Raw genomic sequence first — 69,433 nt, forward strand, 5'->3', positions numbered from 1 at the left:
ACTTTTAGAAGGGAAACCTGACTAACTCCGCCTTTTGCCACCCCACAAACTGCTATTACTTCCATTTTCCTTATGCCTATGCCTTTCTGATAAAGATTTTTATTACATTCAAATGACCACTGAAGCAAGTAAACAAAGTTTTGAGTAAAACCAAGAGTTTTCCTAATCATCCCCTGAATACCTGGTATACCCATAGCTTGCACAGAAGAGTCCTGGCACCCAGCCAGCCAAGAATTTGCAACTTGTGAGTGCAGTAACGAGTGAACATCCTTGCTCTGAAATTTCTCTTGTCTTCCTGCTCTGCCAGCTGTGTTTTTACCTCCAGGCTGCCTGGGCTCGCTTTGAGGTTTGGAGCACGCGGTGGTAAGTGCTCCAGTGATGCAGAGAGCGCCGTAATTGCATGGGGGTCAGGAAGCCACTCGTGCTGCTCAGGGAAGAAGCTGGGAAATCTTTATAAGCCAGACATATTTAACCTTCTGTGCTAATCAGCAGAGTTGAGAAATGAGTTATCTCTTTCCACATGTGGCCATCAGCCATAGCACAGGGCAGAGAGATGTGAAATAGAGTGATGTTTTTTAAATGGTGATTGACATTTAGGAAGCAAAAATGGGTCCCATTTCCAAAGGAGACACAGCTGCTCCTCGTATTTCATGCATAGAAAGAAAGCACAAACAATCATTAAAAATGCAGCCTGTGCCAAATTTTTAGGCACCTGAGAGAAGCAGGCTCAAAATAAATGGAAAAAAAAATCATACTTTTTAACTCCCTATTTTGTTTGTTTTCCTTTCAAAACTTTTTTTTTTTTCTTGTGAGAGCTGTTGAGCTCCTTTATGTTTGCTTCTAAAAAAAAGATTGCAGATTGCAGTGTGTTGTCTCTGGACAATCTCTCTGCAGTGGAGTGAACTCCAGGCATCAGAGATGCTGCCCAGCATGGGGCTGGTCGAACAGCTCTGAGAGCGATGGAGTGATTCCCACCATGTATTATGGGAACAAATCAAGCTTGTCACATACAAATGATTCCTGAATCTAGAAACCTTATCTTGTCAAATCGTAACCTGTAGCTCGAGAAAGTTATAGATATTTTTCTGCTCCTGTGGTTTCACACCAGTGGTAAATAACAGGGATGGATACTGCTGCTGTCAAAGATTTTTTTGAACTGAAACAATAGTTCAAATACAAACTGTTGAAGTTGAAATTATTCCTTCTTTTCCTGCTATTCACAAGAGCAAGTAACACCTTGAGATGGAAATGCCTCCTCATCTGTACCATCTCCCAGCTAATGCACAGCTCATACTCCTTGAACATTTTCTAATATTCTTGCATACGCTACTGTAAAAGTCCAAAGGTGTGAATGGTGTACGCCCAGTATGTTTTTGTGTCTTAGCTTATTTCTGATACTTCAGGCTAAACTGTCCTCCAAGGTCTCAGGCATTTCCTCCCTCACTCTGTGCGCTGGGTTTGGCTGGGGTAGAGTTAATTTTCTTCAACTTAATTTTCATTAAACCACTACACCCCGTGTACACCTTTCAGACTGATATTGCAAGATTCACTACCAGGTTCACCACTACATCTTTAACCCTGCAATAATTTTGCTTGCGCGGCTGGATACTGTTCACAGAACAGGAGCTTCCCATTACTGCAGCGCAGAAGGGGTGGAAGTCCTCTCGCCAGCCTTCAACCACTGATGGTGGCTGAGTTGTCACTCTGGGCTCCCTTCAGAGGCAGTGACATTTTTTTTGCCCTCCTGCAGGATGCTGTGCTCTAAAAGTGCCTGTTTTTCTCCATAACTACAGAGGGAGCCTCTTTCCAGGAAAGAGCAATCACTGCTCTGCCACACATGGGGAGCTCCCACCAAGAAGACACCCAGATCATGGTGCCCAAGGGGAAACCTGTCTGCACCACCCCCCCCCCAGCTCCACGTTCAGTGACGCCTTATTGTCCATTCTCACAAGTATCCCTCCCTCCTTATCTTCCTCCAGGCCTCTCTGTCTCCCCCGGCTTTTCCCCTGACGAGGGTGAGGTCCTCCAGCCTGCACAGCCCAAGGAGGATGCTGCAAGGGAACCTCAACCAGGCCACCCACGTTAAGGCCCAGGCAGGAGAAGCAAACCACGTACCAGAGCAAATGCAGCCAGGCTGCCAGCCCTCTCTCTCTCCTGCTGTGGCTGGTCAGCTGCCCTGTGCTGCGGGAGCAGGTGGAAGATGTGACTTTTCTCCTGGCCTCCCCCAGCCAGCCCTAAGCGAGCAGAAAGAAGGAGCTGCTTGCCATGGCTCTGGAGTAAAGCTGGGTAAGCAGGTCCTCCTCACCTTCCCGCCATGAAGACCCAGTGCCCAGTGTAAGGCACTATTCCTTCTCCGGAAAAAAAGCAGGTTAATAAGGTCTGATGGCACTTTTTTATACAATCACTCCACTTCAAAACCCACATTTTTATCCAGATTTTTAATATATATCAATGCTGATTTTTTAAAGTAGGTTTGTGATTAGCTGTGGTTTGCATTACTTTTTGTCAATATTACCATCATGATCCCAGCCTCCTCGTTCACAGGTCTTATTGCTGTGTGGGCAGTAGCAACCAAGCCTGCTCTGATCCGGATGGGATCAGGAGGATGAGCTGTTCTGCCAAGGCTGCATCCAGTTCCCACCGTAATTAAGCAAAGCTTTTCTACTGGCTGTGAGCAAGTTAGATGGTCCCTCAGAAAACAGACTATGATGCTGGTAGAGTAGCTGCCGTTACTACAGCCTCTCACCTGCAAGCATCCAGCTAGGACCGATCCACATCCCAGCCTCGTGAGATTTGACCCTACGTCTTCGTTCCCTCAGCAAGCCCCAGGTGGCTTTTAGTCCCTCCTGTACGTGCTCCTCACTTTGCCGAACAAAAAGGATGGATACAACAGGAATCCAGGCATCCGCCTCCTGAACAAACAGCCTTGCTGTAAGCATGGAGCCATGATTATGTGCTTCCCAATTCCCTCTTGAGGGACACACCACCACCCGTGGTGGTCCGTAGGCAGCTGCCCAAGTGCTGGGCAGGGTTGGTGCAAAAACCTCCTGCAATTTGGGTGAATTGCTACTATTCCTGGATGATACAGGCACTGCACTGGGAAGGACGACAGCTGTGGGGGTCTGGGGTTGTTTCCCCCCGCCATAATCTATCTTTTCTCTACATTCAGTAGTAATTCAGTCTGAATCAAACTGTCACCTAGTCCAGACCCATGCAGTCTCAGATGGCAACCAGAACCGAGAAAAGCCATACCAGGCAATAATATTAGAGCTTTGCAATGAAAGACAAAAGCAAACAGACAGCAGTAAGAAAGCACATCAGGTTTCATTATAACAAGGGTTTGAAACGGATATTATTGGCTTCTTGCTAAACTGCCTTTTTTTCCAGGCACTTCAAAGGCTCTGCCACTAGATGTAGCAAAAGCTCTCTTAAAAGTTGTCTCATGTACTTTGCTGTATTCCTCTTTCAAAGGGAGAAACCGTCTAACGCTCAAGTAAGGTAAGGATGGCCTTAAATAAAGAGCAAAAGTGCCCAGAAGAAATAGCACAGGCAGCATCGCGTAGGGCACGTAAGTTCTCTCAATTAAAAAAAAAAAAAAATATGCAAATGCATTTGGATCATCATGCTAGAATGCTCCTTGCTTGGAAAACTCTCTGCACACCAAATTCTGCTCAGCCTTCTCCAAAATAATCCCAAGTGTTTTATTAAACCTGCACATGGGAGTTAGTAAAGGGGAGGGAGTTTGACACCCACTGGGGTTGGTAGCTGGAATGCTGGGGTGATTGGGAAGCGCAGGGTGTTTTACTGACGTACTTCAGTTCTTCCGTGAACTGTGCTGTACTCCAGAAGCAGATATTTTTAGACCCCAAAAATGCGAGAGTCAGATATAATAAACCACAAATAAGATAACGTGGTTCGTTTCATTTACTTATCAGACTAAACTCTAAGAATCTCCACAGAAATTATCTGCATGGAAAAAAAAAGAAGTCAAAAAGAATATTTAAGATGGTTTTTTTTCTGTAAAAAGAGGGTTGTTTAGGCATTCTCAGTGTCAGAAATAAGACATCTAGAGAAATAAAGCACCATAAGTTAACAGTCCAATTAAGCTATGTGAGACTTTTCAACTTCTGAATCCAGTATTTCACCAAGAAGTTTATGATGGAGACAATTTAAAAAAACACCACCACCAACACACCTTTGCAGTGTTACCAAAGAAAGATGCAAACTGAACAGAGCTTACTGGGAAATGATAAACAGATCTGGAAATTCAGCTGGTGGGAATTCAAACCAGAAGTTGTCTTTACAAGACACATATGGTACATGGTGGGAAGGGTTCCTCCAGTCCCATGGGGACGTGCACATCTGAGCTGGTCACCCAAAGCTGCTTTCGCAGACAGTAGAGCCCATGGTGTGGGATTCATCCCACCCTGGAGCAGATACCCACATCGACCTGACAAATCACACACCAAAAGTGGCCATTTCTCCTCACTGAGCTGTGGAAGGAGCCTGGGCTGAGGACTTCATCCACAAATCACTCCATCGCACACTTCTGGAGAGCTCCAGGGGACAAATCCTATCTTTTCTGCCTACTTTAAAGGAAAACTGATTCAAACCAAATCAAATAAACAAAAGCTGAAACTTTAGCTAACGGAGCTGCATTATCGAGGAGTACCTGGAGCCATGGCTATGAAGTGTGCGACTCACACCAGTGCCCTGGAGCCAGGACACACGGACAGGAGAAGATGGTCTTGTAGGGACCCACATCCTTGCCTGCACGTGCTGACCTGGCTCTGCCCAGGGCTTGGCCAATTCACTCTCTTCTTCTTAAGCTAGGTTTTCCCAAAAGCAAACTCTATTTGGACCTTAAAAGAACTTGCTCTGGTTTATGCGCTTCAGTTTGGCGAGGGTTTTTTTGAAAGCAAATCATCTTAATTTAAGGCATGACTCTGCAGTCCCTGCTCGCCCGGTGCTACGCAGGTTATGGCGAGAGGACGAGCTGCTTCTCAGCTGCTTGCAAAGTGGGTGGTTTTAAAGACAATCTCAGAAGACAATCTCAGAAGACAGCATGAGGATAAAGCGCCACTGCTAGCCGTGCTATTTACCCCATGGGGAGAGGGAATCAGGGGAGTGACAACATACATCTCCATCCCATCATGATTTATCAACAGCTGGTAAAAAGGATGGTAAAAAAAGACTTCTGAGTAAAAGCAAATTGGTCACCTAGATACCATTTTTTTCCCTAAACTCAGAAATAGATGAGTGTTGTGTTTCAGAGCACCAACAGGTCTGGATCTGCAGACTGAGGAAGAGCTGGGAAAAAAGTAATTTCTTGCCTCCTAGCACAACTAAATTAGTGCAGGTCCCTGCAGCACAGGAGGTAAAAGGAGCTTCAAACCCGACTCTCAATGTCCCCTGGCAGGCAGCTAGCTCCGACTCCGTGCTTCTGGCCATCAGCTACAGTAGCCATGAAACCATCTTTGAGAAGCCTGTGTTCATACTGTGGTTTTCCCATTGTGACGTACCCCAAAAGAGCAGATTAACCCAGGCTAGACATAATCATTAGGAAACAGATGGCCGTGGTGTGGGAAAGCAGCTCTTGTACTGATGGAGCGAGGTGTATCCGGCTCGTGGGAGCACCTTGAAGAGAACAGGAGCTTCAGGATTTATGAGGGAGGTCAGGACAACTTGTGCTTAGAAAATCCTAGGGATGTGTCAGCAACATTACACAGTCTCTGAAGGGGATCAGAAGCACAAATGTATAACGAGGATGATTTTCTTTGTGTCATTTTCACCATTACTCTGATTTCTCATTTTTTTTAAGCTGAGCTCCGCAGGCACAGCATGTCGTGCCTTCCGAGTGCCATGGCATGAACTGGAAAGAAAGCTAACAGGGTGTTATCAGCTGTTTAACTTATTTAAGTACATAGAGTAAACTTATTTAACTACATATAGTAGAAAGCTCATCAGACAACAGGATCTACAGTGGATTATACTGCTCATCATCTCACGTAACCCTGGAAATTAATCCAAAAGTTCCTTGTGGAAAGACAGCCTTCAGAGTGGACAGATGACTACACACCCTTGCCTACGTGGGAGAGGGCAGGCATTCAGCCACTGACCTTTCAAGTCTGGGTGAGGGAGGGAATGGGGCTCAGCAGCTTGAGAAAGGCACCTGGATTGTGGTGCCGGGGGTACAGGCACAGGATGCACCCCGGCTCTCGGGGTAGCCTTGTGATGCAGCACCACGAGCCTTTCCTGGAGGCGGCAGGGTCACCCCATTGCTTATGGGGTGCCTGGGGCCAGGGACCCCTCATGCAGCTGGGTAAGAGCAGGGAGGATGGGTCGGGGTTTACAAGGCGACTGAAACACAGAACGTGGCTCATAGAGAAACTGCGCTAACGTCCAGCGGCACTGTTGCTTAATCTTCCCATGCCAAATTCCTAACTAGGATTTGGGAATATTCATATTTTCCTTCTTCCTACTGGATAAAGTAGATCATGTCTTCAATAGAATATAAAACTCATGACTTTGATGGAAATCAAGAACCGTGTAAATACAAAAGCAAAACCTGCCTTTATATGTGTCTAAAAAATCCAGCAGAGCTCATAGAAGCACACATGTAATGCAAAGTCTGATTTCTTCAGGGTTTTATTTCCATCCTAATGACACATCACAGTTCTTGCCACAAATGCTATAGGAGATCTTCAGAATCTATTAACCCATGCAAGCAAACAGAAATAAAATGGCTTCGTGCATTACTAAAATGATGCCAACATCTATGGCCTTTCGACCCTTATTAAGCAAGGAGTCCTGGCAGTAATGTGGAACAGCATATGGATGTTGCTAATAATATGCCGCAGAGCCGGTTGTTTATATGAATTGCAAATGGCTGGCATTTTTAGCAAAGGGTTTTAACCACTCGGGCAATTTTTGCTTAAGTTACTGTCAATGTCTCCGGTTCATCTTTCTTCCTACAACCAGTCAGTGTGTGTTCAGGTTAGTGAGGCTGTACTGGATGTTGCTGTGCGCAGATTTATTCCTGACCCAGCTGTGTCGGAGCTATTTCGTGTTAATGCTGCTCACGAGTTCATCTCTGCCACATGTGAAATATCGAGCAGCTTTCAGGCACTCACTTCTGCAAAAGAACATGCATGGACTTATCACTTAGCTATTGCCCTCATTAAGGTTAATAGCCCATAAAGGTTCTCCACCTTCCATTCTCCCCATTAATCAACTTGGCCTATTAAAAATCGGGAGGGAGAAAAGAGGAAGTCAAAAAGTAAAATGGCCTCTGGGTCAATAGAACACTACTGGTACCATCCCCAGAGTCCAGCAGTGATGCACAACACATAAAGTGGTGAAAACACTGAAGACTCAGATTTAACAACATTGTGCTTGGTTCATTGCCTTGCACATGTCCCAAATCTGCCTTTGCCTCCTCTCTGCGGCTCCCCAAAAGCTATTTTGTTTTTCTCCCCTCTTCCTTCTATATGTGATTCCTCCCATATACCCCAGTGCTCTTTGTCTTGCTTCACTACTCTGATTTTCCTCTCCCTGTCTCTCCCTACTTTCTTCCCCCACTGTAGCCTCTCTCTGTTGCACCACGGACCATGCTCGGAGCAGGTCGGTGGCCATCCCGATGGCTCACAGCTCGGACAAATCAGGATCAGAGCCAGGACTTCATACATCTCATTAGACTGGCAAACAGACACTCGCTCGTCCTGGCCAGTGACCCACATTTTACCCACAGGCTGCGACCAACAGGCTGTGCAAGGTTGGCATGGATGCAGTGAAGCCCGTCTGCAAAGCAGGTTTTTCAAAGTCATAGCATCACAGAATGGTTTGGGTTGGAAGGGACCTTAAAGACCATCTAGTTCCTGCCATGGGCAGGGACACACTTCACTAGACCAGGTTGCCCAAAGCCCCATCCAACCTGGCCTTGAACACTTCCAGGGAAGGGGCATCAGTCATGCAAGTTTGGTAACAAATATTTTTGCAAACATACAAGTCATAATCCTTAGTATTTATGCAAATATTCGGACCTTCTTGGACTATCAGGGAGTGGTGTGTTTGTGCTGGAGGTTCAGAAGAACCTCACATCCTCACATTTTCCCTTTCCACTGTGAGCTTGTGAGGACTGCTGTGGTGTGTGACCTCCTCAAGATGATGAGTGGCCACAGGCACACCTGGCAGGTGGCCGTGGCAGCTGGGCACCGCACAGTTTCCTTGCCAGGCACAGCAACCTCCAGGCAGAGGTTCCCTCCTCACTGCCGAGGCTTTGCGCTGCTGCACACAGCACCCTGGGCAAAACCACCAGGTTGTGGGCCAGCATCACAAGGAATAAGTCCCAGACCCCATCCTTCCAGTGCAGCAGCAACAGTGGTTGTGGAAGGACCAGAAACATCTAAAACCTCTGTCGCTGCTGGTCAGTGAGTACAGCTCTGTGGTTATGTGATACTGTGTAATGGGGTGAGGTGGGAAGACACTGGCATTAATCCTGCCCAAACTAGGTGAGGTGCCAGGAGCAGAGGAGTTGCATTAGCACCGTGCTCTGATATTTCCTGCCTGAAGGAAAACATGACCAGAAGCAAGATATTTGCTTGGTCCCAGTTCTCCCAAGCTATTTCCTCAGACCAAGTCAGAGCCCACAGGAATGTTATTCTTCAGGACACCCAATTCGGTCTGGTTGCTACCAACAGTTTGTATCTTGAAGGCTTTTAAGCACTACCTATGATATTATTCATTAATATAACCCTGCTCCAGCAGTCCCTCTGCATCCAAGGCACTGCCATTAATCTAGAAAACTACTACTGGAAAAAATCTGCACAATCAAGTCAAGAGAAAAATGTCCACTCAGCTGGTACACAAAGGATAATGAAGTTTCTCCCCAAGGTCTGCTATGACAGTAATGTTAGAAGAGCTGCATTTTGTTCAGGTGGATGTCACATTAACAACTTGATGGAAGCCCACAGAACATAAATAACTTCTTTTAAATAAAGTAGAGATGAGTAATCCTTAATGTAAAAATGCAGAAAGTAAAGAAAATGGTCTGTCTCTCTTTTTTTTCTTTTTTTCTTAAAGACAGATATTCTCTACCAGGATCTCCAGATTCACAGAAATTATTTTTTTAAGGTGAAAGGACAGAAAAGTGCCCTTGATACATGTGTAAGACATACGACTGCTATGAATCCTACTTCATTCTTCTGTCTACCTATCTACTCCTTTAAACTGAAAGACCTAAATGCAAATACAGGCAGTTCATTCCATAATGTTAAGTAATGATGGCAAACCAGTGTCTAGAGACACATTGTACAATCAATCTGAAAAGTTAGTTATGAAAAACCCGCTGAGACCATCCAGTTTTCCCCTCCAGATGGAGGGCTTTGTCCCCTGCAACAATGATCTAGTATTATATTTGTCACTATTGACTTTCTGTGCCAAGTCAATTCCGCAGGGACGTGTGCTCAAGCTTAGGGACAAAATTGTATCAGCCAGGAAACTATACAGTGAAGTACTTCATCTATAACATCTTTATTTGTCTTAAGAATAAAAAGAAACGTGGCCACTGCCCCGCAGAAGGGATGTTTATCGGCAGTGCCTTGTCCTGCTGCCGATGGGGAGCAGCACGCAGCACAGGAGGACCGGCCACAGCCCGCAAGCGAAAGAGGATGGGAAAGACAAGGGAAATGGGAATCACACCATGCTGCTACGCGCTCAGGCTGGCCTGTTCCGTTCAGCCAGGGACTTGGTCTCCTCCACCTTACTCCTGTGAAGCTACATCATTAGCTTAATAAAAGGAGAAGGGGCTGGACTCAGGATGAGGGATTATTTTAGGAACTTACTCTCAAAACTGAACCCTCAAAATTCCTGTGAAGTTGCCAATTCACTTGCAAACATCTGAATTTCTTCACCTCACTGCAGATGCCTGGACACCTCGATGTGCCCAATGGAGACCAATGGGCATCACCAATGGCATCTCTTCCCACTTCTCTTGGGATAAAACCAATCCCTCCTGGAAGTGCATGTTCCTCTTCACTGGCTTTAGAAATTCATCGGTGTGACTAGCTTAGACTTAGACTCTGAGCTGGGTGAGGTGCTCCCCACATAAATGTACGCCCCTCCTAGGTGAATGTTTATTCCTAGCAGGATGCTTTGCTGCGGCCTTGCAGTCCTGCCTTGGTGCCCTCAGGAGCAGGTCAAGCCGAGCAACCTAATGCCCATCACATTCCCGAGCCCTGCAGGACGCCGTACCCGCTGTGCCTGATCCCAGAGGTGCTAAGCTCTCCCTAAAACCTGACTGATGGAGATTTCTCCAGTGGTGTAAATCAGGATTGGGAATTCCACCAAATTCAAACCACGATGGTCACGTGCTCCCCCAGATTCCTCACACTTACATTTAGCTGTGTGCAACATACGCCTCTACATCTGAGATAGACGCACCAAGCTCCCTACGTACAGAGAAATGAAGAGAAATTGTGAATTTTTTTTTTGGTGTTGTGATTAATTTTCTCCCAAGACAGGCATCTGAATATGATCAGGAAAGTTGTCTACTTCTGCCCACTGAGTACAAAGGAAGCCTAAAGCTACACTGCAGATATCTGCATTTAGCAGAGCATAAACTGTACAATACATGCCTACATAACGTGTGTGTTATACTGAAGAAATTTACAATGACTTTTTTTAGTTAATAATTCTTGATAAAATACATGAAAGCTGGAGTTATGTCAAATCTAACCTTCAATTCTAGTAGGCTTTTGGCTGATTTTACTTTAAAATTCATTTCTTAGTATATTCATGGAAAAATGGCACAGCAAGTGATCAGTAGCATCTGTGACTAATTGCAAACAATCACAACATGAAATTATATTTTCAAGTCTTTAATTAGCTGGAGAATGAGTCCCTTGATTATTTCTGGTATGGCACTGTACTGCCTGACCTAGCAGACAGAAGCCACTGTTTTCTTTCAAGGTCATTATAACATATATTTCTCTACTGATCACACACACTGCAAAGCAAGCAATGTGGTTTTCAGCCTATTACAAGTTAAAACTGGCTTAAGAAAGCTCTCTACCCTGCCCAAGGCAAGTGGAAAATTATATACGCTACAATAACATATCCTTATATGCATTGCCCATTTGTCCGCAGAGCTTTCATTGGACTGTTACCTTTTGCTTCTTGCTGCATATTTTGAATCTACCTTCTATGAGCCAGGCATTAGTCACAATTACTGAACATTGCAGACAGTATAATAGTGGCATGCCATAGCTGGGAAATATTTCATTGTGCCTCTTGTCCCAGCTGGTAATTCGCCTAAAACAGTGGCTGCAGCTACAGAAATGTTTAACGAGCAGAATGAACCTGTAGCTTCAGCCTGAGGTAGGAGCTGGGCTGCTGATGGCTGTGTCTGCCTGACTTCTCCGGGTTATGCCACTGCAGGAGAGTTAGCTTGGGGTCATCCTGCAACACAGCAGCTCTTTGGACCTGTACTGAGATGGCTGAGAAAAATTGGGTAAGGTTGGATTATTCCAATGTCTATCCTGAGAGCAACGGACCTGTCATCATGCCTGGCAGATAGTATTACCATAGTCCTGGTCATCTTGAGAAGTTTCCCTGATGGTGGCCAGCAGCAGCAGAGAGCACATCTGCACCAGGGAAGGTCCCCCAGAAGGCTCAGGCCAGTCTCTGAGGGAATGCAGAACAGGCTTTCATCTCAGCTCCAGCTGGAGCTACATCATCTCAAAACCAGCTCAGCAGCATCTTTCACTGAAATTTATTTCCTAAACTAGGGGAGAGAGTGCTGAACATCGCTGTGCTATTTCTAAGCTGGTAGATCAGAAATGTTTCTAGTCTGCCAGGTCTTGGTGATCCCTCCATTAATCTGGCCCCTACCCGTGAATCCAATCCACCCAACCACCATGGTTTCCATAGGAAGGATGGGGGCACAGAGCTAGAGCTGTGAAGCACTTTTTTCCCCTAGAACCAGTCAGAACGTTTGAGGGGTAGGAGGGCATTCCCCATGGTCCAGCTGGGCCTTGGTCCTGGTGTCGTGCAGACATCTTGTCCCACAAATCCCTTGCACACAGCTATGAACTGTGATGAAATTGGGTGACATCAGCTGAGGAAGAGAATCCACCCATGTCCTGGAGAAGAACAGGTCAAGTCACGTCCTGCAGATGGGAGCCTACCAGCACTGTGCAGAGCCAGAGAGCCTCCAGTGCCACACCAGAGGAAGTCTCTTTGCCTCTTGCACTGCAAAAACTGGCAAAAAAATGACACTTAGGATATGTGCCTTCTTCTGCAGCCAAGTGCATTAGCATCTGAGCAAAGGACAAGCAATTCAAAGAGAAAAGCCTGATAAGCCATTGCAGGAGTACATTGGTCAACTGAAACATGGCCTGTTTGCTTGTTTGGCTGGTATTTTTCCACCCTTTTTTCATTTAAATTGTTCTACTTTAAAGGATACTTGGCCTTGGTTCATTGTACCATGTGGTCGCTGCTAAATGTATTAGGAGGCTCATTGTGTTTGCTCATGCCTCCAGCAAGGATAAAGAGCTAAAAGAGAAATATATTCCACTCAGCCTCTGACATGCGTGGACAGTAGATGTTCCACAGCAACAGGGTATAACCTATTTTCAGATTATAAATCAGATGTCCGTAGTCTACTGTTAAAACCCCAGATGTTATTAATTTACTACTATTAGATGCTATTAGTATACACAGTAAGATATTTTCATCATTAGGCACTATTAGTAGGTAAGAGCTTGTATTAATTATCTGCATTATCATTGTAATCTGTGCAGGCTTTTCTGGCGTATTGGACTTTTCAGCTCTTCCCTGCACAGCAGAACTCAAAAAAGACAGGTTTCCCTTGGATCTCTGTTCTTTTATGTACAGCTTCCTGGCTGTAGATAAACCCAGCTCTCCTTCAGGCAATCTATTGCTCACACCATCGCAACATCCTCAGTCCTCCCCACCACGCATCCCCATGGTGTGGCAAGTTTCTCCTCTTGCCCCAAGCCCCAAATCACATTACTGTTGGCACCTCCCAATACCTCCCTCCCCTCGTCTCCCTTCTCCTGGGCTACTCAGACGTGCTGGGGTGGCTCTGGCTGGCCACTGCCCGGCAGGAGGGAGCATATCAGTGTGCACACCATAATAACTTTTGAATCTGTTGGTTTATAACAGCTCAATTTGATTGCAGGTCAAGTCATCCAGGTTTCCTCAGACATGGCACCTGAAGATCCCGGGGAGGTGAAATCTGAAGGTGACAGACATGGTGCAGAACATCTGAACACCTCGCAGGTAAGTCCTGTGGCACACACGTTGCCTGGCCTGCACAGGCAGCCCACTCCAGCATCAAATGTAGTACGTCTTGAAATTCTGGACTTCTGTGCAAAGGTTAATAGCCCAAAGCACATGCAGAAGGACCGAGACGTGCAGGTTATGCCTGACACTACCCTAGACCTCTTGTCCCAAAAGTGGGATCGTTTACCCGGTGTGCAGTACACCAATATACACACAGAGCAGAGGTATTTTATTTATTTCATGTCTGCGCAGAGGTGGGTGCTAGGTGGTAATTCCACAAAGCTAGCTGTGGTGGGTTGAGCCTGGCTGGGGGCCAGGTGCCCACCAGAGCCGCTCTCTCACTCCCCTCATTCACTAAACAGGGGAGAAAAGGCATAACGAAATGCTTGCAGGTCGAGATAAGGACAGGGAGAGATCACTCACTAATTGTTGTCACGAGCAAAACAGACCAAACTTAGAGAGGGAATTCATCTAATTTATTACTAGGCAAAACAGAGTAGAGCAATGAGAAAATAAAATCAACTCTTAAAACACTTCCCCCCACCCCTCCCATCTTCCCGGGCTCAACTTCACTCCCGGCTTCAACCTTCCCCCCCTCAGCGGCACAGGGGGACGGGGAGTGGGGGTTACGGTCAGTTCATCTCATGGTGTTTCTGCTGCTTCTTCATCCTCAGGGGGAGGACTCCTCTCATCGTTCCCCTGCTCCAGCATGGAGTCCCTCTCACGGGGTGCAGACCTTCAGGAGCAAACTGCTCCAGCGTGGGGTCCCCCACGGGGTCACAAGTCCTGCCAGCAAACCTGCCCTGGCGTGGGCTCCCCTCTTCACGGGTCCACCGGTCCGGCCTGGAACTTGCTCCAGCGTGGGCTTCCCACGGGCCGCAGCCTCCTTCAGGTGCCTCCACCTGCTCCGGCGTGGGGTCCTCCACGGGTTGCAGGTGGAATCTCTACACCCCCTCATCCTTCCTCCATGGGCTGCAGGGGAACAGCCTGCTTCACCATGGTCTTCACCATGGGCTGCAGGGGGATCTCTGCTCTGGTGCCTGGAGCACCTCCTGCCCCTCCATCTGCACTGACCTTGGTGTCTGCAGAGTTTCTTACATCTTCTCACTCCTCTCTCTGGCTGCAAAAGCTCTCTCTCTCTAAGTGTTTTTCTACTTCTTAAATATGTTATCACAGAGGCGTTGATTGGCTTGGCCTTGGCCAGCGGCGGGCCCGTCTTGGAGCCGGCTGGCATTGGCTCTGTCAGACACAGGGGACGCTTCTAGCAGCTTCTCACAGAAGCCACCCCTGTAGCCCCCCTGCTACCAAAACCCTGCCACGCAAACCCAACACACTAGCACACTACATACAGAATCTACCACATATTTATCTTGTTACAGGATTAGAAAAACCTGCCTAAATTTACGCTAATTGATTATTAATTACCACATCATCTACTATTGGTCAAGCATCTTTAAATTAGCAGGCATGCTCCTCAAGGGTTTGGGGGGTGTAATTTGCATAGTCCTTTAATTGGGTAGGTGGTGGTAAACCTGCCCCCCCCAGCCGCCTTTCCCATCCCCTGGTTACTGGCGATTCTTGTTGCCTTGAGGCCTCTCTGGCAATCACCCAGCTCTCAGCGCCTTCCGGGGCAGGATGTTTCCTCTTTATCAGTTTTTCAGCTCTCCTTCAAGGATACTCTTTAGCAAAGCATGCTTTTTATCAGTCTTTCGGCTCTTCTTCAAAGATATAGTTGTCAGCAAAGCAAGTGGTGCATTTAACCCTAAATTAAACAGTGTCTAAGCACTAACCCAAACACATTTCTGTCCCTGTAAAGTGGAAAATTCTACTTTATGGATATCAATCTGAAGGATGCATACATTCCGGGCAATTCTAACACCACTTCACTGATGACCGCAGGAGCCCTCATGGGGGAACCCAGAGATGTGTGGTCTTGTGCAGACCACAAAGTCCACCACCTCCTCCATTGTCCGGGTCTCAGCACACGTAACGACACTGTGAAAGAGCATCAAATCTGCTCCTATTATATCAGCTCAGTCTTAACTAACAGAATAATTATCTGCTTGTATTTCAAGGTTAAAGGAAAACAGCTGAAATGAGGCTTTGTGCAACTCAATGCTACATCCATTTGCATTAAGATATGCAAAAGGCTATGGGCACAGCGCTGCAAAGGAAAGAAAACAGCACTGCAGATCCACCACATCCAAGCGGCAGGCCTGGGCCCAAAGCAGCACATAAACCTTCTACAAAAGTCAGGAGCCATTGGCAATATTTGCAGGGGGTCAGATTCAAAACCCAAAGATTTCAGGAGTTTGATGCTTTTCTTTTTTTTTTTTTTAAACCCAGTCATTTCTTTAGAGATTTTCAGGAGAAGTCAGCAACCCGCCTTAGGCAGTACACAGTATCTCGTGTTTCAGAAGCAGCCTGGAGCCAATGCCCCATAGCTCTGCATTTCACACCGCATGCGGCCCCGGGGACACGTGAGTACGTAATCGGAGCTGCTTTTGCTACCCCAGCAAGGGGCTCCAGAGCATCTTAGCCACGTCCACCCATTTTGCAACCACCTTCTCTGATGAGCCACATCTAGTACAGCACTTGGTTTAGCTTTGCGTTTATTTTATGGGTGCTCTTTCCTGGCAATTACTCCCCCTCTCCATGCGTCTCTGAAGAAAACTCTCTGCTCCTGCTGGGATATCCCCCGGGGCATCCTGGGGAAAACCGGAATGCTTCTAATGAGCTTGATGCAGAATTTTCTATTAGATTTACAATGGAAGTAAAAGGAGTGGATCAGCCAACATTTTAAACTGAGAGCGGAGATGGAGACTCTGATCTGGAGATATGGAAGCAAAGCTGGAGCACACATCGGCACTGAAGTTTGGAAGGTCTCAGTGGTATCTAGCTCCAGAGAGCAAACATTTTCATCACAAAATCAGTTTGCTGCCTTTTCTTTAATCCATCAATGCTCTTTAATTTCCCAGGTGACCTTGGGCAAGATGGTGCATTAGCATCACTGTTAAAATGGTAATTATACTGTTCCCCCTTTGCTGCCCGTTTTACCCCATGAGCCCTGTGGGTATGGTGAGATGCCACAGCACCTGCCACAGGGACAATCCTCAGCTCAAATTGCTCCTTTAAGCATTCTTGTAGCACAGTTATCACAGAGTCACTATTTGCCAGCTAAACCCACAAGCAGTGCATTTTCTGTGCATTAGTGTCCCTGCAAGACAGTGATTTATTACCTCAGCAAGGAGATGCTGTCTCTGGCAGGGGGGGAAGCTCATTTAACCCTCATCCAAACCCTGCCAGATGTCTCTGGTGGGGATGGGGAGTGGAGCAGTGGTCTGCAGCACCCTAGCACTTGGGTTTCATATGGTGCCTGGCCGTGCTCTCCCACAGCACAGGGAGAGCAAGCCCAGAGCATCCTGAGAGCTCAGCCTCAGCACGTGAGCTGAATCTAAGCCAAATACCGAGGAGCTTTGAAATGCTGCCTGGTTTTAAAAGGATTATTTTAATAGAAGGGTCTCAGCACACTTGTGCAGGGCACTTGTTGGGTGACACTCTTGGTATACCTTCAGCACATGGCACATTTGTCCTGCTGCTGAGGGACCCCTGTTTCTGTCACGGGTCTGATGGCACTTGATCTGAGGAAAATCAAGTGATATATTCCTCATCATGCTTTCCTGTGTGGGTTCAGTCTTTGGAGAAGGTAAAGGCCAAGGCAAGAGCTGGGACAGTGTCCTTGTTCTCCCAGTAAAGCCCTATGGTCTTGCTGATGAGGCAGTGGACACACTTGAGTTTATCATTTTCCATACAATTTTCATGTATATTTTAAATTATCGGTATTTGGTTACTTTTCCTTTTGGGGAGTGTTGGTCCTGTGGCTACATGGTGCCTTCTCTTCTGAGAGGGAGCTAGAGGAGCAGGCTGGGTTTGGATACGAACGGGAGGTATGAATTGTGAAAGTCTTCCGAGATGCCAGATTCCCCTGCCCAAACTCTCATTTTCCTCTTTGTGCATACGGGGCAGAACACTACTTTTGGGGGTGCAGGGTGGGGGACACACCAGCATCTCATTTATTTTCCTGGCAAACTTAGGAAGAAACCACATTTTCTAATGTCAGGAGCATGAAAATGTTCTTAGTCTTCCCTTGAAAGGAGCTAGGACAAGAGGTGAATCAGAGATCTACTGACAAATGCTCTCCATGTGTTTTATCAAATTTAATGACTCATTCTTATAAGCCAATAGTGAAATTATGACTTTTTTCTTCTTTTTTTTTTCTCTTTTCTTTTTTCTTCTTTTTTTTTGTTTCTTTTTCCACCAGGCAGATTCTAAAGATACCAAAAGACAAGCCTGAAAATATCTGCAACCTAGAATATGAAATAGGGACAATTGGCAGCCCTGCATATAGCTAGCTGGCAACCCATCCAAGATGTTTGCTTTCTAATAATAGAAAGCTGAAAGAGGCATATGGAGAAATTGAGCTCAAAGACTTTTATTTCCTATGTATAAATACACTGAAGTCACAGATGTCTCTGCAGCCTCAATCTGCCAAGACCAAATGCAAGGAACAGACCCAAAAGGAAAGACACCAAAAATGTGGAGTAGTAAGCTCCCCATATTGACAGGTTTGTTCGCTTTCCAACAGATGGGTGTTTAAAAAGCTCTACCAACCAATCTGAGATAAATGGACTGATCTATAAAAAAGGCAGGTTTTCTTTACATTGTCTTCTTCCATTAACCTGGGGTGTTGGTGTCTGTACCACTAAGGGAAGCCGTGTCTTGCCAGGAGCACGTGTCTGATCACCTCCCAGAGTCCTGAGAACACTGTCGGCTCTCCCAGAAACGTCTCTAAGAGGTCTGAAGCACTGTGAGAACCACTGTTGGGTTGCTAAATCTGGTTTTAGATGTGCCTGGTGACAGTCAGATCAGATCTTTGCCCTGTTAACAGAAACTTTGAGTTCTACAGGATGAAAATCTAATTTTCTTGCCTATCCCATGAACAGAAATAGTTAAAATTCATGGCATTTACTGTCTCCAGCGCTTTTACACACCAGACCAGCTGGTAACCTGTAAGTCTTACAAGATAATGCCTGTGACTGATACTCATAAAATCTGCAAGGGGAGCCTGTAAGTCCCAGGAGAGCAATAGACTGTCTACAGCTTTTACAAGTTCTGCTGTAGCAGGAGGCTGAGATTGCAATTGCCAGGAGAGAAATATTTATGGGTCATGAACCTTCAGGCTGTGCCAGGAGAGCCTTCAGCTATTGTCAGGAGCATATATAAACTCTGGTTTTATGTTACTCAGTTGTCCACCCATGGGCAAAATGAATTCATGCCAGCGCTGCCAATATCTGCTGAACGGGTTGTAATTTTTTTTTTGTCATTTCTTTATGATGCATCAGGCGGAGTATGACAGATTTATTATTAAAGTCGTATGGGAGGCAAAAAGGTTTTGCTCACTTTTTCTAGGGAAATCAAAGCCTTGTACAATCAGGAAAGCTCTATGAACAACTGAGAAAATGAAGGGACCAGGAAAGTGAAAGGTGGTCAGACTGAGGAGGTATTTTTTTACTGAACTAATTTCTTTTTTAACTTCTTTGGAATTTGTACTTGCAGGGTGAAGGGGTGGGTTCTCTTTTTTCTCCAAATATTTAGGATTGCATCCTTTCCATTGCTGGGAAGCAAAGAAGCCACCCAATGTCCACTAGTTTGTTATTCAGTGGTTTCCTGCAATAAACAAAAAAAAGCTTTGATATTCCAAATAATTTCAAGGAGACAAATTAAGTAATAAAAAGTACTTTCTACAAGAAGACAGAAAAATAGACTTCAGCCGTAAGGTTTTAAAAATATCTTGTTCCCTTCTGTAAATCTTTCAGTAATTTATGAAGCCTTTTGAGATCATTTGTATTGTATTGCAATAAAAATGGAAGCTATTATGACAGCAGGTGTCATTTGGTGAAAAGGAACATATATAATCAGCCATGAAACACCTTCCTGCTGAAAGAATTCAGTCCTCAATTAAAGAGCAAGGCTAATGTCAATCCTGAGTATATTTATAAGGCAGCAACCACTATCGCAAGTAATGGCACAATTCAACTCAATTTCCAGAGGGCCTTGAACAGACCCCTTTCAAATTGTAAGAATATGTTTCTTAATAACTGAATCATGGTACAGCAGTAATGTAACTGTGAGAAAAGCTTGGCCTTTTTTTTTCCAGTGATATCTGTTTCTCTAATAAAAGATATTACCTCTTGCTCCAAACTTCTACCTTTCTGAAAGCATTCCTAGGACCTATAGATACTATTTTTAACTAAGGAACAGCAAATGCCATGGAAATCACCCCCCTAGGTTTTTTGCTGTTTTTCTCAGGCACTGTAATTTGGCAGACATTCTGCCTGCTAAAACACCAGGATCAAAATCAGGACTGCCTTGTCCAGACCCAGAGCCTGACATATATAAAACATTGTTTTCACTCCAGCAGCAACCTCTGCAGATCATTCCTTACCCCAGTGCCTGGGTCTTCTGCAGAGCCATCTGTTAGCCCTGGAACAACATGGGGATCCTGTCACTGCTGCAGGAGGGATTGGAACCTGAATGCCATTGAGTGCCAATGCCACAATGTCCCTGTGCTGCAGTTGTTCCCTCTGACAAAAAAACAAATTAAAAAACCCCACCAAAAAGCAGGATAACCTCGTAGGGAAGGTGCTATCATCAAGCGGCTATCAATCAGGGAGACACCGGATGAAGCTACACCCCTCGATATGCACAGGCACACGCATCCCTGCTGCCCCTTTGGCCCATGGGGGGGCTGGGGGCTGTATGGCAGCGTCGGCACAGTGAGACGGTGAGGGGAGAGAGGAGCTCCCAGCACTTTTCCTTTCCCGGTCACACAGGGAGCACATGTGCTGCTGGAGTCCCCCTGCGTGGTCCGTGGGGAGGCAGGTCACGGGAAAGGTGATGGAGGCACCTTTGTGTCACTGTGTGACACTAATGTGAAATCTGGGTCTCCCAAAGGAGTTAAATATACTTTTGTCCATGCCTTTGGGTGATCTAGCTACAGCATATTTTCAATTCTACACAATTAGCCACTGGAATTGGCATTATGAAATGTGAATTGTCAGATATTATTATGTATTTTAAAGAGGTTTATGCCGAATAGCAGGAGTCCCCCATTCTTGTCCTGGGAAGTGTTTTAAGACCCATCTCCTGTTCCTCCCACTTGCCTTATCCCTCCACGACTGGGCTTCCCCACGTGCTCCCTCTCCTTGCAGCAGCAGCTCAGGCAGGCGATGCCCCAGCTGCTCCCCTCCCTTTCCAGGGGCTCACCCCACGCACACAAACCCTCTGGGTTGCACCCGTCCATTGTGCAGCAATGCGGGACGTCAGCGAGGGGGACAGCACAGCATGAACCACGGGGACAGCATCCAGACAGTCTCACACAGCGTGAAAAACCGGTAATCCCGAAAAGCACATGCATTAGCAACCCAGTCCTCTCTCCAGCCAAGGATCTTTTAAATATATAGGTATATGTAGTGCTGTATATGTAGGTTATTTTTTTATGGCAAGCAAATAAAGTATTTTCAAATTCTGCACCCTCTGCTGTGGAAATAATTTATGTTTCCTTCTCTTTCTTAGTACTGGAAGCAAAAAAAATACAGCCCACCCCATGAGCGAGAGCTGAGCATGCCAGGTCTCCTTTGCTTCAGACCTGCCACTCACACATAATTTAAGCTGCAAGTTTCCAAACCAGGGACACAAAAATGCTGTTTCCACCCACCACATCAACCTGCTGTGCAGAAAATCACAAGCAAAAAATTCACTTCAGGTCTGTTAAGTGCATGGCCAACCCCCAAGGTACAAAAATAATCTGATTTTCCCTTATTCCAGGCTCCCCCACAAGAAAAAAACCATGAGTCTGTATCAGTAATCATGAGGGTTTGCAGAGACGAAACCTGAAGGTGGAGTAGAAGTGAGAAGTCTCTTGCCTGGAGGCAGCATGGTGGGTAGGAGCCAAGGAAATCCCCAGCAGGGAGATATGATCCTGTAGCAGAGCCAGCTCGGCATTGAAAACTGATGTGTGCTGAGTGAACGTATCAGGAACTACCAGGGAAGATGGGGAAGGGCCCCAGGACTGAGGATCTATGAAGGAGCCCTTTGCAGAGCCGCCCTGGTCCGGGACAGAGGTGGCAGGGAGCAGAGGGGTGGAGGTGGCAGAGATGGATGCAGTCACATGCCACGCCAGGATATCCTAAACCATTTATCATATGGAAGTCTGTGTATAGTTGTATTGGGTTTGCCTAGCGAGAGGGGGCTACAGGGGTGGCTTCTGTGCTAGAAACTTCCCCTGTGTCTGACAGAGCCAATGCCAGCCGACTCCAAGATGAGCCCATCAGTGATGGTGGTAGTGCCTCTGGGATAACACAGTTCAGAAGGAGGCAAAAAAGAAAGCCACCAAGACCAATTGCAGCCAGGAAGAGGAGTGAGAATACATGGAAGGAACAACTCTGCAGACACCTAGGTCAGTGAAGAAGGAGGGGGAGGAGGTGCTCCAGGCACCGGAGCAGAGATCCCCCTGCAGCCCATGGAGAAGACCATGGTGAGGCAGGCTGTCCCCATGCAGCCCAAGGAGGTCCATGGTGGAGCAGATATCCATCTGCAGCCTGTGGAGGACACCACTCCAGAGCAGGTGGATGCCCAAAGGAGGCTGTGTCCCTGTGGGAAGCCTGCACTGGAACAGGCTCCTGGCAAGACCTGTGGCCCCATGGAGAGAAGAGCCCAGGCTGGAGCAGGCTCCTGGCAGGACTTGTGACCCCGTGAGGTACCCACACTGGAGCAGTCGGGTCCTGAAGGTCTGCACCCTGTGGAAGGGACCCACGCTGGAGCAGTGCATGAAGAACTGCAGCCTGTGGGAAGGACTCACGTTGGAGAAGTTGGTGGAGGACTGTCTCCCATGGGAGGGACCCCATGCTGGAGCAGGGGCAGAGTGTGAGAAGTCCTCCTCCTGAGGAGGAAGGAGCAGCAGAGACAACAGGTGATGAACTGACCACAACCCCCATTCCTCATCCCCCTGCACCGCTGCAGGGGAGGAGATAGATAAATTGGGAGTGAAGTTAAGCCCGGGAAGAAGGGAGAGGTGGGGGAAGGGGGTTTAAGATTTGGTTTTATTTCTCATTGCTCTATTCTCATTTGATTGGTAATAAATTAAATTAATTTTCCCAAATTGAGTCTGTTTTGCCTATGACGGTAATTGGTGAGTGATCTCTCCGTGTCCTTATCTCAACCCAGGAGCCTTTTGTTATATTTTCTCTTCCCTGCCCAGCTGAGGAAGGACAGTGATAGAGCAGCTTTGGTGGGCAGCTGGACTCCAGACAGGGTCAACCCACCACAATACTGTTCCCCAAAATGCTTGTTATTAGGGCAGATGCTACATTAATATTACCAGGAGAAGCTGAAAAACTCAGCCTCTGCAGTATTCCCTGAGGAGGTAAAAATCCATAGTCCATGTGAAATCATCATGACATTAAAAGGAAACCCAACTGTTTTTACAAAGAAATCCCCATAAATATTCCCAGATGAGATCCTTGGTGTGAAGTTGTGGTGGGTTGACCCTGGCTGGAGGCCAGGTGCCCACCAGAGCCGCTCTCTCACTCCCCTCCTTCACTAGACAGGGGAGAAAAGGTATAACAAAAAGTTTGTGGGTCGAGATAAGGACAGGGAGAGATCACTCACTAATTATCATCATGAGCAAAACAGACCGAACTTAGAGAGGGAATTCATCTGATTTATTACTAGGCAAAACAGAGGAGAGGAGTGAGAAATAAAATCAAATCTTAAAACACCTCCCCCCACCCCTCCCATCTTCCCGGGCTCAACTTCACTCCCGGCTTCAACCTTCCCCCCCTCAGCGGCACAGGGGGACGGGGAATGGGGGTTACGGTCAGTTCATCTCATGGTGTTTCTGCCGCTTCTTCATCCTCAGGGGGAGGACTCCTCTCATCGTTCCCCTGCTCCAACATGGAGTCCCTCTCACGGGAGACAGTCCTTCACGAACTTCTCCAACGTGAGTCTCTCCCACAGGCTACAGTCCTTCATGAATTGCTCCAGCATGGTCTCTCCCACGGGGTGCAGACCTTCAGGAGCAAACTGCTCCAGCGTGGGGTCCCCCACGGGGTCACAAGTCCTGCCAGCAAACCTGCCCTGGCGTGGGCTCCCCTCTTCACGGGTCCACTGGTCCGGCCTGGAACTTGCTCCAGCGTGGGCTTCCCATGGGCCACAGCCTCCTTCAGGTGCCTCCACCTGCTCTGGTGTGGGGTCCTCCACGGGCTGCAGGTGGAATCTCTACACCCCCTCATCCTTCCTCCATGGGCTGCAGGGGGACAGCCTGCTTCACCATGGTCTTCACCACGGGCTGCAGGGGGATCTCTGCTCTGGTGCCTGGAGCACCTCCTGCCCCTCCATCTGCACTGACCTTGGTGTCTGCAGAGTTTCTTACATCTTCTCACTCCTCTCTCTGGCTGCAAAAGCTGTCTCTAATTTTTTTTTTCCTTCTTAAATATGTTATCACAGAGGCGCTGATTGGCTTGGCCTTGGCCAGCGGTGGGTCCGTCTTGGAGCCGGCTGGCATTGGCTCTGTCAGACACAGGGGGAGCTTCTAGCAGCTTCTCACAGAAGCCACCCCTGTAGCCCCCCCGCTACCAAAACCTTGCCATGCAAACCCAACACAGAAGTGGAAGGGCAGGTGCTTCTCAGTGCTGGTGAAGACCCCCCAGCTTAGATGACAGCAACTGGTGCTGGGGGGCTTTTGTGCTTCAGCTTGCTGCCAAATGTTGCAGGGTAACTGCTGACTGAATGTGGCCACTGGCTTCTCCAGTGACTGGTAGAAAAAATGCAAAAAAAAAAGGGCCTTCTAGGGTCACATCTCATAAAATGCAAAGAAAACCCCATGCAGGTGAAAAGGCAGTACTAGAAACTGCCTTAATGCAAAAGCCCATATTTATCAGTGATTTTAATTGCATCATCAGTTTAGGTACCTCTTGGTACTTGCTGTAAAGTATATTTTCTCCAGTAATGTGACACATAATATTGAAAAGCACAGGTACTGTCAATTCCTTCTGCTCCTTTTCCTCCAGTTAGGCTTTATTAGGGCTATTGCTCAACAACATAGTAAATATATGTAATAAATCTGTTTAACTTGACAGATAATGCATAAATAAAAACATGCCACCCCCTCCAAACACACACCTGACTTTTTTCCAAACTGTGAAATAATTTAGGTTGGATGGGGCTTGTGGAGGTCATCTGGTCTGGACTCAAACACTTCAGCAGTTTTCTGACTTTTCGTCCTGAGAGGAGGGAGAGCTCTCTTCTATTTACATCCCAAGGATTTAAGACATGCATCAGTCCTCAGCATTTCCCCGCTGTCCGACTTCGGCAAAGCCAGTGGGTTCTAGTGCACAAGCATTCCCAGAAACTGTACAGGGAGACAAGGGGTAGTTCATCACATGGATAATTTCCTAAGCTATCCAGAAAAGGGAAAGAAATTTCCCAATGATCTTTGATGTAGTACATACAAAAGCAGCTGGTGAAGGATAATAAAATGGAAGATGCAAATTGATGTAGATAAGCAGAAAGTAGTCCACAAGGGGAAAAATAATGCTTCAGTTGCAGACAGAGTGATAAACTCTGAACTAGCTGTTCAGGAAAGAGATCTTGGACTGAGATAGTTCTGTGAAAATTTCAGCTCAGTGCTCAGGAGAGGCAAAATGGGAGGTTAGAACTGGAATTGGGAAAGGCACAGCGAGGGACATCGTGCTGGCTGTCAGCGTGCCATGCATGGTAGGGCTCTCTTCATTTAGGAGCTGAAGGGGAACTGAGAAAGATACAAAAAGAAGGGACAAGGGTGGTCAAAGGCTTCTGTGCAAAGAGTGACTGAGCAGACCAGGACCCTTCAGTCTGGAGAAGACATTGCTGAGAATTCAGATGAGAGCGCTCCTAAAAATCATGACAGATGCAGAGACTTCAATAGGAAATTATGTTCACCACCTCACTGGCATAGGAACTACCAAACAGCTAGTAAATTTACCAGGTGGCAAATTCAAAAAAGTGAGGAGGGGTTTCTTCATGCAATGCATGATAAGATGTGGAGCTCCTCGCTGCAGGATGCTGCAGGTGGTGAGATTTTGCATAGCTCCAAGGAAGACCAGACAAAACCAAAGAGGCAATTTTTTAAGGGATAATGAAAAAAGGCACCACTCCTGGCTCAAGAAATCAATGCGGGTCTGTCCTCTTCCTTTTATACACTTCACCACTCAAAAGACCTTTGGTTTGGCCCATGAATGCTATAATTACATAGTCATGGTTGCGTCTCAGAGCTGTAGGTTCCAAAAGAGAGAAGAGAGGTCCAAAAATGATGGCTTGCAGAGCCCAGCATCTGGTTCCACACTATCAGCCCTCTGACAGATAAGCCAAAGCTTCAGGCTGGCACAAAGCTGGTGGGTGCAAATTAACCAATTGCAGGTTCCCCAAAGACTTCTGAAGCAGCAGAGTGCCCAGAGGAGCACCTGACACCGTGTTGCTCCGGCAGTTCAGTTTGTGCTAGGAGCACGCAAGCAAGATTTACTTGAACTGTGAAGTGAAGTAACCTGGCTGAACAAAACATTTGTAAAGGCAAAATTTCTTTCTGTCAAAAGATACAATCAGTTTTCTTAAAATGGATCATTTCATGGATCTTTCCAAGGCAGAGACACAGAGGCAGCCAACCAGCCCAGTCTGGAGGGAGGAAGCCTCCAGGGAAGGATTAAATTCCTCCAGGTGCAGGAACCTCTTTAACTGCCCTGCTGCCAAGGGACGTGTGATGGGGAATGGCCCCTGGTATTACAACCCCTTACTGTTTTTCGGTCCGCACTGCTGTATTTTCCATTCTGCTTACTAGATTCTCCATGCCCAAGAACACATCTGCCTGTTTTGCCAGTAAAACCCTGAGTCAGAGAAAAAGCAAAAAACTCTTTTATTGAACTCCCTGCTATGGCTTTGATTGAGAAATGCAACACCCCAAGATGAGTTATTGGCCCAATTGTCACCCATGAAATGTGTGCTATTGGTGACAGACTGAGAGTGTATTTGAGTGTGCATAGCGCATTTGTGCAGCTTTCGCAATGCCCAGAGCCTGACGTTTGCAGGTCCTTCACCGTCCCATCCACCTGTGGTACAGACTCCCCCTGACTGCCGGCTCTCTGCAGCCTGCAGAACACCAGAAAAAGTCAGTTTGACACGGTTTTAATTTACATCTCTATGGTTTCAGGTTTTTAATGATGTAATTTATGAGTTTGAGAGCACTGGTGCCATGAATACGAAGCAAACCTTGAAGACAGCCCACACAGTTCGTGGCATAGCTGCCGTAACACCGTGTCAGTCGCTCCAGCTCTGAGCACAGAAGGCTGCAGTGGCACTATTAGATTTCAAATAAAGATCACTCATGGGGTAACTGGGTAATTTCTCTGCATGGAGCTGTCTATTTCTGACACCTGAAAGAGAAAATGGAACTAAATAGCATTCATTATGTTTTACTCATCTGATTTTTAAAAGAAGAAATTTGGTTTGAAATGGCCCATGGCTTTAAATATCTCTTCTCTGGAGGTCTGGATATTTCAGTCGCCTGAGGCTGGGAGGGAAGGGTGTGCTATCTGCTTTCCAGGCCTCAATTTCAATTTCATTTCTAAAGGATGAAATGCAATTAAAAATGTCTCCATGTGAAGACAGATCCATAGCTGTGAACATCCCTGTGTCAGGCTGCATTACAGGTATCAGAAGAATTTCCCTTCATTTACTGCCCACCAAAAGAAAGGCTGTGCATAGAAAGCAAAGTTCACGATCTACTTCCCTTCTGTACTCCACACTGTACCAGCAGACTAGTGAGCACCACCAAAACAGTGCCAGGTAGAGACCTAGGAGCTGTGGTTTATCATCTTTAATCCCTGGGCACTTAGTTCTGAATTTCAGCTTCACCACTGCTGTGCAATGGGGGTAAGAAGACAGGGCATGCCTCTGTATTTGGCATGCTACCTTTTCATTAGTACTTTGGAGTGCCAAGACCCCCTCATCACCTTCCCACTATGGACACATCAGGCTGTGCAAGCTCATGGCACCTCAGGGAAAAGCCCAGCTCCTCCAAGCTACTTCCACATTGCCTTCAAAGCACCATCAGCCATCGGGCTGCAAGGGGGGGCTGCAGTGTTGCCCCATTGTGAGGATATTCAGGCATGTTTGAAGCCTCTGTAAGCCTCGATGAAGGCTGTAAGGAGTATGCCCCTGGGCATGGAAACTCCCCAGGCACAGACAGGCTTAGGGGTCCCGCTGACCTGAGTCCACAGGCCAAGCTGCAACTGCTCTTTGTACAGGTAGCCAGAACATGCAGTAAAAGGATCTTTGCAGAATCACAAAAGGCCATCAGAGCCTATCAGAGGATCCAGCAAGTCAGGAAAGAGGAGTTACAGTCCTCATAACTGCCTAGCTGCAGCTCCCTTGCTCAGGACTTTCCTTCAGCAACCTTTTAATGAAGAGTGAACATCCCATCTTACTTCAGGTACCTGACATCTGCTACAGGATGAGCTGCACCTTCAAAGCTCTGCTTCTCTGTTAGGAACCTGGAATGAGCAGTTCACATGTCAGCTTTTACTTGGTGGACATCTACTGAGGGCAAATCCACCCTCTTCCCCCCAGCCTGGGCCTCTCATGATTAACAGATAGAGACCCGGTACACCATTACCTGTAGGCAGGGGTAGAGAGGCACATCTCATGAACACCTCCTAACTCCTGCTGCATCTTACCTGTGCTATCTGCTACTGTCTTATTCTGATTTATCTGCAGGAGTCAGGACTTGTGGAACTCACAAAGCCTTCAAAAGGGTAAGAAAATAACCCCCAAACCAGGCTGGTCTACTCAGCAGCTAAAATCCTTTTTCTGCCCCAACACAACTACAGGAGCTAGGACCAGCACAGATGAGCACAGATCATCTTGCCTCACTTTAGCAAGCTCTGTAAAGTCCTCTGCTGAGCTGAGCTGATGCCTTATCTGGGAAGGCTGGATTTCCCCCTAAGAATCCAGTTCCTGGCATAACATTAAGTGTTCAGAATTTCTCTGAAAGGCTTTGGTTTACTATATACACTGCATTTGTAATGGTCTGCCATGAGAATTGTGTCTGATATCAGATATATCTCAAATATTTGGCTATGCAATGTATTTTGCAAAGATGTAATTAATTGCACCTTCCAAGGCAGGGAACCTAAGCGGCTATTTTAAACTCTAATTTATATTAAAGCAAGTAAAGTTAATTGCCTGTCCATAACAAATGACAAAGAAATATGTACTTTGGAAGATGGCCACAGGTCTCCAATCAATATAAATTTAATGCACTTCTATGTATCTCAGGGTAAAATTACATTTCAATACTTTATTCAGTATTCTAGGAATTCCTTGACAACACACTGCTAGGAAATCAGGTCACTCACAAATGCCCACTGAAGGTGTGGGAAGGCCAAGTTCATCAGAATCAAAAAGATACATATCACCATCCCTTGGCAAAGGGACGACTTCTTGGATTTATAAAAATTAGGTAATATGGAAAATAAACATCATGTGTGTTCCATATTTCTTTAGTAAGTAATAATTAATATTATAACCTTTGTAACCTAGCTATGTGCAAAAAAAAAAAAACAAAACCCCATACTGTTTTTTAATTCTCTGCCATTCCTCACGGCACTGAGACTTTTTGCAGGAATTAAAAAAAACCCACTCAGTTGAGTTTGAACTGGAAGATCAGGACAAATAAGTGTTTTAAAAACCTTCTAGGGGATGTGGTAGTGAATCTCCTGTCACTTCCACTTTCAATCAGAAAACTGTTACCTCTGATTTTGGGTGGTTGCAGGACAATGGCCAAATGCTCAAGAGCTGAACTTGTCAAAACTTTTTTGGCTTGGAAGTCTCATGAGTTTTGGCTTCTGATGAGATTTTTATTACCCCTCGGGTTTAGCTGAACCAAAAATATTCTTAAAAGAGGAGATCGCCTGATATCTCTGCAGTCGTGGGCTCAACTGAAGCCAGAACATTCAGAGGGAAGCTGAACTGAATTAAGAGGGCAGAAGGTTTCAATTTTGATTAAAATGCATTTAACTCAAATATTTATCATTTTGAGAAAAAAATGTAATTGTATTATAATACAACTTTGCTATTTGGGAAGCTATACGTGCTCAGGCAGTATAAGACTGCATCATAAAACTTTTGTGGCAGTGGCACAGCGTATATGGCAGCCAACGGGGAGATGACCTGGGCTTGGCCCAGTGTTTTCGGTGGAAATTGGCTTCTCTGCGCCCTTTGGATGCTCAGTCTGTCAAAGTCTGCTTGGCGCTACTTACTAAATTCTGCCCTTAAATGAGCACATGCAAAATAGAGCAGCCAAAGGCCAGGAAACATTCTGGGACTTGAACCCTGCTTTCCATTCTTGCCTGCACTTTGTTTCAGCACCTCCTTCGTGGAATAGAAATCCTGTTTCTTCAACCAGCTAGTGAGTAAGCCCCAGACATACGCATCCCATCTAATGGGACATGGCACATCCATGCAGGCATCCTCCCCCTCTCACCACCTGGATGAGGCGTGTACACAGCCCGGCACAGCTCTTTTAAGAATTAAGTCCACTCAAGATCATGGTAATATTTAATTGAGTCATGGGGATAGATGAACATGCTCGACATCACACAAGCTGCTTGCACAAAATTATCACTTTTCATGAAGTGATTTCATAAAGGTGAGTTTGATCATAACAGAGGGAAGAAGTTGTTCCTGTTTCTGAATTATGTTTCCCCAGTTCAGCCTTTTGAAATTGTATGGGTGAAACCAGAAGGGGAAAGACTATCCAGCTGAAACCAAATATCTCCATTAGCCAATGAACAATCTCTGATTATAGCATTGGTGTCCATAATTAATTAGAATCCATCAAGCTCATTTCAACATTTCTGATTTTATCATTTGGCAATTAATCTACTTTGGGTGACATAGTCCTCAATGTAAAAGAAACTACTGTCTGCTCTCAAGCCTCATTAGACAGAGACAGACCTGAAAAATACATGAGAAGAGGTGCAATGTACGTGTACTTTTTAGCAATTGAGAACACTGCAAGGAAGACTAGGTGTGCAACATGGGTAAATCTTGCCAGTCACCTGAAATGTCTGGGTTTATATTCATTTATTTGAATATATCTGTGAAACAATGACAATCTTAATCTCAGGAAGGTTTTTGCATATTGTATTGGGTTTGCATGTCAAAGTTTTGGTAGCGGGGGGCTACAGGGGTGGCTTCTGTGAGAAGGTGATAGAAGCTTCCCCCATGTCCGACAGAGCCAATGTCAGCCGACTCCAAGACGGACCTGCCGCTGGCCAAGGCCAAGCCCAGCAGCAATGGTGGTAGTGCCTCTGGGATAACACAGTTCAGAAGGGAAAAAAAAAGAGAAGCAGCAGCTTTTGCAGCCAGAGAGAAGAGTGAGAAGATGTAAGAAACTTTGCAGACACCAAGGTCAGTGAAGAAGGAGGGGGAGGAGTGCCCCAGGCACCGGAGCAGAGATTCCTCTGCAGCCCATGGAGAAGACCATGGTGAGGCAGGCTGTCCCCATGCAGCCCAAGGAGGTCCATGGTGGAGCAGATATCCACCTGCAGCCTGTGGAGGACACCACTCCAGAGCAGGTGGATGCCCAAAGGAGGCTGTGTCCCTGTGGGAAGCCTGCACTGGAACAGGCTCCTGGCAAGACCTGTGGCCCCATGGAGAGAAGAGCCCAGGCTGGAGCAGGCTCCTGGCAGGACTTGTGACCCCGTGAGGTACCCACACTGGAGCAGTCGGGTCCTGAAGGTCTGCACCCTGTGGAAGGGACCCACGCTGGAGCAGTTCATGAAGAACTGCAGCCTGTGGGAAGGACTCACGTTGGAGAAGTTGGTGGAGGACTGTCTCCCATGGGAGGGACCCCATGCTGGAGCAGGGGCAGAGCGTGAGAAGTCCTCCTCCTGAGGAGGAAGGAGCAGCAGAGACAACAGGTGATGAACTGACCACAACCCCCATTCCCCGTCCCCCTGCACCGCTGCAGGGGAGGAGGTAGATTAATTGGGAGTAAAGTTAAGCCCGGGAAGAAAGGAGGGGTGGGGAGAAGGTGTTTTAAGATTTGGGTTTATTTCTCACTACTCTACTCTGTTTTGCTTGGTAATAAATTAGATTAATTTTTTCTAAGTTGAGTCTGTTTTGCCTGTGATGGTAACTGGTGAATAATTTCTCCCTGTCCTTATCTCGACCCAAGAGTTTTTGGTTATATTTTCTCTTCCCAAGGTACTCCGAAGTTGTCACAGCAGATCTCAAACCTTATGCTTCCTTTGCCTCTCCCCGTGCCTGTGCCAGCAATTTCTGCTATCTCAAAGCATAAAAGATATGACTAAAATAATTGCTTAATCCAGTAGCTCTTCTATATAGAGCACACCACCTAATTGATCAAGTACCTAAAGGTTTGGATGCAAAAGCAGCAGCACTTTTGTCTAATATAAACCTCTTCCGCAATGCCCAAGGTTTTCTCACTTCTTAAAGTGGCTTAACAGATTTGCTTATCAGTTTTTAAACAATCTCTGTTCTTTGTGCTTGCTCCCCGCAAGAGCACTTTTCTTCCAAATTTTCCTAAGTTTCTCATGGGCTTGCCAAAGATCAGTGTTTGTAGTTGCTGAGCGCACGGATAGTATCAGTACTTGATAAAGAGGGCTTGCTGATTGCCCATTCAATGTAGCCTGAAGAAGACAGGAAAGATGCTGTCTAGCCAAGACTGGGTGATACTCACTCCACCCCACGTCGCAGTCCCAGCTCAACCATGTCAGACCTGCACATTCCTGATAGACGTGTGGAGCTCAGTCCAAGCACTGGGATTTGTGCACAGGAAACAAACCTCTTCAATGACTGGCCTGTAACTGGAAATCAGACACAGAAAGGTTTTGAGCTCACCTTTGTTCAGTGGCAAACTCAGGGACTTGACCTGCAGAGAGAGATGAAGGGCAGACTTTAAAGGACTGACTTAGTTCCCGCCAGGAACAATCCCCCATGGGCAGTTTTCATGTCGCCATCTCGTTCTGAAGACTGAAAGAATTTATCAGGATGATTTCCAAGCTGACATAAGTTTCAGAGGATGGTCTTCAATCCGTTTAATTTTTGAGTGCAGGTGAAGTGAAAATGTCCTGCTATATTCTCACTTCCATGAACCATGGCCATGTAAAACCTTAAGAAGCAAAGCCTCTCATTTTCCTTTTGATTGTTCTTTTATTACAATATATTCTAAATATACCTTTGAACTGGCAGTTTTACTAAGACTGTCACCTTTGTCTTCTTTTACTTCTAGGTTTCGGATTCCTTTTCTATAGAAGCTATTAGCTTTGCACTGAGAAATACAATGAGGAATGCTTCAATGACAACAAGATGCAGCACTAGGTGCAATGCTATATTCTGAGTAAATGATACCTTTCAAAGGGCAGAGCAGAGCATGAATAGCATTGATTTCCAGAACAGCTATTCAGTACTTAGCAAAGTTTGATCAGACTGCTCCCCTTCACTGCCTGAATTATTAAGAGGCTGTGTCCCACCCTGGCAGGCAGCAATATGGCCTGGGCTCTATGTAACTTCATCACCTCCTGCGTGGGTGCCAGCGTTACATTACGCCTGGGGTCACCACCCCAGCCTCGTGGAAAACGCAACGGCATCTCACACTACCACTATGGGCTAAGGTAGGAGCTTCCAAACTGCACTTTGCTCTCTACAAGGGGTTACGAAGCAGGCTTTTATCATCAAAGCACTCTGTGACATATTCCAAGGGTATCTGAAATCACCTAGGATCCAAGGATGCAGGCCTGACTGGTGGCTGAGACCCTCCAAAGGTGAAGCTGTGCAGGAGGAGACTCTTTGGAGCCAGTCCAAGCCAATGGGATGTTCTTTCAAAAGTTCAAAAACAAGAGCAGCAGCATCCTTTGCATCCCTTGCAGGAAAGGGTTTATCTGATGAATTTCATCTACCTCAAGATGAGGTGAACTACAGCTTGAAAGTGCTGCCACCTTTGCTTTAACTGTAAGTGGAGTCTAGAGAACCAGCTCAGGTGTAAAAAATCACATCTACAAATTGGAACAGGCGAATCCATCTCCAAGCAACTAGTCGCGCTATGCCTGCAGATACAAATAGCCGTACTAAAACCAAACCATTTGCAGCCATAACACATAAATTTATATCACTTTTCAGAATAAGTTATATGAAATTGAAGTAAACACATTCTGTGGATGATTTGAAAAGAGAAGAAGGCCTATTGTTTTGTTCAAGTCTACTGCTGTGTAAAATCTTTTTTTACGGATTTTGAGGCATTTTCAGTGTAATGTCTTACTTTTGCTAAAACATGATGGTTTAAACCTATTTCTGCTTTTGAAAGTTTTATGAAAATAACTTTCAGCCATTTTACAAGAACAAGTGTGTGAATAAGCTGCTGTCTCATTAGAATGTCCTTCATCCACCTGTATAACTCAATATTGGCAGCATTTCAGAGCACAAATCTTGGCAGAAAAATAATCTGGCTATACATCCAAATCTAGCACTGAGCACACTTTCTGTGGCATGCTAACCTTGCATGCCTTGAAAGTCCATGAGTATTTTAAGAAGGTTAAAATGTTGCTGCCAGTTTGTCAATTATTTCATTTCGCCAATTACCACAGCATCAACACAACTTTAGATGTCACAGGTCTGCTGAAGCTGCTGCCAAATTAGAAAAGGGAGAGGGATGGATCTGCAGAGCCATTGAGGGAGTGAGACTCCCTGCACCAGGCTGGAGCCTAGAGACTTGTTTACTTCAGTTTTAGCCTCTTTACTGAATATTGAACTGGGAATCTTGATTGCTGCCGAGGAAAGAAATAGAAATCATTGCATTTTTAAAGTTCAAATCTTCATGCAGTGCTGTGGAAAGGTGACATCGTGGGTAGGAGCTGGGCCAGCAGAGAGGACTGTGATGGGACTGAGCTTTGCAAAGATAAATTGGTTGTAAAAACATGTGTTCCTGATCCTCTCGCTGCTCCTGCCCAGATCTGCAGCAACAGTTCTTCTTCATGGCCCACCTTATCTATCCACAGCCCAGTCTGTAAGAGATATAAAGCACTCAGCAGGCATGCAGGCATGTCTTTACAATCAAAGCATCTCTGCTCACCGGGGTCTGGTTCATGCCTCCCACCATTTCCAGTCCACCGCCCCTTCTTCCCTGCTCTGCCGCTGCTCCTCTCAGCTACCTCTCAGACGTGTACAAGACCACAACTGTAGCACAGGTCCCTTCCCTTACACATCCCCCTGCCTGCTAACGTTTCACATACAGCTGTACTGCCCTGTTCATCCCCCAGCACTTTCCCTGCATCACCTCCATCTGCTCACCTCCTCCCTGCCTCTCTGATAACTGAGCACTCAGTGAAAGCCAGTAGAGTTAACGTTGTCTTGTCAGTTCTTGAAACATCTACTTCCAGTCCCAGCTGGTTCCTTCAAAGAGAAATAAAAAACCCTCCCCCAAAACATACAAGCATAAAAATGCCTTTGCAAAGGTTGAATGCTGATGTTTAGTTTCTTGACATGGTAAATTTACCCAGAAAAGCTGCATCTCAAGCGTGCAAGAATCTAGAGACACTGCTGGGCAGACAGCGAGATATTGTGGCCGTGACCATTACCTTTCTCTGGTAATATCCTTGGCAAAGGCAATAGGACTTCTCTGCACATGTGGGATGCAGAACCAGCCACTGAGCAGGCAAATTCCAACTCATTTCATCAGCCATAAAATAAATCCTGAGTCCATCAGTGCTTGCATAGAAATGAAGGTTGGTTTATGATTGATGCAGAAGAAGAAAGACCTTCAAATGCCCACTTTAGCATCTGCAGTTCTTTCTTATGCTCCTGTCTCTTGCAACCCCTTCAGCTTTTTGCTCTAAGTGCAGTTTTAGCAACAACAGGAACAAGGAAATAACACCAGCAAATTGGCTTAGCACCATGTGTGAATTCTTATTTACAAGCTACAGACAGCAGCATTTTTATCCCTGGCTCAGCTCTAGCTGCAGTAAGCGCGTCTGAAACCGGTCCCACACCACAAGGCTGACAGCAAGCAGGACACAGCCCCACCTCGAGCTCTGCTCCTCTCTCCTCCCGTTGGCAAGTCCCGCACCACTGACATGACCAGGTATTGCCATCGATGTGTCACTGTCAGTGGAGGATCAGGGACTCGCTATGCACCAGTGTGACCTACTGCTGCCCATGGGTCTCCCCTGGTCTCTTCATTTCTGATTTCTGACCTTTCGATTTTCTCACCTCTTCCGAAAAGGGCTATTCTTACTGCTGTTCCCATCATTTTTTCTGCTTCACAGGGCAGCAAAACATTCAATGGTGCCTGAAAGCAGAGCAGACACTAATCAAGGCTAAGCATGAGCCTGTGCCCAGGTGTTGAGGCACCCAAACAGGGAGGAGTCAGGGGTCCTGGTTCCCATTCCCTGGAGCATATTGGCATTCCAAGAACAGAGGCAAGAGCAGAAGCTCTGGACTCGTCTTTCTCGTGTCTTACATGCCTCCAGTTCTTTTTTGTCTCTCTATTGCATTTATACACAGCTGGTTACAAATATCACTGCAGGAAATAAAGTGGTTGGGGGTTTTTTTGTTTGGTTGGGGGTTTTGGTTTTTGGTTTTGGTTTTGGTTTTTGTTTTGTTGTTGTTTTTTATCTAGCTGGCTTTCCTCATGTTTTCCCACATTTCCAAAACATGGGAGGGAGGAAATCCCACAAAATCTGTCACCCTTTTTCACAGTTTTTCAGCAAGGTATCCTGTGAGGCAATAAGTCAGGTTTCAAATCTGTGCATTTTGGCTGGGTTTTCACTGGGTTAATTTGAAATACAGAAGGAGATAATGACATCTTCATGATTTTTTTTTTTCAGGATATTAAATGAATCACACCAAGCCCACTCCAGAATGATTGGCGAGGGGGTGTCCTTTTTATTACTTCCTCTCCAGTCTCCATTACTTGTCCTTGCTGTTGCCCCAAAACACTTACAGCTGTTGTAATATCTCTTCCCAATGTACTAAAATACAATCTGCCTGTTGCTATTGCAAGACGCCAAAGACCAGATGAAATGATTGATTTTTTTTTTCTTGAATCTGGGAAGGAGAGTCCCAAGAGCATAACAACAAAGTATAAATAACATCCACTCTGGTGCACCTGACAAATACAAGCCATTAAAAAAAAAAAAAAAAAAAGCTATAAAGCTATAACATGCTCCAACAAAGTTAAGATCTTTCATATAAAAGACTAAAAGCCTCAAAAATGACAATGTGCATGCACAAAAAAAAAAAAAAAAGCAAAATAAAAACCACCTAAAAACCCAGAAGAAATCAATGGTATAATTTTTCTTAGGTTTCTGTAGGAACAAAGTCCATTATGTAACACAGCTGAGATGACCCTAAAAGAGACTATAAACAAACAAAACCCAAACCAAACCAAAAAATTGATAGTGTTTGCTAATTTGATGTGCAGAAAAATTCCTTCATGAACCTAAACCTACTGACTGGATCTAGGACAAACAGTTATAAAGGCTGGGGTTATGTGAAATATTTGAGACTGTGTCTGTCTAGATTTCAGCCCTGCTGAACTATCCTTTCAGGATATTTTAGGATAAGGATTTTGTTTGTAATGTAAATCAGGCGTGTTGTTCTATCTTACCCTAGGAAAGCTTTCCTCTGCTTACTTAAGCCAGGCAAACTTGCCAGTGTGACTAAGCTGAGATTCCCCAATACATTTCATTTTGGTGTGCAAGTCGCTATTAGCATGCAGAAGTCCTAGGGCTAGTCTATTTAAAATGTGCAGCCCTGTGATGTGCACATGGGGCGCAAGAGGCAGGTATAGCTGGCAGAGAAGGAAACAGCAGAGAGAATCGAACCAGCACTAGGACCGTCCACAGCCTACCCTCTGTATAACCAGCACTGACATTTTTGAAAATGTCACAGCAGGAAAGATTTTATTGGGGAATCTGAACGCAAGAAGCAAGGGAACTTTGCCACTATTTATTTGGAGCTCTTCCACACTCATAGGAAGACATCCAACAAGTAATCTTCCATAGGTAACTTCACAACTTCTCTGACATCCTCTCTTAAGCCAGGGGAGAAAATGTGAAGTTACTTGCTGGAAGATATTACAAGTGGTTTATCCAAGCTGTCAGATATTTGTGGAACAAAATCAAGAGCTGATGGAGAAAACTCCAATTTGGCAAGACCGAGGGATTTTGCAGAAATGTATTTATTTCAAGAAACCTGCAAGAAGTCCAAGTAAGGGTAGATGTTTTAATAAAAGCCAGAGAAAGAAAGACCTCATCTGACCTGAAAAATCAGAATGCTGCTGGTTCATCATAAGTGTAAAAACTGAAATGGCCTGTAGATGCCATGTCAGAGAGAACTCAACGGCGGCCCAGAATAACCAGTAATCGACGCGGCTGATGCGAAGTCCAGGCTCCAGCCCTGCTTGTGCTTGGAGCAGGGAAGCAGTGATACCTATACGTGGTGCATCCCAAGAGGGTGCTCTTGTCATTACCCATCTCATCATTCTTAGTGAGTATATTTTGAAAAGTTTGCTGTTTCATTTAGACACATTTTGACACAAAATGAAGCTAAGTTTTGGAACTGCAACATTTCTTCATGAGATGGAATTCTTGTTTTCCAGCCCAACTGAGCCTTAAGCCTTAGTTTTTAATGCTTGATGCAAATAATTTGGAATAGGAACCCTGAAAGGCCTGGAAACATTCTGAGTGTGAATATTACAAATCAATAAGTATAAAACATATTTTTAACTCACTCCCTTTCCCATAAATCCATACTTCACAGAAAGTAAAGTAAAAATCTTCCTACAAGTTTGAAAGCAAACCACTTCCAAATCTCCCCTCACCCATTCAAATTATGCTGAATGCCACAGACAGCATACCCTTTAGAAATAACAGATGATTAAACAGCCCGCTTCACCTGTAAATAAGCATGGAATTTGGTGTGTTAGACATGTTATTTGATTTACACCTACTAGTCAAGCTCAAGTCCTGTGACTATTTATTTACCAGAGAGACATTTTTTTTTTACCAGCTTTTTTCTTTTGAAATGAATGCCAAATGCCAAATTGCTTTCTACTCCAGTGATATAGAAACCGAACTGCTGTGCATACATGTAAGCCTTTTGCTGGGGAGCCATCTGCAAGCCAAACACAAAACTCTAACATTATTATTCCAACCCAGTGTGTAATACTGCAAAATACAAACTGAGTCCCCAGTTTCACTCCTACTAATGTGCACACAACATAAGGCTCAAATAAAAATGTTTGGCTGTGAATATTAAGGTCTTATTCTTAGCCTCGTTGTGTTTAGGGGTTTTAGTACACCTTTGCTTCTCATCTCCTAAATAAACAATACAGAAAGCCATTTTCTTTGTGCCAATTACACCCTAACATCTGCAAGACAGAAGGAACGTGACAAAGATACACAAAATGTAAGAAGCGATTTCCTGGTGTTTGCTGCATTTCAATGGGATGTTTAAAAAATGGGAAAAGTTTTACTCCTTGCAGAATTCACTTTCAAGAACCAGCAGCTTTCTGACGTGTGGTATTCTAACCTGCTCTCTCATGCCTCCAGCCAAAACTGCAGCAAGGTGCCAGTGGGCTCTAGAAATTTCTCTGATGTTTCAGTTGTGATTCTCCACCTATGGATGTTTGGCAAATCATGCAGTTCTCTCACATGCTTTTCTCTCATCTATTCTCTGAAGACATAGGGAAAAGCCATCTGAACCTCCCTACTAGAAAAAAAAACCCAACAAAATCTACGTGGCAAATCCAATACATCTCTCAAATAAAACTCATGGTATTGTGCAGTGCAAGAATTTAGGAAATTAATAGAAACTAAGGAGAAACCATGCCTCTCGCCTTTCAGACACTAAAGTAAACATTCATTATTATATCTGTGAACATAGCTTGGCACATTACATAAGCCCAGCTAGAAAAGGTGCATAGTAATGAAATAAACTAGAGCAAATGTGATCTGAACAGTAAAAATTGATTATAAAAGCATAGGTGATCGCCTTTACTAAATGATTATGGTACTGTCAAAACTAATGGTTGCAATAGCTCTGCTGTCACCGATAACTAATTCATAAGGCACCGTCATAAAACACTATGCATTAAAGATGTTGTAAATGAACAACAATTAGAAAACTCAATGCACTCTAAAATGCGGAGACTGAACGCACAGATGAATCAAGAGAGGAAGGGCTGTGTTTTAGCAGCCATGTTCTTTCTCTCCGATTCAGATTTAAATGCTGTCTTCTAGGACACAAGTGTCTAGACACTGCCAGTTAATGTGCATCTGATACAATTAAAGGAAGTAGTAGTGACACAGACCATTTCCCCCGGGTGTCTGACCATGAATCTTTGGTGACAGAGACTAAGGTACACTAATTATGCTTGCAGGGAAAGAAATGAGGGCAGACACCAGGACTATCCACCCTTCCATCAGAAGCATTACAGCTGTGCTTTACCACTACCAAGCACTTCTATGAACCTTTCCATCTTTGTGACCCTGCTGGACTCAGGAAATCCATAAGATTTTCTGAAGGGAAAGCCCAAGCTGTCAGTATGATCCTAGGAGGACTTTTTTCCATCGTTGTTTGGCACAATGGCTGTGATTCTTTTCTTGACTGATCCTCTAGACTGACTCATGGTTGTATGCAGCACACAGATCTGCCAAGGCACTGGCAAAGACCCCATCACTAAATGGGATTACCCAAATGGTTCACAAATTAACATATTTTAACAATTTAAACATATTTAACCTCATGCTACCCCCATTATTTCACAGACTATTATACAGAGGATGAATTACAGCACAAAGAGGCTAATGCCCAGACCCTAGAAAAAAAAGACACCAACAATAAATTGCCATTAGGTGCCATTGCAATGCCTGACTTTTTCATCCCGGTCCTCCTGGTGGAATCCAGAGCTCTGTAAGTCGGGTCACTTGGATGCCTCATACCAGGATGCACCCTAGGCAGCAGGGAGCTGTACAGAGGCAGTGAGTAGCAACCTCTTTCAAATCCTGCCCTCTTCCTACTGCAGCAGGGAGGCATCTCCAGGCCTCCCTGAAGGCAATGATGAATACGCACTGAAGAGATACACCGAGAGATCTCTGTCATAGTAAGCTGGGTAGATGAGTAGCCTTTCAGGGAGCTGTAGAGAGCGGTGCTTTTCCAGATCCACTGACCTGGTTACAAAGCAGGAGGTGGTGTAGGCATGTAATCTTGTGTGTCATTTGAAGATCACATTGTCATATCTTAGGAGAAGAAAATATCTTTATGGAGTTAAAACAAGCTGCCCCTGACCATGCAGCTAAACTCGGGCCTTTATACATGTACTTGATATTACTTTTTCAAAATTAACCTTAAGACTTTATCACTGCAAGTAGAAACAGATTTTAGGGCAAAAGGAATTGTTAGATGCTGCAGTATGCATTCCCATGTTTATCACAGGCTCTGTTTTTTTCATGATTGCCCTTGCAATTGGCCCAAAAGTTTAGTTTTGCTTAAAGGAAATATTAGGACCTGGACAAACTGTCAAGGACATCAGAACAGCCATAGATGGAAAGAGCAATGGTCCATCCAGTCCTGCATCCTGTCTCCACTCTCCATCGGGGCCAATAGCAGGAGTCTGGGGAAGAGCATGACAACAGGGCAAGCATCCATCAGCACCTGCCCTAATTATGCCCTCAGCCTTGTGCAAGTTGTGGCTCTGGGACCCCCTGGACCAGACAAAGCATAAACTTACACAAGTGATACAGATCAACATCAGGTAACCATCCAGGATTAAAGATGCCCTTTGTATTTCTCACTGTAAAGCATTTTCTTCAGAAAAAGCATGTGACTTTTTTGCAACCTTTGCGAAGTTTTATCGTTTGGTTTTTTTTTTTCTTTTAAAAACCATGAATTCATAAACTGAGTGCAGCCCTCAAGTACCAACTCTACTAATGCTAAGTACAGAGTTCAATTCCCTTTTGACTCATCAGTCTTTTACATCTCACGGCTGTTTCTGCTGTAGCACCAAAGTAGAATTTCATATTCAACAACACGCTCACTGGCATTCTTAAGCTATTATCAGCATCCCTGTTTTCCTGATGTATAGCATCTGTTTGATTACACTTAAATACAACTTTGTGCAACACAGCCAACATATCCGGTACTCCAGACTGCTCCGTAGATCTGCCCCCTTATCTCTACAGGCTTTTCTACAGTCTTTGTGTGAGTTGCAAGTTTTATTCTGGCTTCAAGTTCAGTACTAAAAATATTGAGTAGTACAGGGTCTTGTACAGAGCCTTGAAGACTCTCATGAGACACTTTAATCTGGTGATGATTTCCTATGACAAGCTTCTAGTCTTATGCCCATTCAAAAAAATTTAAGGTGTTTCTAGGAATATTGCTCTAAAAATACATCTTGTACTCTACTCATGCCTTGCTTTCAATGAGCAACCTAGAGATGTGTGCTGGAGTCTGGCCTTAAATACGGCTGTCACAAAACCAAAATGGTCCAGAGTGGCATATGTATGGAAATAAAGCAAGCAGGAGTGTGAACAGAGTGGGAGTGAAAGCTTTTACACAGGCAGCGAATGCCAATTACCAGACAACAGAAGTTTGTGCCAGCGTGAGGCAGACACTCCCAGCCCACCGCTCACAGTAGGCTCTGCCCTCCAGGGACTAGAAAATTTAGTCAAAAACAGTCAGGGCTGTGGAGACAGGGATTACCTACCTGAGACTATCAGGAATAGGGAAAGAGGGCAATCAGGATGGTGGGGACATTGATTTGGGGTTCTGGTCTGTGGGCATAGGGTGAAAGAAGAGGATGGAGCTTCACATCCAAGTGTGCAAAGGATGGGTGATTCAGGAAGCAAGCACGGCTTTGAGGATGTGGCACAGCAGGGATGGGACTTCCTTACATTCAAAGTCAAAAGCTATTTCTCATAAATAGTTACAAATCTTTCCCCCTCCCTTGTTTTTGGGTAAATATGATTTTTTTCATCCTCCACTAATTAACTGGATACTAATCTATTGAACATGTACATTCTTGATAATGTATAAGACTACCCTTGCAATCAAAATGTCAAGTGGCAGATTATACAAATGCCTCCCAAAATCTAAAGTAACTGCATCTGCTCTGTTCCTTTCATTTCAACATTTATAATCTCAGCAAAAAATGAAAACAGATTTGCTTGATGAGATGTAGCATGAAACACTGAAATCCCCCTTTGCCCTGGCTTGCCAGCCAAATAAATCACAGGCCACTTCATACAGCTCCTATCTGAATATATAAACATGACAGGACAGCTTTGGAAACATCTATTAAATCTCATTAAACACTTCCACTGATAACATAATAACGTGTTAAATATATTCTAGCAGCCACACTGCACTCAGAGTGCCCGTCTCCTGCTTTTTGTAATGCTGCGCTTCGCTTCCATAAAAAGGAAAATCCTGTCAGAGTTTTGTTTTAAAATACCAGATCACCCTGCAGGTTGTATATTTTCAAAACTCAGCTTTTCTCACTCTCGTTTCTGGGACACATCATTCTTTAACCTTGGACTGTGCTCCTGACAAGGTGAAAACTCATTAACCACCTCTGTATAATTTAAACACACAGCTTTGTTACTATGCTGGCTCCAGCCCACAGGGACAGCTGGGTTCCTGTAGCAATAGCTTGTTCTCGTGGCAGGTATGTCCTCAATAGCTTTCTCTGGGACAGAGGGTAATAACCTTCCCAGTAAAAGAATCACAAAAACCCACACAAATGCTGTACGAACTTGTATAATGCAAGACCACCTCCCCCAGGACTGTCACAGAGAGGGGGAAAAAAGAGCTATTCTTGGGGCTCCCTTTTCATGTTAGCCGAACAGTCCCCAAGGGACTGACTCTTCTCACCGTCTCTCCCAGTACCTGCTGGTGCAAGTGAGAGCAGCACACACAAATCTTTCAGCTTTCATGTCAATCACATTTCTTCCCTCAGTAGTCATTTCAGAGGTAGGTGGCTTTTCAGAAGTGCCTATTCTTAATAAAGAAATTGAGAGCAATTTCAATGCTCAGTATCTCTAATAATTTATATCACTGTCCCCTGTTACAGGCAAAGAAACACTAACATCCATGCAAGGACATCGAGTAAGTGGCAGCTGGGTCCATGTGTCAGGGGAATGGTCCCACCACTGTGGAGCCACCTTCCTCAGTACCATGGCTACATCAAGCTCTTCCACTTATGGGTCCCTAGTTACATTTGCTTCATTTGGGCTCCTTGTGGTCACCTTCCACCCCTCTGCCAACCACCCAAACATTGCGCAAGGCCTCATGTCACCAAGGAGAAAGGCTCCTTTGGCGGGGATCACTGATTCACATTCACGTTATGTGACAGGCTTTTAGACCTGCTCATTGCTCCAATGACCAGGTGGATCCAGCACTGGCAGACTTCTGAAGTCACCAGAGACCCACCAGTCTTCAAAAGCATGTGGTAGCAGTATCTGACAGCAAAACCGGGGCTGCATCATTTAATTCACATTAGCATTAGAGAAGGAGGTGAAGCAGCTTAGCATTGTAGCCACTGGGTGAATGCAAATGAAAGCCATCTGAATCCTTCAGTCAGACGTCCCCACGTGGTTTTATTTCTAGGCTGAATGCTAAGCAGGAACTGTCTACTTTCCAGTTTCAGTTTGGATGATGCCAAAATCTTTTGAGCACAACCCAAGGAAGTCCAAGTGGAAGATATTAATTTCACTAAAGAAAAATTACTCTGGAAAGCTCTCTAGAGTGCATTAATGGCCCACGTACTGAGAGCCCTGAGCTGTGGTTTGGTATTCACATCGACAGAGAGCCTCCAGGATTTGGCGAGTCCCACAGTCAGCTGCTTTCCACAGTGTCTCAGGTGCCACCCAGAGCTGCTTGCCAGCTCCTCTGAAGAAGATACAGTGACAGTCCAGGGGCAACAGCAAGAAAGCAAGGAGAGAAACAAAAATTAAGAGTCTAGCATTTTAAGAGCTAAAGTCACCACATTTTTCTCTACGTAATTAAAATGATGACGAGATGATTTTGAAAGGATCAAACTATTTTCTTCATATTGCTCATCTTCTTCCTCCTTCCATTCTCCTTTATTCCATCCTCATCACTTTCTACCACAGAACAACTGAGCTTTTGCCTGTCCTTGCCCTTGCACCAGAACCCTTCCTTCTCTTCCTTTTTTAACTGAATCCTTCAGATCAGGAGCTGACCATCTGCTTATGGGCTGTCCAAACCTAGGTTTGCAATACCTCCTAGGAACCTCATTTCTCACCACATTTCCCTATGTGTAAGGCTCTGGGTGGGAATAAAGCCACGGTCCTGTCCTACATCTGGAGCATTTCACCAGCTCCAAGGGCCAGCACAGCGGTGAGCCCATGGTGCGTGCTGGCAGGGAGCTACCTGGGTCTGAGCCAAACCTCCATGAAGGGAGTGGCAAAACTCCCATTGACCTGAAAGAGGTTTGGATCAGCGCTCTGGTGAGATGATTTTGGACGTAATCTAAGTGCAAGACTCCAAGTAAATGATTGCCAGTGATTGCCATGCTGATGAGCAGAAGGGAAAGATTGTAGCAGGAGGAGCAACCAGTCAACAGTGATAAAGTAGAATAAATTAAATTACTATAGGATGATGTATGGATAATTTCTTTTAGTTCCCTTTCCGTAACTCCATCCTTGCAAATTTCTTTTATTCACACATAGTTTATACTGGCACCTGCTTTACCTCCAAATTTGGCACAATACACTTCAGATCCATGCAGAAAGCACATTTCATAGCATAGACGACACAAATAAAGAGACTGTTTCTCAGGTTCCCTCCCATTTCACGTTTGTCTAGATCCTTCTCCCTCCTTGGGGTAACAAAAGCCATCTCTGCAGTCACTGCAGCAATTTTTTACCGTGAAAACTGATGCTTAGGGAAGTATTTAATGCTGTTTATTAGGACGTAATTTAGAATCTGCCTTTTTTTAGGAAGGTGACCAAATCTCTAGGCAGAAAATGTCAGTGAGGCCTTGCTAATTACAGTAAATCAGTGCATAGAAACTACTGCTAAAACTACCTGGACGCTAATACTGGAGCTGTATTCACCAGCCCTAGCTGTCAGCACTTGAAAGAGGAGGCTGGGAACCCACAGTCCATGGAGAAGGAAAGAGACATCCAAAGACAGATTCAGGTCTTAGACTGGGCTAAGCCCTCTCTGAAGGTACCTGTCTGCCCACCTCACTGTGGAAGCTGAATTTTGCCTAACACAGACCTGCATTCAGAACACACCTGCAAGCAGAGCTCAGGAAATGGACTGGCCACTCAGGTAACACGAGACTGAGCAGATGAAATCAATCACTGGGATCATTTTTCCTTTTAATCATCTAGTTCTGCAGTGGTGGAAACAATTCATTTGGGCACTTGCTCATGCGGGCAAGCAGGGTAGATGTGGGGACGATACCTGGGGTCAACCAAGCGCCCAAGTCATCAGGCAAGTTTGTCGTGATGGGGCAGGTCCAGGGCCGAGCCAGGAGGTCAGCCCCTAGGTCATGGCCAGGCCCAGGGGGGGTACCCAGGGTCAGACACTGCCCTGGGATGGCTGGGCAGGGCTGTGGCAGCTGGAGACTGGCATTGCTGCAGCACCGCAGGGGCAGGGGCTGACGGCCCCAGGGGGCTGGAATGGGGTCCTGGGCCATGGGCAGGGTGGGAGGAGGCTCCAGGGGAGGTCAGGCAGGGCCAAGAGGGCCTATTAGTGCCCCCAGGGACCTGACAGTAGCTTAGCTGTAAAAATTACGGCACTCCAGCTTTATCAGATTTCATTAAAACTAATGGGATAAACTCATACTTATTCATAATGTCTCTTGCCCTCCTTTTCTACAAATTTAAAAGTCTGTTGCTGTAAGCAGATCCTTGAAAATAGCTGTGAGAATAGCTTGCTATGAAGAATCCAACCTGCAGCCCTGTAGGCTATTGCAATTACCTAAATCTTTACCACTGTTGCAAATTACTTTCATTTGTCAATGTCCCCGTCCTGCCCAACCCATGATATTTCATTATCATTGGCTTTATTTTTGAATATTCCATATTGCTGGATTTGTTGCAGAAGAAATGCATTAAAAACCAACATGAAATATAGAGAAGAATTTTCTCACAGATAGCCTGAATAATACTACATTAGCATTCAACAGTCTTCACTAATTTATTCTTGCTCCCTTGCAATAAGCATGCAGACACTGTGTAAACAGGGTCTCTATCAGAATGAATGATGCAGAATTTAACGTTTCCTTCCTCACGCACAGTAGACAGATTCCCACTCCATAAATTGTTCCATTTGTAAATTATCTGGTAGGCTAATAGATTTTAGAGCCTGAAGGGATTTCTGGCATCATCTAGCCTGTATTACCTCTTGTGTAACCACTGTGACTACAAGCCGGACAATTTTATCCAGTCATTCCTGTCTAAGTAGAAATTATTCTCCCAAACTTATTGCAGTGGGAGATCTTTGAGGGGATCACTATGAATGAAATAGTCTTTTGCCCTTAAAATTACTTTTAAAGGGAGATTTTTTAGGTATGTAAGTCACTAGTTGTTAAAGACAGATTACATTTATAATAAATGATAGATGCCATCAAAGTGATTTCAGGCTTCACTCCACAAAGGCACTTAGGAGTGAACAGCTTTAAACTTGTGAATTGTCTGATAGGTTTTCATGGGACCACTCCTGGGCTTCCAACAGAGCCTGCATGTAAGAGCTTTGCTAGCTTAGAGCTAACTGAATGCATTTATAAAACAGCATCAAATGATCTTCAGTTTGAAGTAAGACTCTAGACCAGTAATAGCTGCACTGCAGCAAATTGGCTTCAAGGCAGGTCTGGATACATGACAGTGTCTATATGTAACACCAAGCTGGTTTCAACTTGTCTTTGAGTATAGCGATCACCTGCTCAAAAAACAGCCTTGGTACATAACACTCCCACCTAAAAATCTTCAATTTTGCTATCAATAACCTGAAAATAATGCTCATTTCTTAAGCATAAGACAAGAAATAGATAGTGTCAGTGGTACACATTGAGCAAAGACTGACTTTTAAGTAAGTGGTGACTACAGCAGCTGTAGATGTTTGCTTAGCTGAAGTCACCTTCGTTTACATTCCCTTGAAGATGACAGCATTGTCACAACAGCTGTGTCGTGTCATAAACTCAACCTCAAAACAGCATTAATTGGAATCTATGGGGAGCACCTGATACATTCTGGAAAACACAAAACTATGTCAAAGCACATCGAAGAAAATTAAGTGACACGACAAGAAAATGTCAAAATAATATCAATATAGACAAATAAGAAGATGAAAGATGAAATGCAACAAACATTATTGCCAGCTTTTGAAAATAACTGCACAGTGTCCAGGTGACTGCAAAATTAATTGGGACACTGGGAAAAGAACAAATTAGCTCACTGGCAAGTTAGGTATGAGCTAGGAACCTAACTAAAATTAACAAGACTGAATAATATGGCATCAAGGTGAATCTGTCAACTTTAGATTCTATACAACAGTAAGCTGATTTCAGGATACCTTCAGGCAGACAATTATCCAGTCTATACTTTAAAGAACATCCTTTATTTCCTTGATTTGTTCCATGAGTTTGTCCCCATCCCTGATGCTAAAGATTCATTTATCACAAGGTCTGAATCGATTAATTAAGCCTCTGAAGAGCACCAATAAGATTTTGATTAATCTTCCTCTCAGTGCAGAGTTAAGCCTGAAAAAAATCTGTAGCACTTTAGCAATACTAATGACAAAGCTTTTACAAAAAGTAGCGCTGTTTTTCTTTCCTCCTCTCCATAGGTGGTAGTGAATCAGATACTTGCACTAAAAATCATGGATGAGAATTCTGACTTTGTCAGTTAAGGTATTTCCCTAAATCTCTGGTTTTGCAGTTGTAACTTGAAAAGAAATTCTATTTCAAACCTCTGTGAAGGTTTCTTACTGGCTATGCAGATGATAAAGTGATGCCTATCCGTGGCATAATGAGGAGCAAAACAAATGGATTCACAGAATGAAACACCTAAGTACCACCCCATGAGCAGCCCAGTAGCCGGAGCAGTGCAGGAGGGTGCTCCTGGAAGGTGTCTTTTGGTTTAGTTACGTTCAAAGAGAATCCAATCTGTGTGCTCCAAGACCAATTTGTAAAGTGAATCGAAGCATGCTAAGGGGACGATTGCTCCCAAAGCACACTCCTACTCTGAACTAAAATATCAGTGTAGGTGCTGCCCAAGTGTACATTGCCTGCAGGCAGCAGTCTGCTCCGCTGGGTTCAGAAATGGAGTACCAAGTTAGTCCTTCCAGCGGGACTTGAAAACAGGTTTACTAGGGGTCTTTGGGATCTCTAATGTAAGTTCAATACCCTGTTACCAGAGGGAAAGATTAGCCCTTCGGGTGCTTTACTATAGTGAGCTGCTGTTGCGTTGTGAGCACCAAGGTAGTCACAGAAGACTTCAGCACCATGTAATGGAACTGGAAAGAGAAATCAATTCCCTTCAAGCTTTGTACAGAGACTGAAAGTTTCATAATTCATCTGAGGTGAAAAACTCCTTCAAGAAACTGGGATGGACACTACAGCTTGAGATCGAAGGACACAGGCACATCCAAAAAAACAGAAAAAATGATGAAACCATTGCAAGGGCTCACTTACTCACCACACAATTCGTTCTTAGCCTTGAGCAGAACTTGGAGGACTGAAATCTTTGGCTGAAAGATGGAAACACAGTGAGGGATGGACGTGGGAACAACCATGAGTGACCTCCTCTGATATGTGAATCCTAAAAAAGAGATCATCAATACAGAATGGAAACTTCTCTAGCAACAGTAGGTCCTACTTACAGAAGACTCCATCCTCCTCTGCCCACATCTGTTTCCTGTTCTCCCGCTGTGAGTTCCTATTTTGGCACTGAAGCGTGTCAACTGCCCAAGCAATTGCTTTGTGCACCCATGGTCTAGACACAAAAAAGGCTATAAACTTTTTTAGTTTTTGTTATTTGGTGGCTTCTAAGGAAGTTTTTGTCTGGCATTGGAAAGACTAATCCATGGCCAAACTGATGGTGCACAGAATAAAAAAGACAGATAGAGCAAGTTACGCAGTTACACGTGTGCTGTGCTCAGCGCAGACTGGTGACTCTACACAGACCGGTATTACACCAGTCACATATCACTCATCTCACTCAAAATTTACTGCCAGAAACTCTCCATTCCTCTCAGTCAGTGAAGGTGCTGCTCCTGCAGTCCTCTTGCACCGAGCTATGAAGTGAGCTGAAGAGCAGGGATGGTCCCAGGGCCTCTGGTGCTTTATCGCTCCCTCAGTCCTGCTCCCTCCTAGGGCTCGGGCATACCCACCTTTCCTGCACAGCTGCTGCCTTGCCCCGAACGGGGCACGGCCTGCTCCGAAACGGCTTCATGTCCCAACTCGCCTACCTTGTCCCCAGGTTCCTGTACCAGGACAGATACCCCACATATGCTCCCCAGGCAGCTCATTAATGGGGGATCAAAACAGTCATTTATACGGCAGGTTTCTAACTGCAGTTCTCCGAGAGACTGTGTTTTCAGGGCATGTTTTTGGATACAAGCATCACTCTCCTACCCTGGCCATTGACAACCTTGGATGTACATTAGCAGCACAACCAAAAATGAGAAGCCTCAGGCACACAGACAAGTTACCGCAGAGTGACAAGTTGCTGAGTGTCAGCTACCCTGCAATGGCTGTCTGCACCGATGCTGTTAAATGTCTGCGAGGAAAGCCTTGTGACTCAGTGCTTTGCTTTTGCCACAGACTAAAAGTATATACACCGTGACTGTGCACCAGCTAATAGGAGGTAATTTCTTTTCCGCTTTCATCCTGCCTGGGCCCACTGTATTTTGCTGGTTGATTTGACAGGCCCTGTGTAGACACAGCCTCTAGATGGCTGGAAGCTTGTTTCTATAATTTCCCACTTCCCTCCCGTTTGAAGGACAGCCCGGCAGTGTGTATGCAGTCACTGGTTTGCAGAGGGCCTAGGGAAGCACCCATGGAGTGGAAAGGAAATGTTGGCTGTGGTTCAGTGGTTGGGGAGGGGTGGGAAGGATGGGGGGTACAGAGAGAAAAATCATGCAGATGCTTCTCAGTGCAGTGGGGACAGCAAGTGTTCACAGAGGCTGGAAGATAATAACTGGTGGTGTGATTGTGGTTCTGAGGGCATTGACTCAACACAAGAGAAAATGCTGTTAAGTCAAACAGGACCTTCAGCTCATTCCCAATAAAAGCATAAAGATTTTGGGGATGGAAAGGGAAACAACCTCTGCTTGTCATCTTTTTTTTTTTTTTTTTTTGAAGGCTGGCACAGTAAAATAGGAAATTTAGGAGCACACTGAAAAGAAATTTCAGTGAAGAATCTTCTCTGAGAACAAACTGTGAATTAACTAAAGTTCAAAGTTATTTTACTGCTATACCTCTTTCTACACCAAAGGATTTTCTACAACTACACAGTGTTTCAAATCAGCTTATTTCAAAGCTTACAGTATTACCTATTTACAGTTCCCATATATTCAAAGCCTGTGCACTATATACATCTATTTAATGCTTTCAGTAATAAGGAAATGAATTGTTTTAGCAAGAAAATAACTACTGCAGATATTTGCTTGCATTATGAAAATGTTTGGGTCAGAAGAGAACTTCCCCAGGGAGAAAAAAATAGACATCCAAATAGAGACATAAACAGAAACATGCATTACATCTGTATTTATCCTGGTAACCAGCACAAGAGTTCAACGAATCTGCACTGAATGACATCCAGTTCAAGGTCCAGCATTTTCCATTTATTATTTAGGTGTTTGGATGAAAGCATTGGATTTTTTCACGGTAATGTTTTAAGTGATTTGGACATGCCTTTCACATATTAAACTGTCCTGCTTTCTTAGAAATGCCATCTCTGGACCTTGCTGGCTGGCAGGGCACATGGATTTCAACAGAAACACCGGCACTGTTTTACTCAAGTTGGCTACATACAACAGCAGAGATTAAACCAAGCAAAGCCCTGTGGGGACAACAGATGGAGAAACACACAGACTCCAGAATTTGCTGGATTATTTATAAAAGGTGATCACTTTTAATAGCCTATTTCTACAGCAGCTCACGAATCTTCTCTATTTCTGAGATTTAGGTTGTTTTCCTTTTTTTTTTTTTTTTTTGTCTCCTGGGTTTCTCACAATATAAGTTGGAGTTTTCTGTTTGTTTGCCGTTCTTCCCCTAACACCAACAAAATATCCGGAATTGGCACTGGCACTCTGAATGCCTTAAGAAGCAATTTTTCAAATTGAGCCATGCACAATTTAATTTCTCTTGGGGTCTTAATAATCACAGTATCTTTCAAACATAAGGTACAAAGCTTCCTTTCAAAAAGAAAGCTTCAATTTTTACATGTCTGCCTTATTCCCCTGCTAAAGAGACGATCTCAAATTCTCAAAGCAGCAAAGGCAGAGGCAGCTACTTAGTTATCTGAATTTGTATATCATCACTGTTTATTATTTATATCCCAGTGGCATTGTATGGTACACAGTGCAATATAGATGAAGACAGTCCTCTCTGCATCATACAGCTTACAGTTGTAACTATAGCCAATGAGAAAAAGGAAGGGGAAGATGGTCTTGATCTCTCTGCCTCAGTTCAACACCTTTAAAATAATGGTATTTGGGCTCAGAATTCTTGGTCATTTATCTACCATGGAAAATAGTGATAGTTATACACCTAAATAGCTAGAGATTGTTAGACACTCCACCAGAGACATAATTTCAGCACTTTCAGCTACAATGCTGTATGTGGGAGCCCCAGCAAATAAGTTACAAACATGGGCTGCGTGTTCCTGTGAATCCTAACGGCTCAAAGACAGAGGGCAAATAGGACAACCCCAATTTATTACTAAATAAAGCAAACAAAAAATCACCTTGTATCATGCAGGCTATTCTCAGGAGTTTTAGATGTGTGAGTCATGGTTTCAAACATTTGGGGCTGCAGACTTTGCCCCTGCATTTTTTTACTGCTGCCTCAGAGTGGGACAGCAGTCACATCACTGAGTCTCCTTTATGTTATTCACATGGTGTTAAGAACTGCATCCTTAAAATCTGTTCATTTAAAAGTATGAATCAGCAATGTTCTCACCTCTTTCTTTTCTTGTTAAAGAATGGCTAAACAAACTACCAACGTAACCTGAAACAATAGGCGATAAACACTCAATGAACATTGAACTGGTTGGTTTCTGGTTTACAGGCTCTTGCATTGGGCTCCCACCAGCAGGAGGTTCCGATATGCCAAGCATAATTAAAAATGTTATTTGCAAATATAATTCACAGTTCATTTATGGTCGGAATTGTTTGCTTCTTACCCCTCAGGAATTTTCACTTGGTTGGCTGAACAAAAGAGGAACATTTCTTCATTTTCGGACTTAGATATAGGAAAAGGATCCTACTGTATTTTCTTCATAATTGCCTTGTTCTCCTCACTTTTCCCATTTTACCTTTGCTATGTAACGCTGTGTCTCATGGGCTGCTGTTTAGTTAAGACGAGATAGGTGTACTTTGCTCCAGAACACACCACTACTAGGAAAAGCCACATAAGCACTAACTGTGGGGGAAAAAGGACTGAAAAAAAAGGAACTCTAACTTAGAGTCACGCTGTGTAATGAATCTCCATATGAAATATCTATGGAATTAATTAAACATTAAAACAGAAGCCTGAAAGCTGCCAACTGGGTCATCAAGTAAGAAAAGATGCAAGAGTCCAATAGTGAGTGAGGGTAACCTCTAAACTGGAGGTTACCTTCATTGCCTCCTTGCTACTCTAATACATCGCAAGAATTCACAGGGCAAAATCTGCCTGACAGCATAATTCTCTCTCCTGTCAGAACTTTCTGAGACTGGAGTTCAGGATCCTCAGGGCAGTGAGGAGGGCGTGCAGCAAGCTCACTACCCTGGACTTCAGCAGAGCAGACTTTGGCCTCTTCAGGGATCTGCTTGGTAGAATACCATGGGACAAAGCCCTGGAAGGAAGAGGGGCCCAAGACAGCTGGCTAATATTCAAGGGTCACCTCCTCCAAGCTCAGGAGCAATGCATCCCAACAAAGAGGAAGTCAAGCAAAAACACCAAGAGGCCCCCATGGATGAACAAGGAGCTCCTGGGCAAAGTCAAACAAAAAAAGGAAGCCTACAGAGGGTGGAAGCAAGGGCAGGCAGCCTGGGAGGAATACAGAGAAACTGTCTGAGCAGCCAGGGATCAGGTTAGGAAAGCCAAAGCCCTGACAGAAATTAGTCTGGCCAGGGATGTCAAGGACAACAAGAAAAGCTTCTATAGGTATGTCAGTGAGAAAAGGAGGACGAGGGAAAATGTGGGTCCCCTCTGGAATGAAACGGGTGACCTGGTTACCCAGGATATGGAGAAGGCTGAGGTACTCAATGACTTCTTTGCCTCAGTCTTCACTGGCAAGTGCTTGAGCCACACTGCCCAGGTCACAGAAGGCAGGGACTGGGAGAATGAAGAACCGCCCGCTGTAGGAGAAGATCAGGTTCGAGAATATCTAAGGAACCTGAAGGTGCACAAGTCCTTGGGACCTGAGGAGATGCATCCACGGGTCTTGAGGGAACTGGTGGATGAAGTGGCCAGGCCACTTGCCATCATATTTGAGAAGTCCTGGCAATCCGGCGAAGTTCCCGCCGACTGGAAGAGGGGGAACATAACCCCCATTTTTAAGAAGGGTAAAAAGGAAGACCCGGGGAACTACAGGCCGGTCAGTCTCACCTCCGTGCCTGGCAAGATTATGGAGCAGACCCTCCTGGAGACTATGTTCAGGCACATGGAAAACAAGGAGGTGACTGGTGACAGCCAACATGGCTTCACTAGGGGCAAATTGTGCTTGACAAACTTGGTGGCCTTCTATGATGGGGTTACAGCATCAGTAGATAAGGGAAGGGCAACTGACATCATCTACCTGGACCTGTGCAAGGCATTTGACACTGTCCCGCATGACATCCCTGTCTGTAAATTGGAGAGACATGGATTTGATGGATGGACCACTCGGTGGATAAGGAATTGGCTGCATGGTCACACTCAAAGAGTTTTGGTCAACCGCTCAATGTCCAAGTGGAAAACGGTGACGAGTGGTGTTCCTCAGGGGTTGGTACTGGGACCAGCACTGTTCAACATCTTCGTCGGTGACATGGACAGTGGGATCGAGTGCACCCTCAGCAAGTTTGCCGACAACACCAAGCTGTGTGGTGTGGTCGACACACTGGAGGGAAGGGATGCCATCCAGAGGGACCTGGACAGGCTTGAGAGGGGGATCTCGTGCGAACCGCATGAAGTTCAACAAGGCCAAGTGCAAGGTCCTGCACATGGGTCGGCGCAATCCCAAGCACAAATACAGGCTGGGCAAGGAATGGATTGAGGGCAGCCCCGAGGAGAAGGACTTGGGGGTATTGATTGGTGAGAAGCTCAACATGAGCCGGCAGTGTGCGCTTGCAGCCCAGAAAGCCAACCGTGTCCTGGGCTGCATCAAAAGAGGCGTGACCAGCAGGTCGAGGGACGTGATCCTGCCCCTCTACTCCGCTCTTGTGAGACCCCACCTGGAGTACTGCATCCAGCTCTGGGGGCCCCAGTACAGGAGAGACATGGACCTGTTGGAGTGAGTCCAGAGGAGGCCACGAGGCTGACTGGAGGGATGGAGCACCTCTCCTGTGAGGACAGGCTGAGAGAGTTGGGGTTGTTCAGCCTGGAGAAGAGAAGGCTACAGGGAGATCTAATTGCGGCCTTCCAGTACCTGAAGGGAGCCTACAGGAAAGATGGTGAGGGACTGTTTATCAGGGAGTGTAGTGACAGGACAAGGGGGAATGGGTTTAAGCTGAAGGAGGGTCGATTTAGATTAGATGTTAGAAAGAAATTCTTTACTGTTAGAGTGGTGAGGTACTGGAACAGGTTGCCCAGAGAGGCTGTGGGTGCCCCATCCCTGGAAGTGTTTAAGACCAGGCTGGATGAGGCTTTGGGCAACGTGGTCTAGTGGAGGGTGTCCCTGCCCATGGCAGGGGGGTTGGAACTAGATGGTCTTTAAGGTCCCTTCCAACCCAAACTTTTCTATGATTCTATGATTCTACCCTTCACATGTGACACAAGCCTTCCCTCACCAAGCCTCTATAGCCTTACATTCCTTGAGACTGAGCTCTGTTATGTAGTCTAGCTGAGCATATCTACTATACAGCTACCTGTGCCTAGCTAATCAGCAGGTTTACTGCACTGTCATCTCATCCCTCCTCACACACACCACCTGTTTGCTGGCTCATCTGTTTTTGGTTCTCCCCCCTCCATCCATCTGTTGTGCCCTCCACTCTCTTCCTTGGTAAGCTCTGTGCTACATCTTTGTATAGTAACTAGCACAAAATGACACTTGCCGGCTCTGAGGTATTAACAAAGTTAGCAGTAGAGTGATAATAACAGGACCCTGGCCCAGTATAATTTTGACCTGTAACAGCTGAACTCACCTAAAGGAAGCAGACGCTGCTACTCCAGCCTTTTATGTATTCAGGATTTTTATGCATAGTACAGTTAATCATTTCTACCTTACAGACAGTGCTGAATGGTTTTATTTGCACAGCAGTACATCTTTCCTGCACAAATCAGTAAAGCACTGACCTCTTGGTAGGTAACAACAGACAGGCTTGCTTTCGCTCTGTAGTGGTGACAGCTCCCTGCAATGCTGTAATAAGCATGCTGTGACAACCAGTAATGACACCAGCCAGAAGACAATTCGAAAACACTACGGTAATGTTGAAGTGAACAAAATATTTAACCCTGTAATCCCTCTACAGAGAACATAGCATTGAACCCACATCTAGCTGCTCACCGCAAGCAGGACCCTGTGCAGCTGCACAGGGCTGGACTGGGACCATGCCCGCCGTGGGTGTGCAGCGTATGGCAGGAAGGGAACTGCGTGTGAAGACAGGAGGTTTTGGTTCCTTCTCTAGCAAGCAGAAGAGTGCCCCTTGCACGCCACACACAGTGGTATGCCTACACAGATGTATATTTAAATATGCCCACACAGGTAATTACCTCGGCATAAACTAACTGAGGAACAACCAGCCTTTGCTCTGTCTCTCCCAGTCAAGCGTGCATCATACAGCCAAGGTGCCAAGTAAGCAAGCAGAATGTTTGTCACCCTCTCCTTTCATCTAAAGGACCTTAAGCCATTAGGTTTTTCTTTCTTTTATACTTCCTTGTTACATTTGCAGGAAGGAATTTCTCCTTCCCTGTGTCTGGAAGTCTTTGATTTATGGAGGAAGTAACTATTTCTCTTAAGTTTGACCTCAGTTCTAAAGCAACCTGACTGTTTGGACAGGGGTTGAAAAAGGCTGTTGAGGAAAACACAGCAGTTTCCTAGAACCTGTGTCCATCCAAGTGTTTCACTCAGCACTGGCTGCTGGCACAGCCAAGTAAATGCCAATTACGTACGCCCTTACCAGCTCAGGAATGTATCCTACAAAAGCTGCATAATCACGAAAATAACCATGACTGCTGTGCTTAATCTCCCCATCTTGTACATGCCCATCCAAGGCACTGAATCCCAACAACCTTAAAAATAAAAAAATACTCATTGGTTGCTGGGTTTGATTTCTAGGGCAGCACTTCACAGGGGACCAGCTCAAAACAGAATAAAGAGAGAGAATGAAACAAAGTGCCTCCAGACTCCAAGGACCGGGTGAATTTTCCCTTCCAGCAATGTTATGATACATGTTTACATTTTTCATACAGACCTATTGGCACTTTTTGAAGTTCAGTGTACCTCTTGACAGCTCCAGGTCAGTGCTGCAGAACAAGAGAAGCTAGGTGGGTCACGGCCCTCTCTCAAAGCCCTGGTTGTTTCAAATTTTTTTTTTGTAGCTAGTTATAGAGAAATGGGATGCTCCTTTCATGAAATGTTGCAGTACAGACCATTTCCTTTTGATTAGTGAGGGCATACAGACTTTTAATACTTTCTTTCTCATTCATTCCGTCCTGTTTGTATCACAGATTTCCATTACTTTTTTTACTTTTAGAACCATGGCTCTAACTTAAACTTAAGTTTTTCAGAACTTCTTTCACTCTCATTGTAAAGACAAAAGAGCAAATCACTCCTTAACAAAACGCACATGAAACAAAATGTGTTTTCCCTGAGTCACACAGCTTATTCCACGGAAAAAGTAGCAAAATGCTTCTCACGTAGCCAATAGGTGCCTAATACAAAAGAGACTACACAAAAGAGAAGTAGCCTGCTCTGAAAACTACTGGCACAGATGCACATATTACTCTGTGCAGGTATCAAAAATGCAACATGAGGGTCAAATCCATATTTGCCCATGGCTTTGCTAAAGTTACAACAGGAATGGTTTTGTCTCCTCTGCTTTCTTTAATTAGTGTCACATCCATTACTGAGCTGCAACGATACTGACATTCCAGGAAACAATGTCTGGCTCTTGCTAATCAGAAAAAGAGCTGTAAATCTTGCAAGGAGAGATTGGTTTTAATTTGTGCCTATGGGATTCTGATACTGAAATCCTGGCCTTAAATATCTGCTCCACAAGCTACTGCTGCACATTTATCCTAAATTTATCAGTTGTTGAGCTGCAATAAGACAAAAAGAGCAAGGAGTGACATAATGCTAAGTGACATAGCACCGGGAATGCTGTACCATATGCAGGAGTTCAGTCACCCGTGAAGCACACTACACCAATATTCACCCCCTACACACAGCCTGTACTATTCATTTTGAGGAACAGCCAGCTTCTGACAGCCCAGCTTTACCACAGATCCACTCCCACATGCACAAAGAGAAAGTGATACGGAACAGCAATACAGCCCACCAGAGAGACTTGCGAGGTTACCATCAGTTTTGCCACTTCATGCGTTATTTTCCTTGGCTATAATGATTCATACTGAGACATTTGATTGAGTCATCTTCCATGCAGTCTCTTACCCCAAAAAAAAGAAAAGAGATCAGATAAACTTAGGAAAGTTTTCTGAAGTACCCTCCCCAGCCTAACACACTTTTTGATTATGCAGCTTCCTATCTTTATTGCAAGGTGACATGAGGTCATCATGAGCCATCCAAGCTGCCCATGTTTTACAACATTCACCTACTGCTGGAAATGGCACTCCAGAATGCAGATGTCCTTGAAAGTCCTCAGTCAAGAACAAGACATACATACTGTATTTAGCAGGTCTCAAAATCCTCTTTGCTGTGGCCCCTCATACTGGGACTTTTCACAGTGATGGCTGTAAAATGGATTGCTGAAAAAAATTTTAAGGTGAAGTTACAGAGTTTAAGGACCTGTGCTTTCTTTAAAAGGCTTGGTAAAATATATACATTTCATTTTTTAAATAAGCCAGTAAAAATCTTTCCTATATCAATATGTAAAAAGGGATATTTCCCATATTCTATATGTAAAAATCTTTCTAATATCAGATTGAAGCAAACCCATCTTTGGTAAAATGCCAAAGTACAAGGAAGTCTCAAATGGACAGAGATAGAAGCTCTCCTTTTTCCATCAGATAAATCTTTATATTCATATCACTTCTATTATAATTCATGAATATCTCATAATTATTAACATCCTCGTGGCAGCTTCCTGAGGCATAGTAATGCTGCTCTGTCCACTTTAGAGAGGAGGAGCTGAAACACTGCAAGACTGTGGTTCACCTCATTGGACTTTAATTCACCTTGTTTAAACCAGTAACCTGGGCTCCCTCCATCATGCAGAGAAATAGAAGCAAGCACTTTCAAAGGGTGACCAGTTCTTACTAAAATAAGTAAACTGAAATTTCTCTCAGGGATTATCTAACCCTACACTAGATACAGAGAGAAACTGGATGGCTGGAGAATACAAGACACTAACTTTGCTTGGATAATTCCCACACATGGGGACTTTCTTAGATTATAAAGTATGCAGCAAAACATGATTTTGAGCTTATATTTCTCAAAAGTCGAGCCTACATCTTAACGACTGAGTAACATAAAATAGCAGACAAGACACTAAAATAAGCATTTGCTAAATATCTCCTTCGATAGATTTGATGCAATAAGGAAATTATGAAATAAACTTAATCTATCACTAATTCTATAACACAGCTATTACAGACGCAGATCAAAGTAGCTTGTTTGAAAGTGCTTGATAGGTACAACGATGTGTGAGGAAATTATTATATATAAAACCAGTAAAACTAGTGACAAGGTGGAATACTACAAACAACTTTTCAAAAATGCATGCAGCAAGTCATCAAACATATAGATGGATCATACAGCTGGTTTTTATTTTCAATCCACTAGAACAGAACATGAAAAAGTAAGGTCAAAAACCAGGCTGGATATTTGGACCAAAATGTACCAATCAACTAACATCGCATATTTAAGGAACCAACTGGTTTGTTTGTTAAACATAATTTTACTTGTTTTCCTTTACTTTGCTTCTATTGCCTTAAAATATTCCCTATCACAAATCTTTCCTGGAGCTTCTGCACGAAATGTGGCAGCTTTCAAGTAACACAAGGGCAGGAGAAAGTGAGCTAGCATCCAAAGAGAAAGGAGAGAATGAAGCCATGAGAGCACAGTTGGGTTATAAGTGTGTTACAGTCATCTTCTAAAATTCCCATCAGTTTGGCTAGTTACACTGTAGTTTTTCCGTAATATTTTTTTTCCAGAAGAAATGAAGTGTGATACTGTGGATTGTGTTCAAAATCAACTGCTATCGCTGATTTCAGTGGAGTCATTTGGATTGTAAAGCTAGTGCAGAATTTTAGTCCGTCTTGTACAGCTAAATGAAAACAGGTGTTTAGAACAGACAGAAATGGGGTGGCCAAACCATAGGTCTATTCAAACTAGTATTAAATGTATTCCACATTTTGGAAACCAAGTTGCAGCCAAAGTGTTTTGGGTTTAACATAATGGCTGATTTTATTTATTTCACTTTTGCAACAGTTTGACAACATCCAAGACATTCAATCATGAATTTCAGATAAAGTTCTGGTTTCTGCTAGGCTTGTTTTTGTACGCTGTGGTACAGCTGAGAAATCTATGAGGAAGATCCTTTCCTTTCCTTTCCTTTCCTTTCCTTTCCTTTCCTTTCCTTTCCTTTCCTTTCCTTTCCTTTCCTTTCCTTTCCTTTCCTTTCCTTCCCTTCCCTTCCCTTCCCTTCCCTTCCCTTCCCTTCCCTTCCCTTCCCTTCCCTTCCCTTCCCTTCCCTTCCCTTGCCTTGCCTTGCCTTGCCTTGCCTTGCCTTGCCTTGCCTTGCCTTGCCTTGCCTTGCCTTGCCTTGCCTTGCCTTGCCTTGCCTTGCCTTGCCTTGCCTTGCCTTGCCTTGCCTTGCCTTGCCTTGCCTTGCCTTCCCTTCCCTTCCCTTCCCTTCCCTTCCCTTCCCTTCCCTTCCCTTCCCTTCCCTTCCCTTCCCTTCCCTTCCCTTCCCTTCCCTTTCCCTTTCCCTTTCCCTTTCCCTTTCCCTTTCCCTTTCCCTTTCCCTTCCCTTCCCTCCTCTCCTCTCCTCTCCTCTCCTCTCCTCTCCTCTCCTCTCCTCTTCTCCTCTCCTTTCTCCTCTCTTTTCTCCTCTCCTCTCTCCTCTCCTCTCTCCTCTCCTCTCCTCTCCCCTCTCCTCTCCTTTTCCAAACCTGGCTGTTTTTCAACTTTTGTATTCATTCTGAAATCAATTCAGATTGATTCACTTCTAATTAGCTCACTCATATATCTACTAATTTAAAGAGGAACTAAAATGCTTTAAAATAAATATATTCCAAACATTGCTTAACTCTGGTAACCATAGTTTACATACTGCACAGGCAATGAAATGTCAAAGCACTGAAAAAAAATACCAAAGAAGCAAAGAAACCAGTCTGTGGAACTGATACACAACTACACCATGGCAGCTACAGAGAAAAAAAAAAAAAAAAAAAAAAGTAATAGCAGTGTTCCTATGGTTTAGACAAGTAGTTCCAGGTAGCTCGTCAATACACCAGCCATACAATCTCTTGCACTTGTTTTTACAAGATGGGAAGCCATACAAGAATATTCAGGTCAAATAAATAATATATATCTCATAAATAGTACAAGTCAGTGGGTATGTCCTTAGAGGTTTCTCTTTAGTGGACAACATTTGTTTCCTGGATGCAAGTGTATTTTAACCATTTATATCCAGAGTGCTGATGATTTATATTATGTTCCTGTTCTTTCATATACCTATCCAGAAGGCTGAACTCAGCAAAAAATCCCAAACAAAACCACTGGAAAAATAAAAATCAAGAGAACACATTCCAGGCATAAATGAAAATATAGTGGATCAGTAACTGGTTGTTAGATCTCTTTCTCTCATAAATAGGGCACTTACAAACCCATGCCTAGCTATGGAGTGGTCCAGAATTTTCCTCTTTCACTAGCCACAGATCCAAATTCGTCCTGAAACAAAGACTAAACTTAAGACCAGATTCATCACTTAAAGAACACTCATAAAGCATGGCAAGTTAGAAATCAAAATGCAGACAGAGAGGTGGAACCGTCCAGCAGCCTGAGTCCAAGAACTGCACATTCAGCTCCTATTCTGCATGTATTTACTGCTTCTTTACATCATACTATACATTTTCCTATTCATTTTGAGCCACCTACTATCAGGGATGACCATGTTCTCTCTAACTCACTGCTTTGCTTAATAGTGCACTTCCTATATCTTCTTGTCTCACTTACTATACTTGTCACATTTCCAAGCATCCATTTCAAGCAGCTACTTACAGTGATAACTGGGGTGCCTTTCAGACCAGCATACATGCCTCAAGTTTGCCAGACAGCAGATCCAGAACTCCCTGTCTTGTGTGTACTCAGCAAACAGATAAAAACACAGCCTAACCATTTTTTAAACCTGTTGTAGATGAACATTGCATCGGTATGTCACTGAGAACTGGTGTGGCCTGCATCAAGAGAAGCTAATTCTGCTCAACCTATTCTACCCCAATTTCCCCAAAAGCTTCTCTTGATACCAAAAAACTTCAGACAAAACATTACAAAGATTATAACCCCCAAGAAATGTGTTCTTCTGCAACATGCCTATCCGAATTTTAAGAGTGCTATGACAAGCAGCGGCAATAACAACTTCAAGGTCCTCCCACCAGATTCACTGCTCAGGGTGGATACGGATCTAACCCATGTCTGCAGCTCAGAGCTTTCCCAGCTTCTATACTCAGAACTTGTCCTGCTTAGTGCACCAGCTAATAATGGAAAAACAGGCTGGTCTCAAGCTGACAATGAATATCCATAGAATTACTCAGAAACATCTAAGAGGAAGAAATACTTAAACTAGAATGCCTACAGCTCATGGCTTGGAGCATTTCTGCTACAGGAACCTTACAGTTGCAAGGACATAAGCAAAGGTACGTTTACTTTTTTCATACAATAGCCACTACACAGGAATTCAGAAACTTCTCGTGTTGCAGTTGGTCAGCATTGTACTTCTTCATCTGGCCACTTAGCTATCTTCTGGCCTGTTTCATGTGCTATAAACCATCGCTGTGACACAGAGGTTTAAAAAGAAAAAGATGGAAATAAGAAACGTATCGGTCATTGCATCCATAAATGGGGATAGAGGATTATTATAGCTCGTGTTTGGGCCATTTCTGGGGTGGTTATTGGCACATATAGCAGTTCTGGGATCAGCTGAAACCTAAGGGGTTATAGCAGCCTTTGTAGCAAGCTTGTTAAAACCAGAGCTAAACAAAGGGACAAAGATACAAAAAGCAAGGCTAGATTTTCAGTGCTGTGAATGAGTTTGTTACAGAGTTAAGCTATCAATATGGACTAATTTTACACAAAGGCACTGGAATAGCATTACTCTAGACTTAGAAGTGGTGCTTTCCCCAGGGAAGGCTCCCAGGAGAAACACTTCCCATGGCTTTTGTCCCACCACCCTTCTCTCTCAACCCTGGGAAGCAGTGCCATATTTCCACTCATGCCAGAGAGAGAAAAATGAGAGAAAAATCATCGTACAAGGCTTGAATTCCCCAAGTGCTTTTAGTGGTTGTGATTTCCCCAGTGAGCAATTTTAACAGAATGAGCGGATGAAATTACACCACAAACCATCAGATTGAAGGCTAGAACCTGCATCATAATCAAGCATCGTTTTCACAATTGTTTCATCTCAGGAATTCCTTGAATATTCATTCCTCTTAAAGGCAAGGGACAGAGATCTACGAAGGACTTGAAATAAACACTGAATGCAAGAACTCCATCTACACTTTACTGTAATAGAAACACTGGCCATATTTACTGGGCATGTCTTTACTGTGACATGAGGGTAAGCCAAGGCAGCCCAGTGCTGTCAGTCACACGTGTACAGCAGCTGTACTGTTGCACTGATTATGCCATCACTATATCAGCCCCGAGTTCCCTACCAGAACCATGGGATAATTAAATACCAGTCAGACGCTGAACCCAAATATGTAGAAGAGACATCGAGTGGTTATAGATTTATAGTTGTGTAAATGCAATCATGATGAACCACCAGCTCTGCTCATCACCCTTCTCCTCCTGATCCTGAATCCTTCTTTCTAGTGCTATTTTTTATTCATATGACTGCTGTGAATAATGATCGCTCTTATAAATCTTCACAGGTTCAGATAATCACACACCTCCTGCATCTATGACCAAGGTAGCAGCCCTATAGACCTGACTTTTTAAGGCCAGCTTTCAATTATCAGCTCTATGGTTGCATATTTTACCATTCTTCTTTCCTTCACAGTTTCTAAATGTCAGATGTATAAAGCATTTGACATTTAGGGAAACGCCAGCATTATAGCAGCTCCCCCAAGTTATGACCATACACTAATTTTTAAACAACACATGCTAATAAGAATGTAATTTTCAAAGTTTAATTTCAACCCTAATAAACATAATTTAAAATCACCAATTTAAAGCATTTTAAAATTTAAATGAGAACTGTTGCTAGTATAAAAAAATTGAATTATAAGCATGATCACTGAACCAAAAATGAGTGGGTATATAATTAGCATGTGTGCATATAAATGCCACAGTAAGAAATGACACTGGTTACAAATAATTGATTTGTGAATAGATGTGTTCTCTGTGAAGTTCAGGAATCTGTACCTCAAAATCACTTTCATTACTGAGACCGGTCATCTTAGCTGAAAATATTTCTATGGATGAATGAGCCATGAAAATTAATCACTTTTATGGCCAGAGAAAGAGCTTGTTCTGGGTCACTGTCCAGACAGTAAAATATTAGAAGCCTGTGATGTAGTTTATAATTCATCATAGGCTATAGTTAGCCCTACAGATATTAAAAATCATTTTCTTGCTCCCCCTGAAACAGAAATTGCTTTAGAGACCTCTGCAGCTCATAGAGTTTAAATGCCAAATCCAATAATTTGATTAATATTTGTCTGTAAATTAGAAAATTTTTGAATAATTGTTTATCAGTATTTAAGATTATCATCCCAAAAGAAAATGCATCAACAAACCTAGCTCTTAAAATTTCAGTATTGCTGCAATCACATGGAAATTCAGCATAAGTTAATCATTATCAGTATGACTAACAGTACAATCATTCTGAAATACTGGAGCCCAGCAGTGTATTCCATGGGTATGCAGTTCTTCAGCAAACACCAGTGGATGTTTTGATAGTGCAGGAAAGCCAAAGTTAATGTCCAAAAGAGGAGGACAGAAATTAGCATGTAAATCAAAATCAAATTATATGACTGTTAACAAATGGGCCTGTAACTATTTTGCTCCCAGAGACTTGGAAAGAAAAATCAATGTCAAGTAATATATCCAATCATTTCCTCATATAAATTAAAATTTCCACCATGTTTAACACATAAAAATATGTAACTAGGCAGACAAAATGTTACTACCTTTACGTCTAATGTATGTGACACGCACTAAGCAAACTTCATTATGAATACATCCCTAATAACTGCATTCTTAGGCCTGTGCTAAACGTATTACTGTGAAGACTCTTCCATGATTCTAAACAAAAAAACCAAATTATTTCCTTCTCAACCCCAGAAAGTTATTAGCAGTGTATTATATTTTTTTACCACTTGGAACAATAACAAACAATATTTTGAAACGTAGCAACATTTACTTCTTTACTATGCTAAAAAGCAATGTAATATTGCCCATTACAAATTCGAATTGATTTTTATTATGTTTTTTCAATATTTAACTTTAGTGAAATTCCAGCTCATACATTTGTTGCCCAGAGCCCCAGTGGAATCTCTATCTCTGCAGATATTCAAACTGGACACGGCCCTGGGTGACCAGCTGTATAACTGGATCTGCTTTGGGCCAGGGTTTGGTTTAGAGACCTCCTGAAGGCCCTTCTAGCCAATGTGATTCTGTGACTGATTTCAGGGTTTCTAAGCTGTTAGATTCTCTGACAAACTATTACCCAGTCACCAAATGTCCGTGGAGTTGCCCATGCAATCAGTCTTGGACCATAAAAATGCAAGATTATGCTATTTAATTCTTTTTTATTGTAAGCTAAATTAAGTCACATAAATTCTCAACTGAGTCTAAGAACAGGGATACGGGCAATTAGCATGTCTCAGCTAACAAACAGTAATTTGACAAATGACTGTCGCTTGATTATTGTTCTCACCTCTCACAGGCTGTTGAGAACAAGGACAACAGCACAGAAGAAACACCAGTTATGAATAGGCAAACAAGACAAAAGAAAATTTCATACGTAGTATTTTAAAAGGGTAATTAAGTTAGGGATTCAAACAGGAGGGAGTTATGGTGACAGCATCAATGAAAACTACAGTAGTAACTTTATTCTATTACTTTTTGTTTAACAGAAGAGTAGAAATGAACATAAGATCAGTCAATAGGAAACACAGCTTCTCCTTGTTACCACACCTTGCCTTTGAAAGGGAATTCGAAAGTAATTGAAAAGGTAAAAGCCCATGTGATGATGTTTGATTATTTGTCACTGGGATCACACTCTGCTGTCTAATGTACAGCACCATCAATAATCATTTTGTTTGTGTATTCATTTGGTCTGTACTAGCCAAATGTGAAGATGCTGCCTAGACAGGTCAGAGGAGCAGGAGGATTCTGAAAAGGCTATTTCATTAGATGTCACATTAATTATGTGAAAAATATAGAAAAGGCTCATTAAATACCTCTGTTTTATAGAAAATAAGAACACTTTTGGGAGCATGATGGACCAAAGTAAAGCATAACAAGTATATCCAGCTGCTTACATGGCAGTGATGAAAAAAATAGCACTCACAGCACAAACATCAAATAAAACTCAAATCTTTGAGATTCATAGCATTTAGGATCAAAAAGTATCTTTGGATCAACAAGCCTGACCTCTGTAAAACTTCATCTAATAATTCTTACATTTGAATAAATCCGTCAACAGCATTAACAAGTCATTTGAAAGGCATAGATGGCAAGGTGGTGGCATAGATGTTTTATGGGAGGCATCTGCCAAGTGCCAAAGGGAGCACAGGAGACTATATGTATGCATGTATGTATGTATGTATGTAATCAACAGGTAGCGGGGGCTGGTTCCAGAAGCTCATCAGAGGTACTGAACACTTCTCAATACTAAATGTAACATTTCCTGAAGGGTTTTGAAGAGAAAATGAGCCTCTCATATCTGAAGTTTGAGAGGCAAGAGTCAGTGGAGGGTTGTTAAGAGAGGATTAAATTGGCCAAAGCACTGCTATAGGAAAGTGACCTCCGCAAGCAGCATTCCAGATGGATACCAGCTGGAGAAGGCTGCATATGTTGAGCTTGGATAGAATGATGCTTCAGTAACAAGAGACTAGGCAAGAGCTATCACGATGCAGGTGGTCAAGAAAGGCAGTATCATAATCTAAAGGGCATAGATTGAGCCACTCATGCAAGGAGACAAACAGGTCTGAGTCTGAGAATAATCTCTGAAAAATAGGTAGGATGGTGACCAGTGACAAAGACAAGAAGTAACTGGGAAAGTCAAGTGAGGAGCGGAGACTAGCTGTGTCAATTTACAGCAGTTTTATATTATTACTAAATGTGTTCCTTTTTAATAAAGTGGGCTGAAAAGCTTCTGCTCCTGTCCAGAATTCTTTCCTTCACTCATGCAGTCCCTAACAAATACATACACACACACATGTATTTCTATACACATGTAGATACATATATATACACACACACACACATATATATGACCAGGTAAAATAAAGCACAAATTTTAACTTATCTTTGTTGTGATGTCTTGACAGAAAACTTACAAGCAGTTCTGCTACTGCTGCTCTATAAACATGGTCATATATGGCACCCATTGCTGGTATGATGGTAAAATTTTTGATGTTTAAGATTTGAGAGGTCTGGCTAAGAAGTTTATCCTAACTAAAAGAACATTCCTTTCAAGTGAAAGCTAACAGTGATTGTTTCCAGCTCCCCACTTCCCCACATCATTAACCCTGCTCATAGTTAAAAAAGCTTCTGTCTGACCTGTCCTAAATTGTACTTGTGTTATTACATACTTGGAGTCCCCAGATCTCCCACACTGGTATGAGCAAGTAAGCAATTCAGAAAGGTGCTGTCATTCAGAGCGTATCTCAGAGTGTAACTGCAAACTTTTTCTTTCCAGTGGATTTTTGTCCCAGAATAAATTCTAACTTTCATTTGACTACATGGATTGAAGTGGAGCATCACTTTCATACAAGTGATAATTCTGGGAGAGACATGTTGGATCCATGAAGAATTTCTAAGATACTTTCTTCTTTGATACAAAACAGGAAGTCAAACTTTTCCATTCAACGGATTCTGCCACCAACCAAGATCACAGTTGAAGCCCTTTCACTGAACATCACATGCAATACAAAGCAGTCATCAGGCAATAAAGCTAATGTCTCCGTATGAGTGCATCTTGTTGGACAACTCCTCCATCCAACCTCCTTGCACAGCCAACGTTTCCCATGTCATGCACTGCAATACATTTCACTTGGATAACTTTTTTAATCACATTTGTGAGTTTACAAACAGTTTCAGGGGTATCATGCTCAGATCATAAACGTATGTAGCTCCCATTTCTTTCTTTTGCAGCCTGATCATCATAGAGCTTGTACAGTTTGTTAAGACACTGTGACAGCATTGCCTACAATAGTTGCCAGTTCCTGCATTCAAATGTGATAACATATCTTTAAGCATTGTCACCACATTTTCCACAAAGGTGCAAGGGTGAACATTTAAATCATCGTTTATATGTGGCAGCAATATAGTCACTTCCCCTTCTGTCAGAGAAGTTGGTTGTCTCATCTATTATAACCGAACATACTTTTCAGAAGTGTTCTCAGAAATATTCCCCATGCTTTTAAGAGCCATGATGCCCATTATCTCATTTAAAATAACTTGAATTATCAACGTGCCTCAAATCATTTTTGACTGTGGGATATTACTTTGCTGACAAACAGAGCAACCAAATATAGCTGCAAGCCAGCCTTTCCACTTAAGCATGGTCAATATAATGGTTTGTAGGACAAACTTTTCCCAGGATAACATACACCTTTAAGTACTTTTATTACGCTTGTCTTGTTTTCCATTCTAAGAACCCTGAGAAGTGAGCGAACTGCCAATGTCCTCTGCGGTCTGTTGAAGAACTGCAAGTACTTTGTGGTGGCCTGAAGAAGCTCAGTGCCTTTCACATTCATCTCATGCTTTATTCCCAATTAGTAAATGAAGACTGGCATGAAAGCGCTTTTTGTAGATGTAATAAAAAATAGTCAAAAACTGCACAAAAGTAGAAACAAAGTGCACTGTCCTCAGTTCCAGAATAATCCAGCCATAATAAATCATACAAAAAAAGAAGAGAAACCAGTTATTTAAAGTATATATGCAAAAACAGTAAAAGAAAATCAGTATGCTTTGTTAAAGGAAGCAGGGAAGAGACACAG

At 44.0% G+C, this 69,433-nt stretch overlaps 1 long non-coding RNA gene across 2 annotated transcripts; it reads right to left on the bottom strand.

The window, feature by feature from the left end:
* Nucleotides 1–17,161: 17,161 nt before the first annotated feature.
* Nucleotides 17,162–53,009, bottom strand: LOC129215091 (uncharacterized). 2 transcript variants are annotated; one of them, XR_008579886.1, is made up of 3 exons: nucleotides 52,860–53,009; nucleotides 49,149–49,271; nucleotides 17,162–19,032 (listed from the first exon to the last, which is right to left on the bottom strand). It is a non-coding gene; the product is annotated as an uncharacterized LOC129215091 (long non-coding RNA). The 2 variants fall into 2 exon arrangements; XR_008579887.1 differs by lacking the exon at nucleotides 17,162–19,032 and adding an exon at nucleotides 32,323–32,353.
* Between the last annotated feature and the right edge of the window lie 16,424 nt (nucleotides 53,010–69,433).

Source organism: Grus americana, chromosome 1, assembly GCF_028858705.1.
Source record: "Grus americana isolate bGruAme1 chromosome 1, bGruAme1.mat, whole genome shotgun sequence".
Classification (NCBI taxonomy): domain Eukaryota; kingdom Metazoa; phylum Chordata; class Aves; order Gruiformes; family Gruidae; genus Grus; species Grus americana.